Below are 68,411 nucleotides of genomic sequence, written 5' to 3'. Positions count from 1 at the left end.
GATTAAGATTCTATAAGTATGTATGTATTTTATGTTTCATATGTTAGATTTCATGTACACATTGCAACATCTGTGCCTCCAATTAAATCTCTGTAAGTCATAACAAGACAGGAGGTTTTGTTGTTTTGAATGTTTTGGGGAACAGGCCAGGTCAAGGACACAGTGTGCTGGGGAGAGGAGGTAACTATCTTCTCTGCCCGGTGACATGACGTGTCACTATATTGATTAAAACTGACGAATCAACAGATCAAGAGGGTGGCACTTCCTGGAAGAAATCTACCTTCATGATTAGTAAAACATTGTTAGGTTATAAAAAAGGGTTCGAGGGACAGAAGGGGGTCAGACCTCATGAACTGATCTGCCTTAATCATGTAAATCAGGGAAGTAATGTTTGAACCCAGAGACTCTGTAACTGCACATTTCTTGACGTATTGTAATAAAATGTAAAAACTAAGAACTCGGACGTCTCCTGCTCATCATTCACCATCAAACGATCTGCGCAGAGAAATAGGTGAGAGGATTGACTTTTGGAGTCCGATCATTTAATTTTAAAGGTTTCCTCAATGCATTTCTCTAACACTACATAGAGACACAAAATAACTTCAGAAAGAGGCTAAACAACTATAAAGTCTGTGGGTCCTGAGGTAGTGAACTTGTTGTCTAATATTCTGCCCATAGGATTGTCAAAGAGGTCATCAAGGTGTACAGTTCCCCATTTAGTAATATTCAATTTATTTAAGGTCTATAACAATAGTTTGTGAAAGATTTAGTGTAAATATACTCATCTCATCTGTAAGTCTATTTAGGCTACCTATCTTTGGAGTTTTAAAGTGCGCTACAAGGTTTGATTTTCAATAATATTTGAATAGTTTCCAGAGAATATCAATGTTCAATGTGTATGTGCTGGATGGTGTGGTACCTTATGAAAAGTAAGTGTTTTATGGAGTTGCAGCTCTCATGCTAAGCGGAGATTTAGCTTCAGTCACTTGTTATGTTGCATTACTATGTTATTCAGGGATGACATTCATGTTGCTTAGCATAATGCCCATAATCATTTGATTTGAGATACTTACATGCAATATAGTAAATCAGTTAATTGGGTTCATGTTAATGTACTTTTAGTGCAGCATACTGCGTAATGTGCTATCTCACCATTAGCATGCTAAGTGGAGTTATAAGCCCTTTCTTCTGCACCAGTTTGTTTGAATAAAGTTAAACTCCAACACAAAATCCTGAATGATGAGCAGGAGACATCTGAGGTCTCAGTTCAACTTCACTTTATTACAATACGTCAAGAAATGTGCAGTTAGAGAGTCTCTGGGTTCAAATTACACATCCCTGACATGACATTAGGCTGGTCAGATCACGAAGTCTGAACCAGTCTACTTTCCCTTGAACCCTTTTTATAACCGAACAGAGGATTAATAAAAACTGTAAGTTGAACTCTCCAGAATTCGCCTCCTTTCAATCTGTTGATTTGTCAGTTTATTCAATACGTGGACACGTCATGTTACCAAGCAGAGAAGACAGTTATCTTTCTGCTCAGCACATCATGTCGGTGACCTGACCTGTTAACAAAACTTTTAAAACACAAACCTGCCTTGATCTGACCTGCAGAGATATTTTTGGAGACACATATTTTGCAATGGCCATATAAAATCTAAAACATAAAACATATCTTTCTGTGATTATAGAATCTTACTCTAAGTAGGATAGCGAAAGTTTAAGCAGATGGAATAAATGTATTAAGAGTAAATGTATTTAGAGTAATCATAGTTTAAGAACAATATTAGCACGTGATCATTGTATCAAAGCAGCTTGCATGATTAATCTATAAATGCACGGAGAGGTTACATATACAGATAGTGAATTTGGCATGCATGGATAGTGACCTACGTCAATCAGATAGTGACCCCCATCCACAGACAGCAGAGACAGAATAACAGATTATTTCTAACAAGGGTTGCAGACAAAAATAATGCCGTCCAACTCACGTTTTTCATTACAAATACTGAAACACTCACTCTTACCCATCATGACATTCAAATCTATAATTCCTCAGACAATGACTCTCTAGCCAACCTGTCTGCAACTTCATTTCCCTCTACCTCGTAGTGTCCAGGCACTGTTAGAAAAATTCCATGAGGAAACCTTGAAAATTGATAATCTGTCACCAACAGAAAAAACCTCACCATTTTTCTGCGCAGTTCGTTGATGGGGAAATGAAGAGCTGGAGACGTCCAAGTTTCTCAGTTTAACAAAAGTTTATTACAATACGTCAAAAAATGTGCACTTTACAGAGAATCTCCGGGTTCAAAAACTCATGTCCCTGAATACAAACAGACGTGTTTCAGTTCGTGAAGTCTGAACCATGACTCTCTCCCTGAACCCATTAAAACACTAACATTTGTTTACAAAACATGCTTGCCGATTTCCTCCAGGAAGTCCCGCCCTCTTGATCTCTGATTCGCCAGTTTTAATTAATACAACGGCACGTCAATGCCACCTGGTTGCTTGCTGCCCCGGACAAGGCCATCCTGACGTGGCCCCTTCTCCAGAACATTCAACAAAAACCTACTGCCTTGTTTTGTCTTACAAAGATAGTGTGTGTTACAGGGCCAAAGGATTTTTACTGTCTCACATAGATTCTAAAAGTCTAAAAAATATGAAACAGACAATGAAATATATGTAGTCAAAGTTTCTAAACCAAAATCAACACACAAACATAATCACTGTATCAAAATCATATTGTCTGACTTAATATAAATGCATAGAGATATTTAATACACTCAAGGTTTGACCTTTGATAGTGACCTGCGTCACTCACAGAGACAGACAGAGTCAGACAACAGAGACAGACAACAGAGAAGCAGAAATAAAGCATAAAATCATTTACAAATATAGAAAATAATCAATTATTTTAACAGCACCCACACAAAACACACAAAAACAAGTCAAGTCTTAAGAGACAACACAGAATCTCCATTATCAGATCTGGACGGGCACAAGAGGAGCCTGCTTCTAGAGGCACCAAAGCAGCAGCAGAATCTGAACAAATAACATTATTCTGAGGCTTGTTTTTTTCTATCCATTCCAAAGTTTTTAAAATCACCACCAGTTCAGATGAGAATATCGAAAAATTGTCTGATAGTGTGGATGGTTTATTTGCATCCTTTTAATGGTATTGGTTTGTGTAGATTGGTTTAAATAACACCAGAGGGCGACAGTGAGAGCAGATTGATCAAGAGAGAGAGAGAGAGAGAGAGAAAGAGAAGGAGAGAGAGAGCCAGTAGTGAAATTACATATATTAACCTCCAATATAATAATCTGCCAAGATACTCAAAGTATAATAGTTTGGGCTCTCAACTTTGTACGATCGCTGTGGTTTTGTTCCTTTTTTTAAAAACAGAATAGTGAAAGAGAAGTAAGAAAGGAAACAGAAGGCAGCAGGAAAGACAGAGATAAAGACAGGAAGAAGAAGGAAAGGAGCAGAAAGGAGGAGGAAAGAGAGAAAAAAGTAACGAGACAGGAAGAAAAGAAAGAAAAAGGGAAAGAAAGTTTTTTTTCCTTTGCAGGAGCATCAAGATGTGGATGCGGAGAAGGTGGATGTAGAAATTGTCAGGCTGCTTTGGTTTAGGGGAAGTATTTATATCAATGCAAATGATAAATATGCATGTATATATACTGTGACAGTTTATAGAATGTTTCACATTAATTTAAGATGTGAAATGTAGCTTGACCCTAATTTGGAATTTATTTCTGACTGCAAAAACATTACGTACATTTTCAGATGCCCAACATCAGGCAAATAAAGAAGAGGGAGAGGAAGAGGAGGAAGTGGACCCTGGAGGCAATGGAACAGGCCAAACAGGAGATGGAAGCAGACAGGCTCTCTCTGCAGCAGGCAGAGGCATGGGTTGAGGGAGAAGCCCCGTCAAATCTACAACTGTGATGAGACGGGGTTTCAGCTGGATTACAGGCAGGCCCAGGGATCTAGGGACCACATATATATATATATATATATATATATATATATATATATATATATATATATATATTATGGCATGCCGTTCAGGAAATTAATCTTTGAATATATTGAATGAATATGGAATGAAACTTTTGAATATATTGAATGAATTCTTGAATATATGGAATGAACCTTGAATATATTGAATGAATTCTTGAATATATGGAATGAACCTTGAATATATGGAATTAATTCTTGAATATATGGAATGAACCTTGAATATATTGAATGAATTCTTGAATATATGGAATGAACCTTGAATATATGGAATGAACCTTGAATATATGGAATGAAACTTTGAATATATTGAATGAATTCTTGAATATATGGAATGAACCTTGAATATATGGAATGAAATATGACTGACGTCATCAAGGCACTGCCATCTTGTATTTTGCTGCCGCAATAAGTGAGGATGAGTCAGTCAGCTGGGAACCTTGTGGCAGCAACACTGACCAATGAGGACATTATCAAGTTATTGTCAAGTGCTTGTATGGGCCAAAATCCTCCCGATAGTACCCGTAGCCAATACAGTTCTCCTGACGAAGAAGTTCGTCGCAGTCAGTTTTCTTTTCCAAACTTTCTAGCAACTGATGTCTGCTGTATCCTCCGTGAGCATGGGGTCATACGTCATTATTTATATACAGTTTATGGTCAGGATGTTCTTTTTTATATAATGTGTATGATTTTTCCAGATAATGTTAAATAGCATGTTATCGACAGTTTCAAAGATGTTATTGTTAAGATGTAAAGAAAGCTGCAAATGTGAGGCGAGAAAATCTTTCAGCCTTAGTAATTAAAACTCAAATTTTAGGCATAGATCTCTTTGCAACCATCAGTGGTGGAATGTCACTAATTACATTTACTCAAGTACTGTACTTAAGTAAAATTTTAAGGTACATTTACTTTACTTGACTCTCACTGCTTTTGGCTAGAGCAGCTAACCACTCACTGTACACTACTTGCTCCAAACAGCAGACAAAGAGAGTAAGCTGCTACTTGGTCAACATAGTGGAGCATTTAGCACCTAAAGAGACAAATATTATCTTTAGGAGTTGGTAAAGACCAAAAACAGAGCTAAAAGTGGGTGAATATTGGACATTCATTAGGTGGACAGAAACACATCTTTGAATAAATTATAGTATTGCTTTATAACTTGCTCTCAAGTTAACAACTTAAAAGGTGGTGATACACTGTAAAAAATGTCTGTAGATTGGGCTAATTTAGTTACAGTAACAATGAAACAACGTAAATGTATATATCAGCCAAAACAGTATTTTTTACAGTTTAAAAAAAACAAAAAAAACCCCCACATTACTCCACTTTAAAATACTGGCACCATGTGTGTAACAAAAATATACTCTAATATATATACAAGCATCACTGTAATTTTTGCATTTATATTTTGTAAAAATGCTTTTTCTCACTGTTAAATGTACTAAACACCATATCTCTGACAAAAATATACTGTAATATTTAATGGCAAAATCTTTAATTTATGCAGCATTTATAAAGTATTTTCTTGTCAATTATATGGCAAAACAGCGTTTATTTTGATGGAAAAACTTTTTATTTCTACGGTAAAAAATTGAATAAAATGGCAATCTTAAACATGAAATCATCAATGCTATTATCTTTTTACCGTAATATTACAAAAAGTTCTACCGTATTTATTACGGTAAAGTTCTGGCAACCACAGCTGCCATTTTTTTTTACCGTAAAAACAACAGTTTTTTGTTTTTTTACAGTTTATGTTAATGTTGTGTTCCAGCTGGCTTAAAAAGCTACCTGCATGACAGAATACAAAGTAGAGAAGAGAAGAAAAAAAAAGAAAAAAACGCTCTGGTGAGTGTGTCTGCATGATCCGTCAGTCAGTATCAGGGCTGGCAGCTCAACGTTCTGCCTGCTGCTCCACATCAATAATGCTCAACCAACAAATTCAGCTAATGAGAAGCTTTTTGTAGAAAAAGAGGTGATTTTCAGTAAATCAATAGAGCTGCACAAGTGCTGAATTAAGTTGCTTTTTGGAGTAAACTTTAAAAATGATGTTACATTTCTATCTTTCCCAGTGAAAATACATGTAAAACTCGTGCATACAAAATGCAAAATGTCCTGCTAGTGATGTCAGAAATGATTTTTAAATATGTGTACATATCTGTTGTAAAGTGAATATAAAAAACAAGCACAATCAATAATGAATTGAATGATGTGTACGAATTGGCAGAAATGACATCACATCCATTTAGCACGGTGACACTGTGTTGTTGTGTCGGTACACCGTAAATAATCACTGTGAAATCTACTTATTTACTGTATTATTCACGGTTTATCACTGTGTTTGATTTTTACAGTAAAATTACAAAAATTACAGTAGTCAAAGCATTACTGTGGGAAATCACAGTAGTTAAAACATTACTGTAGAAAAAACACAGGAGACAGTGTAGTACTGTGAATAGTAGACTACTGTATTTTTCCATTTTTATCATTATTTTGATCAGAATCAGTCCTATATAAATGCTGTTTAGATAATTAACTTAAAGTTTTTCATACAAAACACAGTATGGAGATCAATTGTAAAAAAATAAGTTTATTAATATTGTTTTCTTTAGTGCGTAGAGTAATTACTTGCAATTACTAGTTATTTCTATAAAAAGTAATGATGAAATAATTATCAAATTAACAGCATTGTTTACTTTCCATAAACAGCACCATTAAATTCACAATGTTTAACTGTTATTCTTACAGTAAACAAATCAGTACTGTAAACACAACAAAAAAATCGTGTTTAATTTTTTAACTTTACAGTAAAGAAACCAGTATTGTAAATAAAACTAAAATTACAGTGTTTAATTGTTTTTTATTTTACAGTATAACAATAGTACTGTAAATAAAAATACAGTAGTTCTACTGTAAATAATAATTACAGTAAGTTACTTGTTAATTGCTGCCAGTAAGTTACTGTAAAAATCACAGTAAATTCTTTACAGTGTAAGCGAGCACCACTATAAGTTGTTTCTCTCAGTTTTTGAGTGGTGTCTCAGTGCTCTGACTGCGGCTGAATGTGAATAAACTTAGTGGCTCTTTGCAAACCACAGGAGCAGACAGTGGTGCAAGCAGACGGCAGCGTTACAGGACTGTCTGCAGAGAGAATCAGGCTGTCAACTTTGTACCACTCATTTCATTTTCCAAACTTTAAAGCTGCACATTTGCAAAGACCAAAAGACTGCAAGAGGAATTTCTATATACACTACCGGTCAAAAGTTTTAGAACACCCCAATTTTTCCAGTTTTTTATTGAAATTCAAGCAGTTCAAGTCAAATGAACAGCTTGAAAGGGTACAAAGGTAAGTGGTGAACTGCCAGAGGTAAATAAAAAAAGGTAAGGTTAACCAAAACTGAAAAAGAATGTACATTTCACAATTATACAAGTAGGCCTTTTTTCAGGGAACAAGAAGTGGGTTAACAACTTAACTCTATGGAGTCTTGGGCTATTTTGTTGTTATTTGAATTCTTTTCATGTCTTTGTAAGTCATTTTGTGTCTTTTTTTTTTAGTCATATTGTGTCTTTTGGTGTCTTTTTAGTCATTTTGTGTCTTTTTTTAGTCATTTTGTGTCTTTTGGTGTCTTTTTAGTCATTTTGTGTCATTTTTTAGTCCTTTAGTCCAACATAAAATGTGATTTTCAATCTTTTTTTTACTTTCAAAACACTATCATGCTCAATAAAGAATTTTAAATGTTGCAAATGTGCATTAATTTCAGAGTACACTGAAACATTAAACTGCATCATTTTCAATTAAATTTTGGAAAAGTTGGTGTGCTCTAAAACTTTTGACCAGTAGTGTATACTAAACTTCCATAAAATCATCAGTAACATCTAGATAAAGATACAGATAATTTAGCTTTAATGTTTCGAGTGGTAAACATGTCAATTCCTGTTATATTCCTGTTAATATTTAAATTGAGGCAGGAGATTTATAACTTAAGGGGGTTGCTAATGAAAATACATGTAAAACTTGTGCATACAACATGCAAAATGTCCTGCTAGTGATGTCAGAAATAATTTTGAAATATGTGTACATATCTGTTGTAAACTGAATATAAAAAAACAAGCACAATCAATAATGAATTGAATGATGTATACGAATTGGCAGAAAATTACATCACATCCATTTAGCTGTGATTCAGCCAGGTGAGCAGACTAATGCGCGGTGACACTGTGTTGTTGTGTCGGTACACCGTAAATAATCACTGTGAAATCTACAGTTATCTTACTTAAGGGGGTTGCAAATGTTTGAAACTCACAAAGTGTGTTAGTTTTGGGTGTAAAATTATGGAATGGACTAAATCAGGGGTGGGCAACCTTTACTAACTGAAGAGCCACTGTTGGCCAAAAAAAAGAGAAAATCACGGAATGGAGCCGCAAACCTAATATTGACCCTAAAATGAAAATTAAACAGCCTAATGAGTCTAAATTAGCCTACCAACATTATTAATAGTCATATTGAGCATTTATTAATATGATATTGAAAGCTAGTCTATAGGGGAACTCAAAACTAAACTCAAAGTTGGCAAAACTTAAAGGTTAAGGCGACGGACCGGAGACTTTCGTAAGCTATGAAGCACATTTTAGTTGACTTAAATGTCAAAACTTTTTTAATATGCTGTAAAAAGGCTATACAGTTTTTTTTACAATTGGAGATTACAAATAGTTTTTGGTCTACACCATTGATAAATGAAATTTTTAATGTAAAAATATATATATAATTTTTTTGTCTCAGCCACTGGGAGCCCCTGCTGGCGGCCTAAAGAGCCACATGAGGCTCTGGAGCCACAGGTTGACCACCCCTGGACTAAATGATGAAATAAAGACGTGTAATTCTATGTTCTTTTTCAAGAAGACTTTAAAGTCTAAAATTATCAAGGGTTACAATGAAATGTGATTGAATTTGATTTTTCAGTTTAAGCTATCATGTGTTTGTAACAATGTGAATCATTCAGTGAATGTAAGATGGTACAGGAGAGGCAAGAATAAGCCTTGGGGCTTCAGCCTAGTCCTTTTTCGGTTACTGTCTGATGGATTCTTTTGTAAAAACATGATATTTAAAATGTTTTTAACCGAAATAAAATATTCATTCATTCATATTTGACAGTTTATTTAAATAATTTACAATCAGCATAAAACATTTAAAGCTCTCTTATTTGAAAGTCTGACTGAGGCACCCCCAACAATGGCTAAACCAGTCTTAGTCCGTCCCACTGGGGGTGCATGAAATCAATCAAAATCAAATCAATCAAAATTACTTTATTCATCCCAGAGGGGAAATTCAGTTAGTCTGGTAGAATCTCTTGAAGAAAGAGAGACACAAAGGAACCATAACCCAAGTTTTTAGATAAATTATATGTCTGCATGAGTCTGAACAGACATGGTTGTAAACTGCAACTTGGTTTGTGGAGGCATACAACGTTTGTTTTTGTTTCAGAATAAACAAGATGGATTGAAGTATATTGTTATGACTATACACAGAAAAGGGGAGATTACCACCTACAGAAACTGAGACTATGTTTGTAAAAGAAGTATTCAGAGTAAAGTAAAGCAAGTAAAAGTACCACTATACCGCTCTATAAAATACTTTATTTCAAATTAAACTCCTGCGTTCAAAATGGTACTTCAGTAAAAAGTACTATCACCGAAATTAGTTACCAAAGTATCCACTATGTTTGTTAAGTTGCTCTGTCAGGGTTATATGGGTTATAACGTTATTCTGGTTACGTTATTACTGAATATGTAAAAAGCATTTTAATGTTTGAGTCAGCTTCAGACTTTATTCTGTGAAGCAGGTCTGAGGACATAATATAAATGTATATTATACATATTATATTCATATAAATAATATAAAATATATAATATATATTAATAAATAATATATATTATGGATTATTGGGTGGGTTGCAGCCCCCCCCTAAATTACGCCTATGCTGAAATGTAGAGTACAAGTAGAAAGTAGTGCACAGTCAGCAATTTATTATTGCTCATACTGAAGACTTCCTTCCTTTAATCCATAATAGTTATCTACTTCTTCCTCTCTGTCTCTCATCAAAAAGTTCCAGCGGGGAGGCCTTGAAGGCACCATGTGCACTGCTGTGGCAGGTCCAGCAGATGGGGCAGTGAGGTTAGGGTTCTGCCGGGGCTGGATGTCCACGAACCAGCCCTCCAGACCCGCTGCTCCACAACCGTCAAGTTACAAAGAGAAAGCTGAAGTGGTACCGGAAAACAAAACATTCTTTTTTCAAAATAAAAGCCCATTAAGTAACAGCTAATGGGACTTTGTTCTCAACAGAAACCCTAAAATACACTGCTTCTAGCCTATTTCTCAGGTCAATTAGAAATGCATACACTGTTATGATAGTCGCCTTTACTTGGCTCAAGCGCAAATATCTTATGTGAGATCAACAAAATCCAACAGTTACAGGAATCTTATTTGTGGTGCAGATAGATGAATAGGATATGTCACCATTTTTTAAATATTATTTAAAAGGGCATCTCTGAGAATATTACTGGCCATATGCGAGACGTGGCAGCGCATTCTTGTTGCAGCAATATTATTTTGAAAGTTGTCACCGGAAGTATTGCTGCTAATTATGTGCGGTTTGACGCCGCTTCTCGCTGCTCGGTCGGCAGTCGGTTGAACGGAGAAACCGAAGCGGTGGATTCAAGTGTTTAATCCGGCTGTGTGACTCAGAGACACTCGCTGTTCCTGCAGGTAGGAAAATGTAAGACGTGTTGTTTTTGTTGAGCATTTTGCGGTGCTGGAATGTATACATTTATAGTTAGTTTTGTCGTCCTCTGCAGCGAGTAGGACTGTTGAAGTGGCACTTTAATTCTTGACTCGGTGAAGAACACAAAGATAGGCTACCGATCAGCACGGTAACATTGTGACCAGCCCCCGCACAGGAAAGCAACAAGTAGCGAAAAAATAAAGTTAGGAGAAGTGGACATTAACATAGATGACAGTAGCAGCAGCTCCAGTGTTCTCCGTCAGCCAGTCAGAGCGGTCGTTACGTTAATATACACTATTAATGAATGAAGCGTAGGGTAGCTGTAGCTACCTGCTAGCCGACTAGTTATCTGGCTGAGTCTAACCAGACACGTTTCTCTAGTTTCGCTACGTACAGTTCTCTATTCAACTAATTGACGATTCAGCTTTGTTCGCTTATTGACAAACGCGCGTGCTGGTTAAAGCGACAGTGCAGAGTTTTTCCGCAATGATAGAGTCCACTCTTTACTTCGGCGTTCAAACTATATTGTTTATTGTTATTGTTTATTGTTAAAAAGATCCCCATTAGCTGTCACCAAAAGTGGGACGAGCTAGTCTTCCTGGGGTCCACAAGACAAAACAAAAATCACTTAACAATTAAACATTGTAGACATTATTATTATTATTATTATTATATGAAAGGAGCATGCAATTAAAACAAATGAGACCTGACAGTGCTCCTTATATATGTCAAACAGCGTGATAGTGGTGTATTGAAGTTGATATTTCGTGTCAATAAGTATATTTTGTTGAGATATTTGTATGCCGAATCAACCAGTGGCTGCGAAATATATATATCGTCACACTGTTAAAATAATCGCCTTAGTCATTTTTTTTGCCTAAATCATCTCCTCATGGCGCCGGCCACATATGGTAAAATCCTCAGTTGATCAGATCATGTGATTTTACCCCTTAAGATCATCACTTTTTGCCATAATTTGCCATATAGAAGAAGAAGAAGAGTACTTTATTAATCCCGCAATGGGGAAATTCAACCTCTGCATTTAACCCATCCTTTTTTTTTTTACACACAAGTGAACACACCATGCAAGGAGCAGTGGGCAGCACATTACTGCACCCGGGGAGCTGTGGGTTAGGTGCCTTTCTCAAGGGCACTTCAGTCCTAGTCAGTACCGGGATTCGAACCAGCGACTCTCCAGTTACAAGCCCGATTCCTAACCTCTAACCTCTAGGCCACGGACATAGGCTTTAGATAAGAACCCAGCAAAGAAGAGCTAGAGGGAGATTGTTTGGTTATCAGTTTGGTTTATTAGTGTATTATTGTTGACACTAATATTGGTAACACTTTATTTTGAAGGTATCTACATAAGAGTGACATGAGCGTGTCATAAACATGACATGGGATTTGTCATGAACATTAATGACACTTTGAAGTAACATTAATGCTCATGATACTTGTCATGTCATGTTTCTGACAGGCTTGTGTCACGCTTATGTAGACACCTTCAAAATAAAGTGTTACCATATCTTGCTTAAGTCACAAAGGCATGTTCAAAAAATTGCCGAAGTCATTTATTTCTCTTAAGTTACATACTTTACACACAGTGTTATTACTTTGCCAATAGCCATCCTTTGTTACATCCTTTTTGAATGAAATGATCAATAAATTTTACACTTCTGGTGAAGTTTTTTGTGCTTTCATGCAAAACTTGAAAAAAATGAGTTAGGCGATTATTTTAACAGGGTGACGAAATGCTAGAGTCCACTCTTCGGCATTCAAACTTTATGAAAGGAGCATGTCTTTAAAAACAAATGAGACCTGACAGTGCTCCTTGTATATGTCAAACATTGTGATAGTGGTGTATTGAAGTTGATATTTCGTGTAAATAAGTATATTTTGTTGAGATATTTGCATGCCGAATCAACCAGTGGCTGCTTTATTTGCGAAATATATATGTGTGTTATCTGACTATGTATACTGATAAGTTAACCAACATTAAACTGTCCGTATTTGACAGGAGTTTGGTGTGACGCTCCCTGGAGCTACAGGTTATGTGTGCAGGAAGTGAAATGGGCCAGTATGAGGCATATTTGTTGTTACAATTCTGCCTGAAGCATCGTTTTACTGTGCTTTGGTTACACGTAGGCATGAACACTCTGGCCTGTGAATATTTTTAGACCGCCTAATGGTAGGGTTTATTGTGTAGGGCTACATTTACTGCAGTTTGAGTCTGTTCCTCCCGCCTGTTACTGCTTGGTTTCTCTGCCCCTTCAAGGACTATATTCAGTGTAACTGCTGGGTTTATGGTGGAAAATGTGATGTGTGTCATACTGAAACCTAAGACGTGTTTCATTCATTGTGATAATGATTCTGACTATAACATATTAACTGAACATAGCTTCTGAAATAGTTATCACATGATAACTTGATTTACCTATAATAATAATTTGCAATCTGCAATCACTCTGCCTCATAATATCAGTGCAGTTACACAACGTTAAAGAAAAGGAGAATCCAGTTATGTCTGTGAAGATTATAAGGACGTACTTTATTAAACTAAATATATTTCACTTTTATATGAATGAACAATATAGCCATAATGAGGCACAATTCATTGTTTTGTGTTAAAATAATATTTTCTATATTTTTAAACATATTTTTTATTCACAAATCCATTACTCTAATGCGTCCAGATTAAAATGTCATGGTTTCCCCACACTTATATACAATAAATATTTAATAAACTTCATAAAAATAAATATACATTTGTTTAAAAATGTATAATTTAACAGGATATAATCAAACATAATGGTTTTCAACAATGTATAGACCAAATCTGAATGAAAATTGATGAGAAAAAAATGTTTTTTATTTTAATAAAATATGTGTATATTTTAATAAAATACATTTTGGTGATACCTGCTACCCTTGAGCATATTTAAGTGCTTGTCAAAGGAAAAAAAAAAACAAACTTTTGTTGTTTTTTTTATTTAAAAATGTGTTCTCTGAAAATGTCAGAAAATACCTTAATTTAAAAAAAAGCTGGGCAAAAATAAATTCTTATTAAACAGTGACTTTAGATTGTATATGTTATAAAGGCTCAAAGAAAAATATGTATTCAATACTCTTGGATTTTTGCTATGAGCTGTACCATGTTGATGAGAATCACCCTTCTGATGTTCAGGACATTCAGTAGTTGAGTTGTCATATTTTCTTATTTTCACTTGTCATAGAGATAACATGACATTTGTTAGTGTTAAAGGATGCAAGTTGTTGCCATTTTGCATAAACCTTCAACAATTAATGTGTCATAGAAGAGGCAAACCTACAGAATTTTCATTCTTTTGTTTTTGCAACATAGCATCAAAAGTCTGAAGGCTTTCAGGAAGATCCTCATTTAAAAAAAAAGTAATGACATATTAAAGCTTCTTTCACACTTTGCATTTGTTATGGGACGTGATAGAAACTGCAAACTGAACTTAGCTTAAAGTAGCCAAGATACAGCGAGGAAGGTATAAGTTACCATTTCTGGCTCCCATAATGCATCTGCAATGAATCTAGATACTGATGATCTCTAGAAACATTCAGACCATAGGAGGGATGTTGAGTTAGGGAGAGATAATTAAAGCAATAAACATATTTAATTTTCACAATTTGCATACAAACAGTTATATTCCTTTTTCTCTCATAGCTTAAATCTGAACACAGACATAATTCCCACATTTTTTTATTGAATATGATTTCCTGGGGATATAGTTATGGTGTTTTGTTCAGTATCAAAGCAATCCAGTGATAATTTTCATGGGTACATTACAAACAGGACTGCTCATAGCTTATTTGTAGGGCTTTTATGCTTTTTTCCATGCTGAAGATTAACTTTGCCGGAGATTTATGGTCTTACTTTTTTATGATTCTCTGTGGAGATAATCAGTTTTTTACACATGTGTTGCATACCCAACTGATTAGCCGGAGAAAATGATATTAGTTCTTAGAACTTGAGATGAGCACAAGAAGATCTTCACTTCCTAATGGTATGAAATTGAGAGAAACGTCTTGAGTTATTGCTACATTTTGACAGTTTTATGTATTCCAGACCGCAGGGATGGACTGTGATCTGGATGGCTGACGGACAGGGACGAGGACCCATCACATGATAAGATGCTGGCTCGTAACCGCTTCCTCCTCCTGGTGGTGGTGGGCGGGGCTGCGCTGGCCATCATCAGTCTGAGCCTCCAGTTCTGTAAGTTTATCTCTTTAAACAAGAAAAATGCAACATGTAAAAAGTACCAGAACCACAGGTTAAATATTTATAATAAAACACAGTTGTGCAAAAAGAAACTGCAACGATGATAACAAACTTCAGGTCTGAGGTAGTGCAAAAAATAAATACAATAAACAATAACAATTAGAACAATATTTTGAGGTTGTATGCTGTGCACAATATTAGGAAAGCTTGATAAAAAAAGAGGTAGAGTCGGCTGTGTGTGTTGCTGTTTGGTTGCAGGTCGACTTTTCTCTGCTTCATTCTGGGACTTCAAGAGAGAAAATAACACTTTTCAGTCACCAACACTTATGTCAACTTATTAACTCTATGCTTATGTATACTGACACTTTGTCAATTAACGTAATATGGGCATACTACATGCCTGATTTATTTATTTATCCATCCATCCATTCTCGTCCGCTTATCCGGGGCCGGGTCGCGGGGGCAGCAGGCTAAGCAGGGCATTCCAGACGTCCCTCTCCCCAGCCACAATGTCCAGCTCCTCCTGGGGAACCCCGAGGCGTTCCCAGGCCAGGAGAGAGATATAATCCCTCTACCGTGTTCTGGGTCTTCCCCGGGGCCTCCTACCAGTTGGACGTGCCCGGAACACCTCTAACGGGAGGCGCCCGGGAGGATCCTTACCAGATGCCCAAACCACCTCAGCTGGCTCCTTTCGACGCGAAGGAGCAGCGGCTCTACTTTTAGCTCCCTCCGGGTGTCTGAGCTCCTCACCCTATCTCTAAGGCTGAGCCCAGCCACCCTACAGAGGAAGCTCATTTCAGCCGCTTGTATCCGTGATCTTGTTCTTTCGGTCACTACCCAAAGCTCATGTCCATAGGTGAGGGTTGGAACGTAGATGGACCGGTAAATCGAGAGCTTTGCCTTCAGGCTCAGCTCCTTCTTCACCACAACGGTCCGGTACAACGCCTGCATCACTGCTGACGCCGCACCAAACCGCCTGTCCATCTCACGTTCCATTCTACCCTCACTCGTGAACAAGACCCCGAGATACTTGAACTCCTTCGCTTGAGGCAGTACCTCTCTCCCCACCCAGAGGGGGCAGTCCACCGTATTCCGTTGTTGTTTATAATCATTAACGTGACGTCAGCCTTTAATTGCTAGCTGCGGCTAATGGCTAATAATAACACGGCACAATAACATTAATGCGAGCCACCGGCCACGATAACCTCAGTAATAGGTCAGTTTGAAACGAAAGACACTAACCTGTCGAAATTCACTGGAAAGGCTGTAAAGGGTGTCGGTCCTTCAGATGTTTCGCCAAGTTTGTAGTACTGCTTGTGCACGTCACGGTATCGATACTTTTGAAAATTAGTATCGTATCCGGATACAACGTTTTAGTATCGATACTTTTTGGAGTATCGATACTTTTGACGACCCTAATGTCTGTAATCATCCACTCCCTGAAGCCCTGATCCACTGTTCACATTTGATTGTGAAAGAAACTATTGTGTTCATTAGAAAAGTTGCCCAGCTTTTCTGTTTGCATGTGTGTTTGTGTTTATACATGCATATCCTTTCATTGCTTCCCCCATTCAAAGTATCCCATTCATACCTAAACAAAGCACAATCCCATATAGGTTTCCTATAAATATCCAGGAGCAGCATTGGGCCTCTGGATGCTCTGAAACCCTTTGGGAGAGACACACACACATCTGCTGTGGAATGCCTAGGTGAACATTGTCTTTCCCTCCATCACGTCATTGTTCAGCATCTCCTGGAGGTATTGTCCAGACAGTGTGTCCCTGCCAGCCGCAGTGAATGCAAGGAAACCACCGCTCAGTAAATGGAGACACTGCACTGGGAGTGATTTGCAAGCCTCGCAGGCACGATTGGAAAAACAGTGGGTGATGAAGCAGGCGGGGCATGCAGTACAAATGGAAATTTATATTCTGATGTAAAATGTGGAAGATTAAGCTACTTTGCGCTGGATTCCCTGAAAAACCCATATACAGTGGAAGTGTTTGTGGTGATCGTAAGCTCATGTTGTGTCCAGACAAGCATATAGGATTAGACTTGCATAAATCAAGCGCGCGCGCACACACACACACACACACACACACGCAGGATTATAGTGGAATCCAGTGCGACAGAGCTGGTATTTTGGGCTGCATGTTTGCCAAAATTACATGAGCTGTCCTTCATCAGCCTCATTTCAACTCAAATGTGTCAGTTTTAGATACTGAAAGCTTTCACTTCTTCATCTTCCTTATCTCTTCTGTCCTTTTACTCGAAATGCCGTGCACGATCAGAGGTGTAAAAAAGATAACAAGAGCAAGCAGGCTCTTACGCTTACTTGTCTAGTGTTTGCACTCTGTGACCCCAAATACACACTTCTTTCCCCAGCCATCACTCCCTCCCTCCTCCACTAGATAATAATGTGTGCTTGACCGCTTAAGAGGAGGTTACTGTATAAGTTATTATTAATGCCTTACTATAAAACCCACTCTTCTCTCCTGCCCTGTAATCTTCTCCTTTTGTAAAACCCTGAGGCAGACCCTATGATGAAAGGTCTGGAAGTGTGTAGGTGTTTGCACACATGCCCGTCTTCCGGAGTTTATTTATAGGTAGAGCTGGGCGATATATCGATATAGTTCACATATTTTTTCTCTTTGATTGCAACAATTTGAAGAAATCACTCATTTATAAAGCAAAAAGTCCAAGCATGCTCTGTTTCTGGACCCTAGGGCTGGGCGTTATATCGATATAAAAGATATATCAATATATTTTGTATATGGAATAATATATATATAGTTAATTTTTTTTCTTTCTTTATGTATAAATGCTGCCCTTACTGGTTATCTTATTTAGTTCCTTTGTAATGTTCGTAATTCTTTTCTCATGTAAATATTATAATATATATAATATATTTATTTCAGAAAAAGTTTGGCCTATTTTATTACGTAGGCTATTTTTATTTAAGATATGTATTTATTTAAATGTATAAATAATATATATATATATATATTAAAAAGGTTCTCCTGTTGTTATACAGTTATGTTCACTTAAACAAACCGTTTCAATAAAACTACTTGTGACATGTCATATTTGGCTTTGACTTTCACTGAACATTTGCTTTCATTTTGCGATAAAAATATTGCGATATATATCATATATCGATATTCAGCCTAAATATATCGGGATATGACTTTTGGTCCATATCGCCCAGCCCTATTTACGTATAGGACAAACGTTTGTTTTTTTTAGATCATTCAATCGTTGTTACTTGACAGAAGAGATTGCCAGTCTGACAGGCAGGTTTTGTTGAACACAGATGCAGGCGGTTCATGGGCTGGCTGCTGCACACTGCACTTCCACTATATTAATTGAAACTGACTACACCTGCTTGCAGTCCAGCCCCCTCGCTGCTCTAACTCAACCCAGTTTATCTTCTCATATTCTTTATTACAGCAGCTAATTGTCTGCTTTGCATGTAAACCCACCCTAGTTCTGCTCAAGCACTCCTATCCTGCGTTGACACTACAACCGACAGTAGACGTTTTTCCATTAAAGTTGAAGCGAAATTTTTAATTGTCACATTACAGGAAATGCGTTTCCATCAACTGGTTTAGATTGAATAAACAAAGCTGCATAAACATAGTTTCGTCAGCAGGTGGCGGTGTAATGTATTGCTGTAGGCTAATCTGTCAGTACACAATAAGAGAAGAAGAGTTTGAGCAAGACAGAAAAAATAATAATAAATAGGTCACTAATTGGACAACTTTGGCCACCCATGAGAAAATATGTATTCAGGAATTATATTAAATTGTGCAACTTTTTATTGTTCTGTCACGTCGGAGCGGAAACAGCTGATCAGTTATGAGTTAAATGTTCGCTACATCAGAACTTATTCGCAAAAAGTGTTTCCATCTCCTGTTTAGTTTTCGTTTAGTTTTTTCAAATTTTGGTGTTTCCATCAAGTTTTTGGTTTGGTTTTTGGTCTTTGTTGATGGAAATACGGCTACAGTCACAAAACAGCCAAGTCTGGCCAGCTACATTGTGGCCGCTGAAGTGTAACTCAATCGCTCATAGTTGTGTCAGTTAGTTATTGTTCACCACTTATTGGATCTCTGTATGCAACGCAATACACTAACTCAGCTACAGTACCACAGCAATTGTTAGCCATTGAGCATTGAAAAATGTACATTACATAGGCCTACCTGGTTATGTTACTCCTGTGGCTTGTGAAACAAAACATATGATTAGTTGCATTACATTACATTACATGTCATTTAGCAGACGCTTTTGTCCAAAGCGACTTACAATAAGTGCATTCAACCTGATGGTACTAGACACAGACCATAGGAATCAAGTAAGTACATAACTTTAAGAGCTAACTGTCATTGCTAAAGGAGTGCTATATGTTAAAGAAGAAAAGAAGAGAAAAGAATAAGAGCTTTTTTTTTATTTTTATTTTTTATAAATATATATGTTAGGTGACCATGACTTAACCGAGATACTGTTGAAAGAGATAGGTCTTCAGCCTGCGGCGGAAGATGTCCAGGCTGTCTGAGGTCCTGATGTCGGTGGGGAGCTCGTTCCACCATTTGGGAGCCAAGACAGAGAAAAGTCTGGAAGTGGTCTTGAGGCGAGTTGACCGACGCAGGGTGGGAGTCGCCAGCTGTTTGGCTGATGCAGAGCGTAGAGGACGGGCAGGGGTGTAGAGTTTGACAAGGTCCTGGATGTAAGTAGGACCTGAACCGTTAGCAGCAGAATACGCCAGAGCTAGTTGCAAATTTACTACATCACTGGAGTGCTGAGTGTCCAGCTCAACTTTGATTTATAGTGCGTCACACCCATTAGGTAGTAGGGCGTCCGTTTGTAGCTTTATGTCACCGGCTTCCACTGGAAAACACTTGTAGCATGTTGCTTTGCCACTAGCAGTCCCAGCCCCTCCTTGCTGCTTTAGATTAGCAGTAAGTAATGGCTTCTCTCTCTCCCCCTCTCCTGCTCTCTCTTGCTTCAGGTGTCAAATGTTTAGCTATTCCTCTGCCTCTATTACTGATAATGATAAATGTAATAAGGGAGCCTTGGTGAATTGGAAGCGTCGCTCTGCACCATAGACTTCAGCTGCTGTAGCTGGCCAGCACCCACTGGTTCAGGCCGACCTCATGCTGCTCATTAAGCCGTCTCCCAGCAGATCACGAGTGTACAGGAATCCAAGGAGGCTCTAGAAAAAAAGACAACAAACTGGTTTCTGAATAAGTATTTAAATTCACTCGTCACTCTTGCTGATTAACATTAGAGGTGGAAATCTCCAGAGGCTCCACCATACGATTTTATCCCGATACTTGAGTCACGATACGATATTATTGCGATTTTAAGCATTTCGCTATATGGTGAATATTGCGATACAATATATTGAGATTTACAGTACCGGCCAAAAGTTTGGACACACACCTTCTCATTCAATGCGTTTCCTTTATTTTCATGACTATTTACATTGTAGATTCATCAAAACTATGAATGAACACATATGGAATTATGTACTCACAAGTCTTATATTCTAGTAAGCAAAGGGTGGCTACTTTGAGGAATCTAAAATACAAGACATGTTTTCAGTTATTTCACACTTTTTTTGTTAAGTACATAATTCCATATGTGTCCATTCATAGTTTTGATGCCTTCAGTGAGAATCTACAATGTAAATAGTCATGAAAATAAAGAAAACACATTGAATGAGAAGGTGTGTGTCCAAACTTTTGGCCTACTGTAACTTTTTGACTGCATTTTATGTCCACAAAATTAAATTCAATCAAGAATTGTTTTGTCAAATAAGAGAAAATTCTCACTTTTTCCTCACTATTTCTTCACAGTGAGTCAAACCCAGAGACTGACCAACAAAGTATTATATTATAACTGAACTGAACTGATGTATGGATGACAACAACTGCAGCATTTCATCAAACTTTCCTCAACTTTAAGCTTTCCTGCTCTGATTTTTTTTGAATGAAACATAAAAAAAATCTTTGCTGTGTTATTTCGACATGATATGCTGATGCACATGGTGCCTATAGATTCCTTAGATCTTCTAGTTTCATTTGATACCAGTATTTCCATGAATCGATATAATATCGCCACGCAAAATATCGCAATTCTATGCTGTATTGATTTTTTTCTCCCACCTCTAATTAACATGGCTTTACAGGCAGACATGATGGTTGAAATTTTTTTCATAACATTTTAGTTGTGATAGTAAGTTTAGCTAAAATTGCCTTTATATCGGCATTAGAAAAAACAATCTTCGATCCGCCAATCGGTCATCCCGTCAGTCGTTAATATAAAATCTGATGGCTGATCAGTACGAGGCTAACTGTCTTGTGGTTTTTCTCTTCACAGTGGAACAGTAAATGATTAGGTTTAGTTTTTTTAAAGGCAGTTATTTTATTCTGCTGGAGAAAAGCTGTCGTCATCATTTATTCATCAAACATACTGCAGAAAAGGTTTTTGAGCCATTATCCCGGAGATGCACGAGATGAAAGCATATGGGATTTCTCCTCATGTTTAATAGATGGTCAGCTTCTGTTTTTGTTCCACGTTTCTGTTCATTTCTTAAAATCATCTTCTTCACCGTCCGCATTTCAGTCTGTAGTCTCTGCGGTATCTTCTCTCTCACTCCCTTGCTTTTAAGAAAAGCCCATTCATGTATTTATTATTGTTTGTTGACCATTACCATGAGAGACTGAGTGACGGTTGGTGATCGATGGTGGAGTAAATGCCTCTCTCTGGCTCCAGGCTACCTCAAATTAAAAGTGGGATGGCTGCGAACGTGGCAGCAAAGGGCGCCATCGCCACGCTGACTGACACACGGGGGACTCTCAGAGGAAAGTGACGAGAGAGCTCAGGGACGCTCCAGGGAGGACAATTGCAGGAGAGGAGAATCAAAGTGGCTGAAACACAGAGAAGGGCAACTATTTTGAGATGTTAGCAGTAGTGGGGGGGGAAAGGTGAAGCAGAGCTTGATGGGAGTTAAGTGCTCCAGGAGTGTTGGTAGATTCACAGTGAGTGGGGAATGTCATGGGAGGATATAAAGGAGAAGTAGAAAGGTAGGTTGCCTGTGAGCAGAGAGAGTACAAAAGTTAAAGTACTGTTTAAGTACAGTGATAAAAGAGCTGGATGAAATAAATGCACGTTTGAGGGAGAAGAGAGACAAAAGTTTACATTTGAATTAGGGGCGGGACTTTAACGTGTTAATCAAGATGAATTAATTACACAAAAATTAACACGTTAAAAAAATTGACGCATTTTAATCGCACTTATTTTTGCACCGCGGAACGTTTCTCACTGGATGAGTTTCAGGCGGACCGATTATACTGGAGCACCAACTAGCGTTCATGAGTTCAGACAACAACAAACCACAGTGAACATGAAGGAAGAAGCTGATGAGACGCTTTGGTTGGCCCCGTGGATGATGGGACATTTTGTTACAAAAAACCAACGGATGGAAGCGTCGATAAGAGCATGGTTGTGTTGCTATGCAACAAGGAATTCACATATCACCGCAGCACATCGAGCCTCAAGTATCACCTCAATGCAAAAACATATAGCAGCTAGCGGCTAGTGTGGTAGCTAGCGTGGATTGTGTTTTACTTAAAATACCAAAGTATTATAGTTTACAGAAGGTCTACCTACCTATAGGCTACCTGAATTTCTGAAATGTACTATATTTCTAAATATGCTATTGCTACACTTAATTGCAAAAATTGCACTGGTCTGTTGGACTTGAACAAAAATAAACAATATTTTTGTTGCTTAAGCTTATGTATTCAGTCATTATTCAATGGTATACTAAAAATCCATGTGAAAAAAATTACTTCTCACTGTTCTCAGGTCAAATATTTATATGTGATTAAAATGCGATTAATTTCGATTAATTAATTACAAAGCCTCTAATTAATTAGATTAATTTTTTTAATCGAGTCCCGGCCCTAATTTCAATGTACTTCAAAAGAAATGCTTTCCAGACAGTTTGATAGTGGTAAAAGTTTCTCATGACCGACTTTTGTAACTTTTCCAAAACAGTAATCCACCAGCAAGCGTGTTAAGTGTTAAACAGGCAGAGCTCCAAGCACTCCACATTCCTCACATTCTTACAGCGTCGGCAGCATTGTTGAATCACACTGATTGCTCCTGTGCTCTCAGAAGAAGAGACAGGAGTGCTGAGATCTGGATATATGATAAAGATTATTTAAAGACTAAAATCTAGTCCTGAGTTAGCACTGGGGTAAGGTGGCTAATGGCCATGTTTTCATGGTAACAATCAGCAACACCTACTGACCAGTGGCAAGATCCCAAGTCTGACCTACACCAGTTGGCAGATTTATTGAGCCCAGCCACATTAGAAAACCTTTTTAACCTTCTGCGCTGAAGACATTGACATTGAAAAAACACCCTCTCTCTAGGGGGATTCTCATGAAGCCAGTCTAAGTTATGTCTATGAAGATTATAATGACATACGTACTTTAAATAAAAATAAATAAAAATAAAAATGTCATGGTTTCCCCACACTTATATACAACTTATATAGACTTATATACAATAAATAAAAAATAAAAAAATATATACATTTGTTTAAAAATGTATAATTTAACAGAATATAATCAAATATAATGGTTTTTAACAATGTATAAAGAACAAAATCTGAATGGAAATTGATTAGAAAAAATGGTAAAATGTTACGCTACTGATCAATCATTTGCATTAAAATATGTGTATATTTTAATAAAGTACATTTTGGTGATACCAGCTACCCTTTAGTGCTTGCCAAAGAAAAAAAAAGAAAAAAAAAAACTTTAAATTTTTTTTTTTATTTAAAATGTGTTACGGTAATGGATTTTGCTCACAGTGTCTCTAAAAAATGCCAGAAAATACCTTAAGTTTTGAAAAAATTGATTATGAATTCATATTAAACAGTGACTTTAGATTGCATATGTTACAAAGGGTCAAAGAAAATATGTATTCAATGCTCTTGGATTTTTGCTATGAGCTGTACCATGTTCATGAGAATCACCCTCTAGCTTAAGTGGAGTTGATAAATTAAAGTTGATGTAGAGTCTTGCAATTTGCAATATCCACATGGTTGAATGCACTTCATTCGCTAAAAGTAATCTAAATAAATGTATGTATACTGACTTAGGTGATTGTCTCACACCACCATAAAGTTTGTTGTTTAGAGATAAATATCTGGCCCACTATTTTATGGCTTGCCATTAAATTAAAATCAGATATTCAAAGTCCCTATAGCAGGGACCGGGGTCCGCATACGGCCCGCACCCTCACTTGAAATGGCCCTCAGTACAACTACATGCATTTGAGCATGAAATCTTAAAAGCGCAGTGTAAAAATGCACAAAATTACTTCTTGCAATGAATGTTGTTCTGCTGTTCTCGCACTGAAAAAAAAAAAAAATCACAGTAAGTAGTTCTTTTTTATTTGCTTCAAACCTTTTGTATTCCTATTTATACTGTTATACATGCATTTGAGCATGAAATATGTTAACTTGCACTGTAAACATATTTAAAATTGCAATTTCATCATATCTGGTTAAGTGCACGGTCCTATATGTGGCCCTGTGGTAGTGTCCATGAAAAATTGTGGCCCCCTCCAGCATTTAAGTTGCCCATCCCTGGCCTAGAGGATACATTTGAATGATTTTGGCTGTCTTCTGACTTTTCCTTAGTGCCATCCTCAGGTCAATTTTCACAAATGTAATCATCCACTAAATGCACTGACCGGCCATTTTATTCGGTACACCTGTTCAACTGCTCATTAACGCAAATATCTAATCAGCTAATCACATTGCAGCAAAGTAATGCATTTAGACATGTAGACATGGTGAAGACGAGCTGCTAAAGTTTAAAGCAAGCATCAGAATGGGGGGAAAAAGGTGATTTAAGTGGCATGGTTGTTGATGTGAGTATTTCACAACCATCTCTAGGGTTTACAGAGAATGTTCCCAAAAAGAGAAAATCTCCAGAGAGCCTTGATGCTTGTTGATGCCAGAGGTCAGAGGAGAATGGAGACTGGTTCAACAGGAACTCTAATAACCACTGGTTGCAACCAAGGTCTGCACAAGACCATCTCTGAACCACAACACGTCCAACCTTGAAGCAGCTGAAGACCACACTGCCACTTTATTAGGTACACCTGACTAGCTAATAAAGTGGCCACTGAGTGTAGATTGGCAAAAAAAATTGGTCCAGATTTTAAGGGTATCAATTAGTTCTTAATTGAAATAACTTGCTGTAAAACTTTGGGTACTCATGGTCCCCATATGATGATCATCTAGTGCAGTACTCAGATAAAATTTGTATTTATCCAATACTTGGATTTATGATCAAATACCTTCTAAACTCAGCCCAAATTCTCATCACTCAACATGGTAAGCTTATCTGCTAAACATCAGCATTCAAGCATTATCACTGTAAGCATGTTAAGCCTGACAGGCCTACACGACGTGTGGGACTTAGCTATGCCTCAATTTAGAAACTCTCATTCACCTTATGAGACTGTTGGAGGAAACTGAAACATGCACAACAGAGGAAACCCACACAGATCTGGTGAGAACACACAGGAAGAAGCACCATGCAGGAGGGCTGTGGCTTCGCTGTGAGGTGACAGAGATAACCACTGAGCCACAGTAAATAAAAACAGACGCAGATTTAATATCAGATTGCACTCACTATGAGAAGATATTCCGCAATATGGGATTCAGAACAGCATGGGGGCAACCAGGGGAGTCTTATCAGTACATCCGTGGCTTTTGCTGTATTGCCAAGCATTAGTGCTTAATTAAATGAGCTGAGGAGAATGTTAATCTGTGCTCAGATACGATTCGCATCCCCGTGGATTGTTAATAAAGCTGCATAACTCTGCATCCTCCATTTGTGAATAATTTTAATTTTAATTAGTTTGCTATGAGCAGGAAATAATAAGTGTGGTTTTTATCTTGTGTGCATATGGCAGAAAGAGAGATGTGTAAACTCAATTGTTTGAGAAGTTCTATTATGATATCCAGCTGCAGACTGCCACGTCCATCCACACAGCACCTGGTCTGTACCAGTACTTCTCCACTGGGTTTTGGTTACAGCACAGAACAGTTTGTAGGCAGATAAGTGGGGACACTTACCAAACTCTGTTAGTTCCTGTTTCTCCCTAATCACTGTGGTGCGATAGCTGACACTACTTTGTTTGTGTGCAAATTTGAGGCAGAGCACCCACTTTGCTTATGCCTCCAGGTAGAAGTCAAGCTGTGTCTGTGTGAGCATAATGATCCACAACACGGAGATGGAAGATTTAACAGGGTCTACTATGTTTACTGTGTGTGTGTGTGTGTGTGTCTGTGTGTATGTGTGTGTATGTGTGTGTCTGTGTGTGTGTGTGTGTCTGTGTGTGTCTGTGTGTGTATGTGTGTGTGTCTGTGTCTGTGTGTATGTGTCTGTCTGTCTGTATGTGTGTGTCTGTCTGTCTGTCTGTGTGTGTCTGTGTGTATGTGTCTGTCTGTCTGTCTGTCTGTCTGTGTGTATGTGTCTGTCTGCCTGTGTCTGTCTGTCTGTCTGTCTGTCTGTCTGCCTGTGTGTGTGTGTGTGTGTGACCATTTAAATTAAAGAGAAATGTTACATTTAGCAGTTTTAAACTGAGTTGTCAAGCCCTCTCAGGCTGCCTTCTTTTGTGTTTGTGAGGTCTTATGTAGGCGTACCAAAAGCTGGAAACACATTTAAAGTGTTTCCAGCCACAGTTTATGTGGGTGCGTCCAATAATTGTGTCCTGTGTTTGCTACAGTGAGCTGTGCGCCATTGCTGCCTATGCACTCTGTCGTGTTGGGCAGCGAGTTACAAAAGCCCCATTGTGTAGGTGACTGTGACTGAGCTGGCCTCCAAAAGTTTGGTTAGTCCAGGCAGGCGTGTGTGTGTGTGTGTGTGTGTGTGTGTGTGTGTCTGGGGTGGGAGGGTGGCAGTGTATGGGGCACAGAGCGTAGAGGGGGACAGGTTGTGGTAATGAATGAGCTCCAGTGTGCGTGGCTGGACCTCAAGCTACGGAGCAGTCGTCAAAATGGTCTCTGCTGTCGCCGCACACCTTCTCCTCTTCCTTGTCAGTGGTGAGTTTCTGCAGAAATCTTCACATAGAAAATCAAAACTCTTTTAATGAAATAATTAATACTACAAATATCTGCACATGGATTTCACAACTTATTTAACTAAAAGTTATCTCGCACTATATACAAACCTCAACAGAATTGTCTCAACCTAGACTTTTATGTTTTTCTCTTTAAAATGTATTTGTTCTGACTGCCCAGTTGAGTCGTGGTGTTGATTATAAAGTTCACTGTCCTCAGTGACTTTAACTATTCTTTGATGCTTTTTGAATAGTCTTGATTCGGATCTCTTCGTACAGTATTTATCTACTACTCCTGCAATATAATTAAGATAAAAAAGCCTGTTTAGAACCTCTGTGTAGCCTTTTCAAGAGCTCGTATTTCTATGATGATGTCATATAATAATGTCTCACTGTTGAAGAGAGGGAGGTGAAATATGGCTGCAGAAATAATAGTCTGCTGTAGAAGTAGGCTGTCTGGCTCAGTCAGACAGCTGCACCCAACATTTAGTCTCATCTTGTTTAGTTAAGTAGTTTGTAAATCTCAAAAATTCCCTTTAGATATTCCCTTCATCAATATAGTACGTTTTGTAAAATATTTCGTTAACGTTTTGTAGTTTTGTATACGAATTTGTGGTGTTCCATGTTGGTACGAAGCATTCTTTTCAGCATTAATTGATTTTTTTTTTTTTTGTGGTTAATTGGTTTATTTATGCAATTTCAGAAAATAGTGAAAATGGCCATCACATGTGCACAAGGTGACACATGAAATTGTTTCTTTAGTCTGACCAACGGTCCAAAACCCAAAGATGTGAAATTTGCTGAAATGCTCGATTACTTTTTTCCAATAAACTAAAGAGCACATCTGGTAAACACTGTTGCATAATTCTTTGTGCAGCAATTCAGTTTTTCAGATCTGTCGATGACATCAAATAATTTAATACTGGACAAAATGTTATGTTTTGTGTTAGCGTTAGTCGACTAAAATTTTCTAGAGGTGATGACAACCCTAAAAAACAGAGAAAAGCTGCAAAAATTAGTACTGTTGAGTCAGTGCTGTACCCAGAGCGTTTTGCCTAACTTTGTTGAGTGCTATCGCAATAACCTGATCCTGGGAGCTAATTTATAGAGCAAACATGGATATTTGCATGAAAACGTCTCATCTGCAGCTCTGTGAACTTTATGAGCTCAGCTGCAGAGAAGGGGAAATGGAAAACTGTACGTGTGACTGTGTGAATGCAAGAGAGACCCTTTACACAGTCCACTATGTACATCTACACTTGTGTAGATAATTTAAGTCTGACGGTTGTTATAGCAATGGGGAACCATTAGCTCTGTGTGCTTTATGGTGGAGCAGGATGGGCCTCTCTTCTTTCTCTGCAGCAGGATGTAATATTTGCACTGTTGACTTGCCAGCTTGGATTTCTGATGTGTGTGTGTGTGTGTGTGAGAGAGAGAAAGAGAGAGACATAAGTAGGATTTGGATATCCCTCTTGCCAAAGGGCCATATGGGTTCAGCTTCTTTTTCTTCAGAGTTGGATGTTTTTGAATGGGCCTTCCAGTTCCCACAACATCTCTGCTTGTATTGGACCATTTCTGCTCGGGGTCGCAGGTCATTGGTGTCTAAGCAACACACTGGTAGCAGTAAGGGGTTTGGGGGTACCGAGCTGTTGACCGGGAGATGAGCGACAGTTGAATTGGGTTTTCTTCATTTTAGGCACTCTGTCACTGCTCCCCCAGTCTCTTTACTTCTCTTGGTCTCATTTATGAATGATTGCCTGTAAATCTCTCTTAAGTCTGTACATATAACAGGTTTTAGATCCTAGATCCAGTATTGATCTAAGGATGGCGATGTTGCTCTGTCAGCTGGTTTACCACTTTAGTCCTTAGTAGACCAGGGTTAGACAACCTTCAGGCCATCTACAGTGGCTCCCTGTGACTGTGACCACATTTTTTTTATTGGAAATTAGCATTCATAAGCATCAGTACAAGACATAAATTATTCCACAGCTGTTTTCCACATTTTAGTTTTTTAAACGGTTCATTAGAACGAAGAACCACAAAGAAAGACAACCCACAAAACAAAAAGAGAAATAAATACAGTACAATAAAGTACATAGTATTATAATAATATAAAGGGAGGCAAGAGAGCAGAGAATCAGAAACATTGACAATTATACTAACAATAGCAATACATAAATAAACACAGGATGCCGAGTGTGCTTATTTTAAAAAAAACTTAATAAAATAAATGGAAATTGGATGCATCAAATTGTCTCAGTTGGGGTCCAGAGAGGTGAGGGTTACATTTTAATTTTAATTTATCATTGGTGTAGGCCAAAATCAATTTGTGTTCTTCGGTTGTAAAAAAATGTGGTTTATAACAGCAGTTTTAGTCAACTAAAATGTGCATCATAGCTTATTAAAATCTACGGCCCAGCACCTTAACCTCTAAATTTAGCCAACTTCAGGTCTAGTTTTGAGTTTCCCTTGCCAGGCTAGCTTTCCTGAGATCTTTGTCAGGACTCTAGCCTCTTATTTGCACTTGGGTCTTACTGCATTCTGACAAAACCATTTTAATAACAACTCATTGTGACCTATTAGTAATGTTGGTAAGGCTTCAATTAAGGCTGTTTTATCTTCATTGTAAGGCTCATAAAAAGAAGAAAATGTGGCTCCATTCTGAGATTTTTTCTTCTTTTGGCCAACAATGGCTCTTTTGTTAGAAAAGGTTGCCGACCCATGATAGACTGAAGCACTTCAAAGAATACGGGATTAACTTGTATTTATTCCCTTCCTGACTTTCATTCTCTTTTTACAGTGAACCTGATCCCCACCACTCCCATACTGGAGGAGCGTCCCTTCCAGGCTGCAGATGGAGGTGTTGGGGTTGCTCTGGGGAAGAGCAGAAAGAGAGTGTTCCCGGTGCCTCACACCGAGGAGCCCAACCCCGTATCTGAGGCTTACAGCTACTGCAACACGCCCAACCGCACCGAACAGGCCTGGGAGGGTGAGACCAGCATACTGACATGTAAAATCTATCTAATCCAAGGAAAAATGGCAAGGCTGTGGACGAAAATTGTGATTTTGAGCTTGGTTACTATGGCGTCATATTTGAGTCAAAAGTCGCGCGAGCGATAACACATCTGCACTCGCATTTATTTCGTGTCACACGCGCAGATTTCAACTGCGCGCGCACTTTTTTTTATCTTCGCGCACATATTCAGCAACCGAGGGCAGATTCTCCCCCGTGCTCGCTTGCGGTGGAGCTCTGCTCGCGCGGAGCGAGGAGTTTTGACACATTGGGTTGCTCGCGGTGGAGCTCTGCTCGCGCGGAGCGAGGACTTTTGACACACTGGGGGCGGGGCCAAGGCTGACCCCGGGCCTCTTATGATTGGTCATTTTCCAGCCCTCCACGTGGGTGCCTTTTCAGTTTACTGCTGACAGCTGGTAGTGGCGGCATCATCTAAACAACAACAACGGTTGTTTCATGACGTTCACGACCACAACTCTACGCTTAATCACTGGTAATAAAAAGGTTAAAAAATGCTGTTTCTTGTTTCTAAATGATCATACAGTATCTCCGCAGTCCGTCAACACACACCGGATCCATCTGTGTCCCGAGGACGCACGAGATCTCGCAGTGTGTATGTGCTAACAGGCTAACAGTTAGCTCTGTAGCAGTACAGTGTGTATGTGCTGCTGCTGCAGAAGGTGTTCACTTAGCGATCTCTGTTTATTTCAAAGACTGTATATAAATAAACTTCAGGTCTGTCCCCGCCCATCATGACGTCTTCAAGTTGTGAAATATGTTAACCTGAGGTACTTTATTTTGAAAATGTTTTATTTTGTGTCTGTGCACGACTTCCTGTCCCGAACGATCTGCTCTGTGCTGAATTTATCACGTGGAGGGCTGGAAATTGACCAATCATAAGAGGCCCGGGGTCAGCCTTGGCCCCGCCCCCAATGTGTCAAAAGTCCTCGCTCCACCGCGAGCAGAGCTCCAGAGCTCCACCGCGAGCGATCCAATGTGTCAAAAGTCCTCGCTCCGCGCGAGGGACGGGGGAGAATCTGCTTCACTCGGTTGCTGAATATGTGCGCGAAGATCGAAAAAGTGCGCGCACAGTTGAAATCTGCGCATGTGACACGAAATAAATGCGCGTGCAGATGTGTTATCGCTCGCGCGACTTTTGACTCAAATATGACGCCATAGGTTACATTCACAATTTGTGTCTTAAATCTGAACTGACCTGAGACCAGGATAAGTGATAAACTGCATATTGGAATTCCTTCCAAATAACACAGCAGCACGTGTCACTGCATCTCTGTTTCACAGCATTAAAAACAAATTTAGATCTGTTCTCCCGCGGCTAGAACTCCCCATTTTGATGGACAGCCTATAAATACTTAATATAGTAATAATGTCAGATTTAGTGTGTCAGGACTTGGGGGATGTGTTAATTGTGCGAAAGTCGTTTCTACTAGATTACATCATCCATAATGCTGCAGTGCTCTCCTTCTCTCTCTCTACAGCACAGCAACATGAGGGCTTGTTTTTTTTTTTTCCTTTATGAAAAGTCAGCACAGCTCAAGGCAATCATATACATATCCTTCACCGCCTGAGACAAGTAATACCAGCCACCCCTAATTGAATTTTACTCTGTTTGTCTCTGGATGGCGTTTTTGTCTCCAAAGAAGAAAAATCCATTACGTCTCTTAGAGTTAGATTAGAAGCTATTGAGAATCAATCAGGAACAAGTATTTTTTTTTTCTTCAGGTGGTGTTATTCTCCCTGTGACATGATTGTTTTCAAAGTGTCCTAGTTTCTCCTATTTAATTTACTATTAAACACACACACACACACACACTGGCAGCCCATAGTCCATTCTTTGCACTCACACACAATGAGCAAAACGGTTTAATGTTTCTCGTGCTTCTGCTCTGGCATGGCTGCAATATTTCATAAATCAGCATTTTCTCTTGTACGCTGTAACGTACATTTGCTTGCCAACCCTTGATCGATCTTCTGATTTTTCACTTTTCCTTCACCTTTCAGGTTTTTAAAGCGAACTTATTGGCAAATAATTTTGAGCCTTTATTTGTTCACCTAATGAAGTCTAAGTCCAGTATTTTTTAATGCCTTTTAGCTCTGTTTTGGTCTCCACCTACTCCTGAGAAAAATGTTTTTCCCTTTAGCTGCTAAATTCTCTATTATTTTCACAGCATTGGCACTAGCTGTTTCGTGCTGGGCAGGTAGTGTAGAGAGGTTTAAAACACAATAAACTGCCTGCTGAGTCTCAAAGTGACACTGATTTAAGTCATAAGAATCAACACAGTAACTTGGTAGAATCCAAAACCAAAAGAATGGGCTGAAAGACATTAAAAAGCTCTGTCGAACTGAGAGAAACTGCACAAGTCTCTCTAGGTTCATCACTCTGAGCGACACCTTTCACATTACACAGATATTCGATCATTTGTAAAAATTTTAGCAACTTGAATTTCTCAACTTAATATGCATTGAACAGTGATTTCTACCATTCTTTATAAGTTATTACCTGTTATATCCCTAATGGTTGTAGTTGCATTCATTCCTGTCTGTCTCACACAAATCTCCATTTTTAACCAACAAAGAGTATCTTAATAATTGAATAATCAAGTCTAATAACAAGACTGAAACCGTTTTTTTTTGAGAAATGGTAAAACTATTAGTAACATAATGTCACTGTAAAGATGTGGATGCTAATGAGAGTCTCCTCTGACAGGTCACAGTCCTGCTGACTACAAGCTGCTGTCTGTCCAGGTGATGATTCGGCACGGTGACCGATACCCACTCTACTACATCCCCAAGACCAAACGGCCCGCCATCGACTGCACCCTGTCCATCAACAGGTACAAACAGAAATTACAATCAAACTACATGTAGCATCGTCCCTGCATTTATGCTGTGTCCTTCCAACTGGGTGGACATAAAACACGTTTAAAGGAATATTTTTTGTCCGATTTTTCGGCTATGAAAACCGGATTGTTTGGAGAGCGTTACAAAGTGTCAGACAATGACACTTTGATGATGATGACATGACATATTAACCCTTTGATGCACAACATATAAACACCTTCTAATGCACAACATGGGTCAAAAAGACCTGCATTCATTAGGGCCACGGGGCAATCGCACCGAGCACTGGTCACACACACACACACACACACACACACACACACATATACACATGCTCACACATGCACATAAGCGCACACAATCCTCCAGATACACTTGCTTTACACACACACACACACACACACATACACACACACACGCATAAACACGCACACACTCCTCCAGATACACATGCTTCACACACACACACACACACATACACACACACACACACACATGCACACATGCTCACACATGCACATAAGCGCGCACACTCCTCCAGATACACATGCTTCACACACACACACACACACACACACACACACACACACACACACACACACACACACACTTTAACTTTATGTGATTTTAGTTTAGTTTAGAAATCTCTGAAGAATCTCATCATAGTGTATACACACTGGCAGTAGCCCCGTGGCCCTTTGAGAATTTCCCCAGAGGAAATTTTCTAGTTTCCCATGTTATTTCATGCTGGCCGTGTGTTTGAATATCTTTTTTGTTGTTGTTATTACAACAGATCATTATATGCATTTCCCTTTCATACTTTATGAAGAAAAATAGTTTTTGTAATATTACATCAAGTTTAGGTCAAAATGACCTTGTGCATTAGAAGCATGGTGTTAAAAAAAGGGGTTTTATTCAAAAAGTAAGAAATGAAAACACAAAATTAGGATGTATGATGATCAAAAACAAGTTAATTGAGGAAAACCTGGAATACTGAATGATGCAATTCATTTATTGCAAAGATATAGAATATAAAAACTTACGTCAGGTCACTTTAGACACATGTTGTGCATCGAAGGGTTAAAAAAAACTCCACCTACCTGGCATAAAGAGACTTGAAAACCAAGAAAATGCGGCCAAATACTTTTTTGCTACTAACTGTTTGGATGGAAATAAACCACAAGGAATGAAAGGGAGGGGGTAAACAAACAAACATGTGGCATTGTTACCTTTAATTGCATTATATTGCAAGGTTTTCATGGTGTTTATCCCCATTGTGCTTCAATTAAGTAACACACTATGAGGACGGCAGAGAAAGAATAAAAACGAAGAGCTTAATAAGGGGCATTCCTCCACTTTCCATTTGTTTCTGGAGCCTTAAGATAAAGGCTTTATTCCCACAGTTTCAATTAATCCAGGTCAGAGTAAAGGGCAGAAAATGCCACAGGGACTTAAGCTGACTTCCCCAGCAGAGCCCCAGCTAGCTCTTTGTAATGCCTAACAAGGACAAGGGAAGTGGGAGAGTGAGACACCAATTACTACAACAGCTTTCCATATCCTCCTACAAAAAACTGCTGGCTTGTTAGTCAGAAAATGAGCTCAGAGTGTTAAATAGAAGGCGGTTGTAGGTTATTTATATGACAATTCTGATTGGCTTAGGATAAAGCTGTAATAATTTTGTTTTAAATTGGAAATATCAGGATCTGTATCCGCATTAGATTCAAGAAATCAACAATTCCCTTGGCTTCCCACTGCATTTTCTCTTGTACGCTGTAATGTACATTTGCTTGCCAACCCTTGATCGGTCTTCTGATTTTTCACTTTTCCTTCACCTTTCAGGTTTTTAAAGCTAACTTATTGGCAAATAATTTTGAGCCTTTATTTGTTCACCTAATGAAGTCTAAGTCCAGTATTTTTTAATGCCTTTTAGCTCTGTTTTGGTCTCCACCAACTCCTGAGAAAAATGTTTTTCCCTTTAGCTGCTAAATTCTCTATTATTGTCACAGCATTGGCACTAGCTGTTTGGTGCTGGGCAGGTAGTGTAGAGAGGTTTAAAACACAATAAACTGCCTGCCTTTGTAATGCCTAACAAGGACAAGGGAAGTGGGAGAGTGAGACACCAATTACTACAACAGCTTTCCATATCCTCCTACAAAAACTGCTGGCTTGTTAGTCAGAAAATTAGCTCAGAGTGTTAAATTCTGATTGGCTTAGGATAAAGCCGTAATCATTTTGCTTTAAATTGGAAATATCAGGATCTGTATCCGCATTAGATTCAAGAAATCAACAATTCCCTCGGCTTCCCACTGTTATTGCATGTGTCAGTTGTGGTTGCGGGTGGCTTTGCTTTACTACATCTGCTGTTCTGCGCTGTGGTGCAGATGGATACACGCACATAAATGCAAACACATTTACATGGGAGGTCTTATCCCGCTTGATTTGAGCAACGGGCTCACTGAGCAGCTCTGCTAGGCAGAACTGTCACCACTGCGGAAACTCCCCACAGAAAATACACACGCTCAAATTAATATCGTTATCTCCTTTAATTCATTTTGCTTCAGTGTCTCGCGTGTATCCTTCTCCCTCTTTCCTTTACTGTTGGCACTCTGGCTCTACTCACATTGCTGCTCTTTCTAGAGGGCTAGATGAGAGCTCCTGATAGGAAGTTATTAAAAGCCAGCATGCCTCTATACTTGAGCTTCAGAGGAAGTCTGCATTCAGCACTTTAACACCCACTTTCTGTGTGTATACATTAACTTCTATTTATGCAAACTCCTCATTTGGATACACAAATCTATAAAAACAAACTGATATTTTTTTTTTTTTTAAACTTAAATTTTATTTCAATTTTTGCAGCATATACAAACATATATATACAAATTCACATTTAGTCTGCTGTTTTTCATTTGTGATCTGCTTAATACAGCATTAAAGCATATACATCAGGTCAAGTATGTATAAATGATATGGTTAAACCAAAGTAACACAAACAAACAATAAGTAATTAAATAATAAACTGTGTAAATGAAAATATATCAAATTAAATTAAGTGAAATAAAGTAAAATGAAATAAAGGTAACATGAAATTATTGCATTAGTATGGTCATGGCAGGTCTCCATCTGTTAACAAATATATCTTTTTGAAGCCTCAAGGAGTAAGTTATTTGTTCCATGTGATAAATTTCCCAGACCTACTCAATCCACATATTGTATGTTGGGGGGTCTGGTTTTAACCATTTAACAGTAATACATTTAAGAGCTGAAATCAGTAATATTTGTAAAAGATATTTTTTCCCCCTTCCAGTTATGTCAAACTGCTATTTTTGAATAGAAAATATTTATTTGGGTCACATGTTTCTGATGTGTGCACACATATCCTCCTGGATGATTTATTTAGACCATATGATTAGTAAATTCCCAGTGACCAATCCCCTGTTTTTGGACTCTGTACCTGAGTTCAGATTTAGCCAATGACTTAGTTTTGCACAGAGCTTTCAGCCACATCAGCTTACACATCTGGATGGAGCGGGCAGGCTGTAATCTCCAGAGCTGGCAGGGTGACACACAGTTGCATTTCAGATTGAGAGGTTGCAGATGATCTGCTCTGCACATCTAATTATCAAATATTTTTTCAATACCCTTGATCTTTGAACTCAAGCTGATGTAGGCCACCAAGCACACAAGCCTCTTACAATGGATGTCCGGTTTCATTTGGAAATGGAATTGACTTCTTCCTACATCTACTAAAAAAAGGACTTATGTTCCCCTGAGCTAAGACCTCCTCCCTTTGCTCAGGGAGCTGCTCTGTGGCCAACAGATGTGTCCTCTGGCTGTAACACTGCTCCCAAATGTGAATACATCACAGTATCTGAGTGTGAAGTTGGGTGGTGCAGCAAAAGGGATTTTCACCCAATAGTAAAATTATTAAGAAAGAAGGTAACACTTTAGATTAGGGAACACATCCAGTACAGGCCAAAAGTTTGGACACACCTTCTCATTCAATGTGTTTCCTTTATTTTCATGACTATTGACATTGTAGATTCATCAAAACTATTAATGAACACATGTGGAATTATGTACTTAACAAAAAAGTGTGAAATAACTGAGAACATGTCTTATATTCTAGTAAGCAAAGGGTGGCTACTTTGAGGAATCTAAAATACAAGACATGTTTTCAGTTATTTCACACTTTTTTTGTTAAGTACATAATTCCATATGTGTTCATTCATAGTTTTGATGCCTTCAATAGTCATGAAAATAAAGAAAAACGCATTGAATGAGAAGGTGTGTCCAAACTTTTGGCCTGTACTGTATTCAACATTAATTAGTTGCTTATTAGCATGCAAATAAGTGACATATTGGCTCTTACCAGTGGGTCACTGGTAGACTAACATTGGTGCAAAGTGACCCACTTTGTAGAGTAATGATTGACATTACAATCTACCAATCCTCATCCAAAAGAAGCCACCAGTCACGTCAAAGGTCTGGAGAATTTTTATTTTTTAATTTTTTATTTAACCTTTATTTAACCAGGGAATATCCCATTGAGATTAAGAACCTCTTTTTCAAGGGAGCCCTGGCCAAGAGGCAACAAACACAAAATACAGTTACATATTTACATAACATACAGACCTTAAACACATCATGAGAAACAAGTGCATGTTGTGGAATTGGCCTCAATAACTCTTAGTTTGGATTTAAAAGTGCTCAAAGAAACAAATTCAGTTAATTTCCATTCTTTCTGGCGCATATTCCATGCATAAGAAGGTGGCTATTTGCCGTTTCCATGGTTTCGTTCACCGCTATGTAGAGATTTATAAAATCCATACAAAGTAAAGCATATTAAGATCATAACTCATATACAACAATGTCCTTACTTACTACTAATAAGCAATAATTCTGAGGTTATTGAGGGAAAACTCTGTTAATGGCTTACTGGTTGTCAAAGTCAAAGTCAAGTGCTTCACATAAACGTGCAAAAAGTGCAATAAAATACAGAATTGACAAAGGTAAAAAGAAACAAACAAAAAACAAAACAACAAAATTAAATTTAAAATAAATTAAAAGAAGATGGGATAATTTTAAAAGCACCGTGGGATTACTAGGGGACACTATTCCCTAGCACTTGCCGGAGGAAAAGTCTTTAATTGTATATTGGTTGTATATTAAGGCCATGCAGAATAAGACATTAATAACTACTTAATAATGACTAATTAAGAGCCAATATGATACTTATTTGCATGCTAATAAGCAACTAATTAATGTTGAATATGTGTTCCCTGATCTGCGTTAGCAGAAAGAAATGTACAATTCAAAATCTAAAAACATATGAACATGTTGTGCTTGCTGTCACATACTAGTTAAAACATTTGTATGAGTCATGAGTGAACCAAGGTTATAATAGTTTGGGATTTTTCATTAGTTTTAGTTTTAATTTCGTTGTCAATTTTTGTTTTCAAATTCAGTTAGTTTTAATTCGTTTTTAGAGTGAGTTTGCTAGTTTTGATTAGTTTTATTTTTTGGAAAATGCTTAGTTTTAGTTTAGTTTTTATTAGTTTTAGTTTTTTGTAAAGGGGTATTTTTTGGGTGCCAGATTCAAGAAGGTCACAATAAATGTTCCTTTATTTCCTTTGTCTGATCCATCTCAGCCCCAATAAGTTTATTAAGTCATAAAACCAAATAGATTAAATAGATTTCATATCAACCAAAAAGGTTTACGTATGAAAAAAGTTGACAAAGATGAAAACTAAGGACATTTTCACTGTAATTTTAGTTAGTTTTAGTTAGTTTTGTAACCACAAAATACAGTTTCAGTTAGTTATCGTTTTTTTAAAAACTCTCATTTTTATTTTTATTTCAGTTAACGAAAATGTTTCTTCAATTCTAGTTTTCGTTATTTTGTTAGTTTTCGTTAACTATAATAACCTTGGAGTGGAGTTGGGTGGATTTCTGGTTTTGCTGGTTGCTCCAGTGTACAAGCTGTAGAGACAGTAAAACTGGTTAAACTGGAGCATTCACTAGCCATTTGGCAAACATTTTGTTCCCTGTTCGTTCACCATGTTTCCATTCAAATGTAGCTTCAATTTTCATTTTTTTTTTCAAAGAAACTGCAAATGATTGCACATTTCCATCCACTGCCATGATCTGCATATTGCACTCAAACAGAAGCTGGCTTACCAAGAAAAACCCTTGGTGGCACTTATTCTGCACTGGCATTATTCCATTATTGCAGATGAGGAGGCATAACAAAAAGATGCAATTATAAAAGCACCAGTCAAACAGTACAAAACCACGTAGAAAACGAGATGGAAATGTTGCTTTTCTGTTTGTAACCTTCCTCAAATTAATACATGAAGCAATAGTCATCTACATCTGCTTTATATTACTGAGCCACCACACAGAGGCTGAATGAGCTCAGCTGTTAAGTGTGTTTGGATTATTTGCGGTTTGAATGTGCTTGTTTTGCAGGGAGATTGAATATTAAAAGCATATTTAATATTTCTGTGTGTGTTCTCCTAATAACGTAGGTAGTTTTGTTGTTATTTAGACCAGGGTGTAATTACAGGGATCTGAACTAGCATATGCCCAGGGCTGGATCCTTAGAGAGCTCACTTGTGTGTGTGTGTGTGTGTGTGTGTGTGTATATGTGTGTGTGTGTGTGTGTGTGTATGTGTGTGTGTGTGTGTGTGTTGGCACCAGCTTGCCGACCCACTGTCTCCGTCTGCGGTTAACTGAGCTCTCTTCAGCAGGGAACATCTCCTCTGTCTCTTCTCTTCATCTTCCACCAACACAGTCTCTGTCTAGCTTTTGGTCCTTTCTGCATCCCGTTTATTTTCACATGTGTCTCGTCCCCCCCCCTCAAGCTTAGACCACATCATCTCATTTTCTTTTCTCTTTATTCCTCCCCCCTCATTTACACTACCTCTTTTTTTTCCCTCATCTGTCCATCCCATCCTCCCTCCTCACTAATCTCTCTCTCCCTGTCCTATCCAGTGATAATAATCCCCGCTTAATGTAATTGGGCTGTGTAATCTTTGGTTAGCAACAATCATCCTAATAGACAGTCTGGCTGGCTCTTTGTCCAACACTCGTGTCCCCATCCGCTGACGTCTAGTCTCCCACTGTAGCCAATTAAATCTAGATTGGCCCAAACTCCCCTCAGCAAACCGATCTGCTGATGACAGAGCAGAATGGAGCGCTGCTTGGCACAATACCCCACTCATTTCCCCACTCCTGTGTGCTCCGTGTGCCCTCATGGTGCATATATTACTGCGTAAGTGAATATTAAAGTGGAGAGATGTTGACAACAGCTGCTGATGCAACGTGGAAACAAAAGGAAATTGAAATGAACAAAAAAAAATAGAAATGTAGGCCAGTGTTTTCAAAAGAGATTGAGTCTTTGAAGCTTTAAAAAGGGACATTGTGTAGTAAAGGATGTAGCTATGATTGTCCGAGTAGCTGGTGGCTGTAGATGGCAGATTACTATATTCACTCTCACAATAATCACATGCATGATTTAAGGGTAATGACAGGTCGGTTCTTCTGCCGTTTTCTCGAACCAGTCCACGATCACTATGGAAACTGTGTGTGTGTGTGTGTGTGTGTGTGTGTGTGTGTGTGTGTGTGTGTGGTTCTTTAATCTGAGCGAGCTGAGCCGCGGCTCCCACAGATTTTTTCTATCAAACTGTAATCTTCAATCATCTCTAATCTATCACATCACCGACTGCTCTTCTAGCTGCCCTCCTGCCTGTGTGTCAGTGTGTGTGTGTCGATGCTTTGGCGTGTGTGTGTGTGTGTGTGTCGATGCTTTGGCGTGTGTGTATGTGTGTGTATATATGTGTGAGTTTGTCCCAAGGCAACAAATTCTTTCATCTTTTTATATCTCCATCTCCCATATTCCCTCCCACACATATTGAAGTGTGCTGTGGTCCAGCAGTGTTGTGTTAGAGAGACACCTGGTGGCAGATGTAGGAAGTTGTATATTCAATATACTACTATACTATACTGTTGTATTGTCCATATATTGTTGTGTTTCTATATACTGAACATAACTTAACCCATTGAAGCCTGGAAAGCGGATATGTCATTTTGTAGTATTTGTTTAAGCTCTCAAATACTTTTTGAATTTCATTTCTATCTGCTACAGAGGCTGAAAAATCTATTATTTAGTACGAGCGTTGACACTTCTGTTGAATTTCCAGAAAAACTTCAGGTTTTAGGGGCTGATTTTATAATCGCCCAGAGGTTTTACAGCCGTTTTAGGCCTCAATGGGTTAATGTCTTTGGTCCTCCTTGTGTTTATTTTCAAAATTTACTAATAAGATAATTGTTACTACACTGGTCCAACGAAATGAATGGCCACGATTCATACAGATGTCTTGAAGGTTTATTTTCTCTCTGTCTGTACTTCAGCAGACACCATGAAAACTATCCTAATAATCCTGATACCATTTCTAAATCACCTCAAGCATAATTTTATGAATTATATTATATATTATAATATCAGTGCATATCAAACAAGGTATATGTGGATTCCAACTAGATATGTCTGCGGTAAGCTAATACTGGCCAATAACATCAGCTGACAGATTGGCTGATATTGGTTTTGCTCCAGAAAAGATTATTATCATAATTTTCCCACCAATTTATGAATTAAACAATTAACTTGCTGTTTTAGTTTTACCAGTGTTAGTGTGAACTACTGTTGTTCATTTACTGTTCACTGTTCTTATAGAGCTGCAAGTAACAACACAGAAACATTGATAACACACAAGAAAAAAACATATATAGCTTGTAATGAGACAAAAGCCACATTTGAGAAGCTAAAGTCAGCAAAGCTTTGGCAGGTTTGCCTAATAAACTGTTTAAACTATTCATCAATTGAAATTTATATCAATAAATATTCTGACAATTGTGCCATTATGTGCAATATAAGACTTATTGGTAACGCTTTATAATAAGGTCCTTAATAACCATTAATTAACAAGTAATAAGGCATTGTTCTAGCTTTAGATCCGGTAGTTGCAAAAAGCATAGTTAACTTATAGTTAACTTATAATAGATGAGCAATAAAGTATATTTTAATATCAATAAACAAACAAAATAAGATTAATAAAGGCATGCCAAAGACAATGGGTGGGTCATGGGTGTTTGTAATGCCATTATTAACACTTATATAAGTTTATAAACACACAATAATGTTAATAAGCATCTTGTAAGGACTTACAAGGGCCGTATTACTTGTTAATTAATGGTTATTACAAGGACCTTAATATAAAGCGTTACAGACTTATTTAATTACACTTCTGTTCTTTACACTTACACTTTCTGCTGCAACACTTCTGTGCATTATACATTATTCTATTTTTGCAGTTTTATATTTTTATATTCATACTATATTTATCTTGCCAATGTATCAAAATGTAATTCAAATGTGCATTGACTTTGTATAACTTGAATGACAATAAAGTCTGTCTAAGTCTAAGTTCCTGTGAGATGTCAAAATGTCTGTGCTGAAAAAGGCCTATTTTTAACATCAACATTTTGGGCGCTCCATAAAAAAAGATTGTTTACGCAACCACATTTTTTCAAACTTTCTGTTTCTGTTATGGGCTGTTATGTAACAGATATGATCTGCTGTAGAGTGATTTCAGTTTTTCTTGCCTTTTTCAATCAAAAGAACATTTTCCACACTGTATTTGTGCCTCACTCCATCCTACTGCCAAGCGGTCAGACGCACATATTTTTAAACCTACAGGGACAATGAGACAGCTGCTCTAACTGTTTGTCCGAGGCCAACAGTTAAAGCTGTGCTTTCAACAGGAAACTCCCCAGTGTCTGTGTGGAACCATGTGACTGGATCTTCTGTGAAATGTATATAACAATCCCATATAACTGTATGTGATAAAGTGGGTTATTCTGTTTATACCATGACATACAATACAACTATTTCATATAGTGTCTCCCAATGTTATAATAGTTTTTTTTCATTAGTTTTAGTTTTGTTTTCAAATTAGTTAGTTTTAATTAGTTTTTAGAGTGTGTTTGCTAGTTTTAATTGTTTTTTTTTATTTTTTGGAAAATGCTTAGTTTTGGTTTAGTTTTTATTATTATTATTATTTTTTTTTATTGGGGTATTTGTTGGGTGCGAGATTCAATAAGGTCACAATAAATGTTGCCTTTATTTCCTTTGTCTGATCCATCTCAGCCCCAATAAGTTTATTAAGTCATGAAATCAGATAGATGAAATTCATATTCAAAATTCATATTCGAAATTCAACCAAAAAGGTTTACGTATGAAAAAGTTAACAAAGATGAAATACAAAGGACATTTTCACTATAATTGTAGTTAGTTTTAGTTCAGTTTTGTAACCACAAAATACAGTTTGTTATTTATCGTTTTTTTTTTTTTTAAACTCTCTCACACACAGAAATATTAAATATGCTTTTAATATTCAATCTCCCTGCAAAACAAGCACATTCAAACCACAAATAATCCAAACACACTTAACAGCTGAGCTCATTCAGCCTCAGTGTGGTGGCTCAGTAATATAAAGCAGATGTAGATGACTATCGCTTCAATCTCTCTTTTTATTTCTATTTCAGTTAATGAAAATCGTTTTTTTCAATTCTAGTTTCGCTATTTTTTTATTTTTATTTTTTTAGATTCTTTTTTTTGTGATCAACAGTTTTATTGACAACATAGATTCTCACAACAAGGTTATACATAATAGTGCATACATCTTAAACAAATCTATCCCTCCCTCCCTGGCAGTTTTCGCTATTTCGTTAGTTTTCGTTAACTATAACCTTGGTATCTCCATGTTTGTCTGCCTTAGATGAGATGTTGTAGTGATGTTGTTGGAGTGAACAGCCTTCTAGCTATGACTATAATTGCGGTAGACTCTAGCCGTGTGGTTATGTGGAAATAATGCACACCCATGGATCCGGTCTGTTCCTTACTGTTTTTCCATCCCTCACCACCCTCAGGACGCCTTCCCACCCCCTGCTGAACTCCTTCATCCGTCACATGGGCCAGGGAGGTCAGGGCCACTGGGAGTCCCCACTGGGCTCTGTTCCACGTCTGCCCAACCACAGTGCCTGTGAGATGGGAGAACTCACACAGACAGGTAGGCCAGGGACCAGACCTTTTCCATTTGTCATCAACCAAAGCTGAACTCCCATAGACCATTATGACACGCTCATTTATACTTGTGCAATCAGCTACTGCTGTTTTAGAGATTTTATTGTATTCAAAATGTAAAAAAATATCATTGTATATGTAAGTAAGTAATACTTTGGCTTGTGACTAAAGAAAATATGTTGTTTATGGTATAATTAAAAAATTACTTTGTACTGAATCAGAAATTTAACTTGAGAAAAATTGAAAAAATTGCGTGTAACAGGATTACAGTAATTTGATTAGTTTATTCCAAAGTAAAATTTATAATTGGATGTAATGGTAAATATTAGGTTTTCCCAAATTAAAAAAACAAGTTGTAAAAGAGAAAAAAAATTAGTTTATGGTCTTTTTGCTTTGTCTTAAAATACAACATTTATTTACATTAAATCAAAATTTACGTTTTCAACCGAATCATAAATTTAATTTGTGAAAAACTAATAAATTTAGGTGTACAATACAGTAATTACAGTAATTTTTTAAAGTTGATCCAAAGTATCACTTTTTTCAGTGCAGTAGTGTTGGTCAATTCTAACTATTCTTCTATCAGTTAATGTTTTATTTTAGGCATTAGAGGCTTTTGTCTCTTTTATGTTTTATTAAATGTTTTATGTTTTATTAAAGGATCCCCATTAGCTTATGCCATGGCAGTTCGCTAGTCTTCCTGGGGTCCACATTCCAACAAGTAATACTCAACAGTCCTACAACAACTTTAACAGTAAAAATACATTCCAAAATACATTAGAAAAGTGCAGCACAAAAGTACATTACAAAATGCAGCACAAATTAAAAGACAGTTTGCAGAATCAAACCATTAAATTATAGCCATTTGGATTAAATGTTAAGGAATAATTGGTCAAGTGCATTTGATCAGAAAACAAATAAAACACACACAAAAAAACCCAGTACAGCTTTAACCATTATCATTGATTGTAATGCTGGACATCATGAAACCAGGTAAACACCGCTTCTATAAAAGGGAGCTTCCTTTCAACCAAAATAAAACAAAAAAAATTAAAATAAACCCCAAAAAATATAATAAACCTAACACCTAACATTAACCACTGACAAAGTACATCTTTTATTTCTTTTTGAAGGATATTTTGCTTTTTTCTTGACGGATATCAAGTGGGAATTCATTCCATATTTTACTCGCTCTATAAATCACTGTTCTTTTCAGAGAATTAGTTCTAGGATGAGCTTGTACAATATCACCCTTGTCTGCCTTCCTGGTGTTATGTTTATGCAAAGTATTACAAAAAACTATTTTATCTCTCATGAACTCAGGTCTGTGTGTTCTCAATGTGTTGCTCAGAAATGTCACCGTGGATGAGGCCAGCCTCTTTTCAACACTGAGCCATGATAGGCTAGATTGCATTTAATTTATTGGTAACACTTTACAATAACCAACTAAATAATGTTTATAGATGGTTTATAAACCAATTATTAACCATTTACAAAGTGCTATACATATTTAATCTTTATATGTTTTCATCCAATTTCTTATAAAGGTATATGAATCATTTCAAAATCATTAACATACTTAATATGGTGTTAAAATGTTAAAATGAGAGCAACTAAAACTATTAATAAACTATTAATTATAATTTAATTGTTTGTTAATGGTATAGTAACTATAAACTTACATTAATATACCATCTATTTGTCATTTATAAACTCTTTAGTTAGTTAAACATTAATAAATGATGTATTTACCATTCTAAATGGCCTATATACGGTTTATAAATGATGATTAAACATTAATAAACTATCTGTTTACCATTTATAAATTATGGTTATTGTAAAGTGTTACCAATTTATTTACTTTACATGCTTTGTGAAGACGGCAAGACTATGATGAACAACACTGAAAAGTCCATGCTGTGATTCGGTATCAAAAACATTTGACATTTTGGACAACAGTTACATTTTTTGGCTACTGGATGGCGAGCACTTCTGTCAGACGCCCCCTTGTGGTTAATATAGGTGAGAAAGCCATCCATCCTCTGAATGCGCTACTTCTCTAGTTTGTGGTTGTAAAATTTCTTGAGGCTGTGATTATCCTAAAGGTCACATCAAAACATTTTTTACACTGAGGTCCACTTTCTAAAATAGGGACTAACATCATCACACATGGATAAAATTGGGCTCATTGAATTTACAAGAGTCTCAGCTTTACAGTGATAGATTTATGCATTCCAAGACAGTCTAGTGACCCCAGTATGTAGAAATAGTTGAACACACTTTTAGAATAGGCAAAAATAATACATTTATATTGCATTGGATTAACAAAATAATAATAATAATAATAATAATAATAATAATAATAATAATAATAATGATAAACTTTATTTATAGAGCACTTTTCAAAACAAAACGTTACAAAGTGCTGAACAGCAAATAAAACAAGCATACAAGACAGAAACAAGCACACACAAAAGATTTGTATACCCTTCCCCACCAGTGCAAATTAGATAGGACAGTAAAGACATGATAAAATTAGGCGATGTGGTAAAATTAATAAAAGGCTTTTTCAAATAGATATGTTTTAAGAAGAGATTTAAAAGATGCCCGGTCACCTTTCGTGGCACGTTGTGACTCGTTGCTACCTATAGAAGCCGTTTTCATGTAGATATCTCAAGAACAAGGGACTCCTTTCAAAAATTGGCGTGTCAGTTTTTCCGATTATGGTGCCAGTATCTTTGGCGTAACATCTGCTTGAGAGCCGCTCTCCTGCTGGTCTCAGAGGTTAACAAGCATTCATCAAGTTCAATTCATCAATCCTGGATGTCACACAGTGGCGGTTCTACACCAATTTTACTGTGGGGGCTAAGGAGGGGCCAGTGTTTAATTAGAGGGGCACATTTAAAGGCAAAGATGATATTTAAGCATTCAAAACCTTTATTTTAGCTTATTTAAAAAATCTAATTTAAGTTTATTTGGAAGATACAAATACACTGATTGAAACAATGAGACAATTATTTTTGTTTTTGTACAATAATGACATTTCTCATTTTTGTGCACAATTACTTTATTTTAAAGTGCAGTCCAGTGAGAATGATCTTTATAATATAATATATAATGTGTATATATATATATATATATATATATATATATATATATATATATATATTAATGTGTATATATATATATATATATAAAATGTGTGTATATATATATATATGTATATATATAATGTATATATATATATAATGTATATATATATGTATATATATATATATAATGTGTATATATATATGTACACACACACAAGCTTTTATTGCACAATTAAACTATTATACATTGTACACATTCTGGGTTCCTTTTGTGTACAATGACATATTGTTTGAACAAAAAATAGGTAAATAATTTTTCCATTGTTCATCGTTGTAATCATTGATCATTTTATTATTAATTTGACACAGGGGCCACAGCAGGGGCCAAGGGCTTCTTCACAGGGGCAGTGGCCCCTGCAGGCCCCTGTGTAGAACCGCCACTGATGTCACATGTCTTGTTTCCGTCCTCCTCCAGGTGTGGTGCAGCACCTGCGCAACGGGCAGCTCCTCCACCAAGCCTACAGACGTCACAATCTCCTCCCATCCAGCTGGTCGCCCCGCCAGGTGTGGGTTGAAACCACTGGGAAGAGCCGCACCCTGCAGAGCGGACTGGCCTTCCTCTACGGCTTCCTCCCGGACTTTGATTGGACCAAACTGACCGCGCGGCACCAGTGGAGCACGTTGTTCTGCAGCTCGGCCTGCGACTGCCCCGCCAGGAACAGGTACCTGGAGGAGGAGCAGCGGAGGCAGTACCGGCTCAGAGTGAGCAACACCGAACTGGAGAGGACTTACTCCGATATGGCACGGACTTTGGGTCTGCCCACCCGCCAGCTCCGAGCTGCGAACCCTATAGATTCCCTGCTGTGCCACCTGTGCCACAGCCTTTCTTTCCCATGCGTTCCCATGGGGGACGGCACCACCGGATGTCTGACCATGGCGCAGTTCGCCGTGATTCGCCGACAGCAGCTAGACGACGAGGTGGACCGGAGACGAGTGGGGCTGTACCATAAATTCGCCATCCTGGCCATGTACCCCTACCTCAACCGAACCGCCACCAAGATGGAGCGCGTCGCCAAGGACAACGAGGCCGGCAGGCAGCGCCGCGTCGGGGGCGAGGAGGTCTTTACCCTGTCGTCGGCCCACGATGTCACCGTGGCCCCGTTGCTCAGCGCCCTGGGGCTACAGGAGGCACGCTTTCCACGATTTGCAGCAAGAGTAGTCTTTGAACTGTGGAAGAGTCCCCCGGCCACGCAAGGACAAGCGAAGAAGAAAGCCGGCAAAGGCGAGAGGTCGAAGGCGAAAGACGGGGAACTGTTCATCCGCGTACTGTACAACGGAGAGGATGTGACATTTCACACCACCTTCTGTCGCGCCCACGACCGCCACGCCAGCCAGCCACTCTGTCCTCTGAAAAACTTCCTGTCTTTTGTCAGGAGAGACATGTTCAGTGTTGTCAACGCTACTTCCTACCAGGAGGCCTGCTACAGGCGCCCTGGTTGACAGATGGGAGAGGAGGGTGACTGAGCGAGGGTGCAGAGTTGGCAGATGGTTGTACTTGTCTTGTTTTTGTGGTTTTTGAAGATGGTGCACTTTTATGCTGCTCACAGTTTCCTTTTTTTTTTAAGTAGTCGTTTTTAAGTTCCTCTTCTGAGCACAAACACACAGTACTGTACACCATGTTTCTAACCTTTCTACAAACTTCTTTTTGTTGAATGCTGTATGTTTTCTGTAAGAGATGAGCAATTGAAGGGAAGTTGTGCGGCACTTAGCCACTTTATTCCTACATTCCATAATACTATGGAATTGTAAAATTCCAGTATTCCCAAATGCCTACAAGAAAGGAAAATATTGAAGCTGGAAATACTGTGCTGGATTAATCATTCCTGGAAAATATTTTGTGTATAATAAGTCTTTTCAATGAAAATTACACTTTAGGCTAGTTTGGCCACAATACTCAATATGACTCATTTGACACTTGAATTGTGATTCCTGTTAATTATGACGATTTTACTGGTGCACACTATACGCTTATTAATCAAACAGTGGTACCTGATAGGGTAAAAAAAATTAAATTGAACAGTTCTGTTCGTATCAGTTTGGGGGAAATGGTTTTCGTTCTGGTACGTTTATGGTACAGAGAGGAGGCATTACTGATTTTAATATGCTTTTCATTTATGTGTTTCTATCTGACTCTCTCCTAACTAACTAAATAAAATCATAAATAACTTTAAATAAACTAGGCTAAAATGAACCGTACAGCACATGCAAGACTAGCAAACCAAACTGGTCTGATTTTTTTAATAGAACCATTCCATCCTTTGAATCAGATCGATGCTTTGTATCACCTGATAGCCGAATCCCCATGATCATATCTGTATTGGAACTGAGAGGTCAGATTGATGCGTCCCTTTTTATGCTTATTCATTGCAGTAAGCTGTTTGTTTAATGATGGCGGTTATTTCTACTTTAGGTCTTTTTTTATTTCTTTATTTTAGTAAAATTGTCTGTGGTACATTGACATTTACGAGATTTTTCTCTTCTGACATTAATTCACAACTACAGAGCATCTGTATTTATATTCATTGGTGATATAAACGCTCCGTTCCACTTTTTGTTTTTACCTGCAGAAAAATGAAATAAAGGTTCATTCTGAGCAGACATTTTTATAAATGTATCTGAGAAATTGTTTCCTGGCTATATTTTGTTTTACATGATGTCACCTCAAAAATACATATGCATATTATATACAGTCATGGAAAAAATATTATTAGACCACCCTTTTTCTTCAATTTTTTGTTTATTTTAATGTCTACAACTAAAGGTACATTCGTTTGGGCAAATATAATTTTTTATAACAAAACAATAACCACAATCATTATCAAGAAAACCATGGAAAATGTCTAGATATCAGCTCTTAAATTAAACTCTTATGAACTATTTTTATTGTTATCATTAAATTTGTCCAAACAAATGTACCTTTAGTTGTACCAGGCATTAAAATGAACAATAAACTGAAGAAAACAATGGTGGTCTAATATAATTTTCCATGACTGTATAAAATACCAAACACTGAAGGGATAAACATTTTTCGGTAACACCTAAAAATAACCAACTAAGTGATGTTTATAGGCCAATTATTAACCATTTACAAAGTGTTATACATATTTAATCTTTAAATGTTTTAAACCAATTTCTTAAAGGTATGTGAATCATTTCAAAATCATTAACATACCTAATATGGTGTTAAAAATGTTAAAATGAGTGCAACTAAAACTATTGATAAACTATTTATTATAATGTTATTGTTTGTTAATGGTAAAGCAACTATAAACTTAAATGAATATATCATCTATTTGTCATTTATAAATGATCATTAATACATTATGTATTTACCATTCTAAATGGCCTATAAACGGTTTATAAATGATGATTAAACATTAATAAACTATCTGTTTACCAATTATAAATGAGGGTTATTGTAAAGTGTTACCCATTTTCCATGTGTCTTTTATATTAATCTACCACTAGATGGCCTATAAGCTCCACAAACCTCATTGAATCCATCTGCAACTATCAGTTATGCACTTTGTCAACAGTGCTGCAGCACACAATACATTTCTATAAATGTTAAAACCTTGAGTGCCCGTTCCCCCACCACGAGACAAGTCATGTGTCATCATCATTAGAAACATAATACAACGCTGACAAGATATCAATTGTACAGCTCATTTTCAAAAGTACCTCAGTGTGCTCACGCTCTGTTTTTTTCCTCCCAGAATCCTCAGAATCAGGAGAGTATTGACTGGAAAAAAATGCAATAACAGGAGAGAGTCGACTAAATTACATTTGCAGTGTATGGATGTTATTTTTATCCTGGCAGGAGACGGCTATTTTCTAGTGAATAAATGTACAAAATTGATGCTGTAGACAGATTATAAATGTCATCTGTTGAGCTAAGAGAATTCATTTTGTTACGATATGAAGACATAAGGAGACGGATGAGGAAATTTGGGGGGGATTTTAGTCTTTTAACTGTTTGAAAATACCCCTAATATGTTGTTAGTTTAAGTTCAGCTAAGTATAACCTTTAAATGATGCTGGACAACAACAAAACTTCAAGCAACATATTATAAAATCGTGTAATTTTGCACAAATCGCCCCGTAGAGTCTTAATTTCCATGTATTAATAGCATGCTGGTTTTTTAAATTGTGAGATTTGTATGAATTTAAGGAGGATATAACAAAGATTTTCTTCCATTACTAAAAGTGGAATGTACATTTTTTAAATTGTGAGATTTGTATGAATTTAAAGAGGATATAACAAAGATTTTCTTCCATTACTAAAAGTGTAATGTACATTTTTTAAATTATGAGATTTGTATGACTTTAAGGAGGATATAACAAAGATTTTCTTCCAATACTAAAAGTGTAATGTACATTTTATGGATACTTATTGTTTGACACTAAAATCATGTGTCAAGCATGAAAATATTTGAACTCCAAGACCACATTAAAAACCACATTCCCCTCTATTGCTGAGTCACACCCTAAACTTCAGCTCACATCTCAATCCTAAAGTTGAAGCAAAGCGCATAAATCAATGCAAATTTATTCCCAAACTTTCCCCGGTCACATCCAAACCTTCTCCCGGGCCATTTCCCATGTTATGCCATGACGTCAGGGTTGTTAATGATAGGAGCTAACCTTCCCCGGCCGACTCCATTCCTCCCCCTCTTGTCCTGCCCTCTCCCACCAACGCCTCGCGCTGCAGGCCCTGACACCCCTCTGCCACCCACGCCTCTGATGTCATCCCGCCACACCGAGGTGGAGCAGCAATTTCCTCCCGCCGCAACTCGCTCAATCTTTGATGTTGTTACGCTGCCTCCGGCTTTGGCTTATACACCGGTGTCTCACAGTGTATGTGTGTGTATGTGAGGAGAAGGGTAAAGACAGATCAAGGTGAATATACTGGGTGTGTGTGTGCTATCACTTGGCTCACCGTGTATGTCAGTTTGTTTGTCTGGCTGCAGAACAACGCCCACTTGACCCAGTCCGGCTCCAAAATCCTGCATATAGAGTTCAAAACACACCCAGGTTGTCTAGCTTCAGCAGCAACACGGTTGCATGTGTGTTACTTGGAGAGATGATGGGAAGACAGATGAGTGACAGCTCAGACAGTAGGAGAGGAACATTGTGGTCGATGCTGAGAAGAAGACAAGATGGAAGAGAGGGAGAGGTTGCGGTTACGGTTCGACATTAACTTCATGGAGTCATCCCCGGACTCTCGTCTCTCCAAAACCACAGTTACAGCCGCAGGTTGGAGGAATTAAAGACAAGAGATTAGATTTCATGTTGTGAAGAGGTTTCGGAGGAGGAACAACAGCTACCAGACTCGGGGCGAACAAAGCCAAGTGTTGACCAGAGGGAGCAGGTCGGGTTCAGACTAACGCCATTATTAATATGAATTCAGCTTCCCACGGTGGGTTGTACTAGATCCATTCCACTGTGACTCATGAGAAACCAGTTGGAGTATTGGTGAGAGTGACATATTATAGGCTTCACTCTCACAGCTATAACATCAATACATCAACACTACATCACATAAATCTGATCCAGGGGAAACTATGTGGAAACCTCTGATTTTCTTTTTGATGCATGCTGGGTAAAAGGTCAAAAGGCACAGTATGCAGGATTTAACACAATACTCAAACTGGGCCCCTCCTCTCTGCCTCAATGAAAGTGAAAGCAACAAACAAGCTTTCTCTGCTTGCCGTTTGGCCTCAATATACTTGTGTTTTCACCGTAGAATGTATATAAATAATGGATGTCGTCACCGTGACATCATCCATTGGTTTGTGGACTGCCGGTTTGAAACATCCAGTTCATCGTTACATTTGTTGCCATCTTGTTTCGCCATCTTGTTTCCGATACGGGGAGCAGACCATATCTGGACTGTGGAGGAGGAGAGGGATCTGATCACTGACTACAGCCTCTCTACACCTCAACCTGACTGAGAGAAGCTGCTGCTAATTCATGTTAGCATTAACTGGAGCATTAACTGGGATGTTAGTTTTGGCTAGCAAAAAACAAAAACAAAATGTATGTTTCTTACCTCAGAAAACTGAGCAGCGACTCCTTGGAGTGTCTGTTAGTCCAACCAAACGCTGAACAAGACATTTAAAGAACAAAACGTTCAAATAAACTGTCATTAAGTGAAAATACAGTGAAAGGGTCAAAGTTATGAGGCCAAATCAGTAAACGTCCTTTTTTATGTCTATATAACGTTATATATAACTTTATTGACACGTTGTCGGGGATACGCATTGTTCTGCTTCTCTCCTGATGACGGCTCGCCTTGTTAGCCACCTGTCAATCAAAGGTAGCCACGCCCCAAATCATACGATTCTTCATCTTCTATTTTCTTCTAAATGCGGCCATTACTAGAACTATTGACATCAAATTGTCTTGAAGAAGACTTTTTACTAGCGATTGAAACCATATTGTTGTCCTAAAAAAAATTCTGAGATAATACATCAAGTGAGAAGTTTTCTCATTTTGCACTGAAATGAATGGACAGATTTTTTTTGCAGCCAAACTTAGCGCCCCCTGCTGGAATTTTCAGTATAATACAGCTTAAGGCACTTCCTGGTTTGGCTCCCTGCTCAGACCCGGAGGTTGCCGCCTGGTTTTCACTGAGCTGTGTTAGCCATTGTCGTAGCCCAATGAGTGATGCCCAGGAACATCCTGAACAGAGCAAAATGAAAAGAAAGGAGACAATACAGGTAGCTGGTCTGTCACACACATCTAGTGGTTCATCACTGGAGATTGAGAGTGATTATTTTTGTTATTTAGGAAAATCATGCAAAGTACACCTTTAAAGAAATGTTTCCACATTTTGGGAAATTAACATTGCTTTAGATTTTGGGACACTAAGATCACTCTTATATCAGCTAAGCAGCTCCTGGCTGCAGCTGCTTAGCATTTAACTTCTGATTTGGGAGATAAATAAGAGGAAAGAATGACTTCATATCTGAGCTGACTGCATTGCAGTACCAGAAGTCAGAAAAACGTTATTTCTGGCAGTGGGGGAATTGGGCCAGTTTGCCATTATTGTTAGCATTATCAGAAATGTGATCATTTGTGCATACAAACACTGTCCACAGTAGAAATAATCAGACAAGTAGTAAGACAGAAATGCAAATGAACAGGTTATTAATACAACTTTCATTACTGATGGATTAGATATTTAGGGAGGGTTGGTTAGGAGTCTGAAATCCAACTCCAACTTCCAGTATAATTTTCTAACTGGGAACTTGTCCGACTTCCCAGTTCAGATGGAATGGACCATAACGGAGGGAGAGCCTAGGGAGAGCCTGGCTCTGTCCAGCAGTAACAAAATCCACCCACCAAGCTTATTGATTAACAAGTTATATGTCGTTGCATTGCTCACCTGTTACCCAAGAGATGATATAGCACATAACCTCCTTAAATTCACAACTTTGTTTAATCTGCACAAAAACTGAAGTGTAAGAGTGACAAACAAGATATACTGTGATTAATTTGCTTTTGAGGTGCTGGTAGATGGATTGAATACTCTTGGATGAAGTTAGACTAACTGTTTGCCCTGTTTCCAGTCTTTCTTAATGCTAAGCTAACTGGCTGCTGATTGTGGCTTCATATTTAGCTTACAGATATGAGAGATGTTGATTTTCATAAGTGAAGAAGCATATTTTACCAATATGTTAAACTGTCTTTAATCCGTTAATCTTTTATAGCTTCATATAAACTACAACTATCAAGTTTAAAAGGGGAGCGTGTCTATGTTCCCCGGGTCCTATGTTCCCCTCTTTGTATGAGACTGGGGAACATAGGACCCTTTTTCCCAGCTTTTCCCAAAAAGGGTCCTATGTTCCCCAGTCTGTTACTTTTTCCACCATTTCTGCCAAATCCCATGGCAAATAGGCCTATGTAGGCCTACGGGCTGTTTGACACGCATATGCAAATAACCTAACCCTAACCCTAAAAGGAAAAAGCTAAGCCTTGCAAGACAATATGATTAAGGGTGGTAATATACAAACATGAGTAATCCTAAATTTAAAAAGCAAAAAAAATGACCTGCAAAGTAACCAGAAAGTAGCTGCTGTGCAAATGTAAGTTCTGGGCTGCTTGAGCTAAGGTGGACCATGTGACGGTAGGCCTGCTGGCCATGCTGAGAGTCTACCGTAAAGACTGATAGATTGCGGGGAACTTAGGACCCTTTTTCTGGAAAAGGGTCCTAAGTTCCCAAGTATGTATTGCTACAGGGGAACATAGGACCCTTTTTGGGAAAAGGGGGAACATAGGACCCTTTTTGGGAAAAAACGGGGGAACATAGGACCCGGGGAACATAGGAGTGACCCTGTTTAGAAGCTAGCCAAACACACAAAACCTGCTGAGTTCAGAAAGAAACATTCTTAGTACATACGGAGCCACATTAAGGAGGTGAGGTGACAGCAGAGACGTGTGAGAGTGTGTGAGTGTGTCTGTGTGTGTGGGTTAACTTTAGGGTCAGCTAATTGGGTTCTGCAATGTGTGTGTGTGTGTGTGTGTGTTTGCGTCCCATCTGTCAGTTTCTATACTGAGCCACCGCTGGGTTCCTCAGGCTTCATTAAGCCCTTTACTAAAAGCAAACAACTCAGCTCCCATGCATGTATGTGTTTCTGTTTGAGTGTTCTTGTCCAGTTTAAAAGTGGGCTGTGCTTGACGCTCCTTGTAGATGCACTTACCTGTGATTTATTGAGATGGGAGCGACTTCTCGTTAGCTAAAATAATCAGGATTTATGAGTCTCTCTGTGCTGTAAGTGACGGGCCAGAGGCTTCGCCCCACACAGACGCACACAACCGGGCTAATTGAGTTTGGTTATTACTGTCTCGTTCCTCTATCAAGGGCTCGTTCAGTTGGTCATCCATCACGACACACACATACACACACACACACACACACACACACAATAAAAAAACAGTTTGTGCATTTTCTTCTTTCTGCACACAGTCTTTGGGCACTTCTTCTTAAGGTGTGTCTGGCGCCAAGTGTGTGTCACCCTGGTCACCATATACCAGCACACACACACACACACACACATACACACACACACATACACACACACACACACACACACACACACACACACACAGACAGACAGACAGACAGACAGACAGACAGACAGACACACACACACACACACACACACACACACACACACACACACACACACAGACAGACAGACACACACACACTCAGACACACACACACACACAGACACACACAGACACACACACACACACATAGACAGACAGACAGACAGACACAGACACACACACACACACACACACAGACAGACAGACAGACAGACAGACAGACAGACACAGACACACACACAGACACACACACACACACACACTGATGTCCACCCTGTTGTCTCTTTCCCATTTTTGGCGACATTTGTGTATTTATTACCCTCACTCGCCTATCTTCTATCTTTAGATTTTGCACATACTGAAAGTCTGAGTGTGTCTCCAGCAAGGATTTAGGGTGTGTACGTGTGTGTGTGTGTGTGTGTGTGTGTGTGTGGCATCCTTTACAACACCCCTCGAATGCAAATGGCTAACGACCCCCCCTCTTTACTTTTCTTGAGAGAAAAACAGAATAAGGGGGAAATGAGACGGACAGACGGATTGAACATACATACCAAACACAGCAGAGCGACAGAGATGCATACAAATGTACAGCAAGTCGACGACGGGTAGTGAGAGATGGAGTGAAGCAGGAGGAGGAGGGGGAGAAAAGCGTTTGGTAAGTGGGTCAGGCCTGTCTGCCATCCAAGGCACATACACACAGTGTGCAGCCCCTAGAGAGAGACCCAGACTGTACAACATGCTGCTGAGAGGAGAGACGGCAGGAGGAGACGAGAGGAAAATGTGACGAAGTAGAAGGTTGCAGATGAGTCGCAAGCAAGAAGGATGGATGTGTTGGTGTGATCTGAGAGGGTCAGTTCAGTTAAATCATACAAAAACATGTTCTCGCTGACATCTAGTGGTACATATTAACCCTCTGGAGTCCATCTATTTATTGAAAATACACGTTTTACAGTAATAACTTTGTTTATATATGATATGTAGACAAGCTGAGAAAGCCAGTTGAAAGTTCAATCATAGGAGCTTTCAGATAGATAGATAGATAGATAGATAGATAGATAGATAGATAGATAGATAGATGGATATACTTTATTTATCCCAAGCTGGGAAATTACAGTGTAGCAGCAGCATTACACACAGAGACAATGACAACACAATTAAATAAAAACTTAGGCATACTTCAAGCAATAAAATATAAAAATACAATAAAATATAAAGTGTCTAAAGAAGGAGTATGTATTAAGGAGTAGAATAGAATTCCAGTGCAGAATAAATATGAATATACAGTGTAAAAATGTTGGTGCTATGAAACAAATAAGGTGCAATGAACAGTGTGCATTTATGTTTCTAGACCATCTTTAAATGTGAATTTTCTTTCTACAATGAAAACTATTACTATTTTTAATTTACATGCAAATAGACTGTTTTGTAGTTTTATTATTTATTACTTTTTCTGCTGTTTTTGTGTGTATAAATGGATAAAAAAAATGGTACATTTCCATTGACACCTGTGTCTTTTATTTATATTTTTGTTTCCTGGCAGCTTTATGCTTTGTTAGTTAAAATAAAATGAAAAATCTGACTGATAGCCAAGTTTTTGTGGAGAAAAAGGAGCCATGCATGTGATGTAAGGACAGATTGAAAGATGCTGAACAGAGACAGAAATGAATGCATAGGAAGTTGACGAATTTCAACCAAAATCTCCTGGACTTCAGAGGTTTGATGGTGATAGTTTGGTCTGTGAACCTCTTTACCCCGTACAAGCTCTGGTTCTTGAACACTTCCATTCAGGATTCTCTTCTTGGAGCGATCCAGCGAACCACGTTCCCACCAGTTCTGAGCAGAATCGTCGTAATCAAAGATGTTTCATCAACAATGAGCATTGCACAATACACAACGGATGGCGGATTGCATTGATTACCTGCAAGGTTTTCATTGGTTATTAAAGATATTTGTTTTTATCCAAAAGACAAGCATGGAACAACTATTATTGATAAGAAGTCAAAGAAAACCTTTTTGGCTTCCAATTCAGGCCGAAGAAAAAACAGCTATTATTTTGGTTCCAGTCAGGAGCCAAGTTTTAAGGTTCTGAACTAATTTATTTTCTTGGAAATGCTCAGAACGGTTAAACAGTCCTTGAACCAGAACAGAACTGGCTTCATGTTGGGGGTATGAGATTTCTGCAGACAACCCAGTTCTGTGCAGTTTTCTTAGAACTACTTGGTACCAAAAATACAAAACATTTTGTGTTTTTACTTATATTTTTGTGCTGTTAAAATTAACCTGTTAATAATAAACAGGTAAAAAAAAGGAGGGAAAAATCAGTGATAAGTTCAGTGATCACCATTGTGCTTCTTCACAAATAATTATGATTTATGGTGGTGACAGCTCTATTGTTAAGGAATGGTTAGGTTTAGGCACGAACATCACTTGGTAAGAGTCTCAATAAACATATTTACCATGTGTTCCTGCATGTTCACTAACAGAATCCTCTTTCTAATAGAAACACTGGATTATGTATGAAAAAAGTTGACAAAGATGAAAACAGAAGTTATTTTCACTATAATTGTAGTTAATTTTTTAACCACACAATAAAGTTTCAGTTAGTTATAGTTTTTTTTTAAACTGTTGTTTTTATTTTTATTTCAGTTTATGAAAATGTTTTCTAGTTTTTGTTATTTTGTTAGTTTTCATTAACTATAACCTTGACACACAGATATTCCTGGATTTATAGGTAATTTTTTGTGTTTGACCACGTCATTTCTGCAAATCTTGTCTGCGTTGGGTTTTGAAAAGTGCCTCACCTGTGACTGCTTTGGCCAACTACTAGCCTGACTCACTGTGACTGAAATTACAGAGAGAAAGAGAGAGTGACATTCACCATTGCTATGTTCCAACAACCATACTTCCATGAGTACACTTAAACGCAGTACACTATCCGCACTTACTAAGTACGCAGATTTCAGCAGGTGAGTGTTGTTCCAAATCTAAAATGCACTTACCGGAAATTACGCTCGCAACAGCCGCCGCGGCTCGTCACCGGCGAAAAAATTATCCTTTGCGTTGTTTAATATTTACTTCTACAATCCGGCAATATGGCTCCATTAACACAGCAAATGTGGAGAATGCGCCGGCGTCGTCAGCAACGTTACCTATCGCTCCGCTGTTGTTTCGGCCGCCATTACAAACATTTTTTTCGAGCTGAGCGGCACTGCCTGGCTCCGCCTCATCCGCTACGTAGACAAGATGGCGGCCGTTGAGTGCGTATAGTGTACATCGTTCCACACTCAGCGTTTTGACCGTTATGAGGGCAACATCCGGGTCCTTTAGGTACACTTCTTTTCGCCGCCATCAGAATCGGAACACCCTGCATACTCAAACTAAGTATAGTAAGTACGGGAAGTATGGGTATCGGAACACAGCACATTAGCCAGTATTTGGTCAGTACCTAACCCCAGGTTCAGCTGACTGTATATGCGGTAAACCTACAGTGCAATACTTACAGTAAGCATCCATGTGAACTTACAATACTTCCTTTTCATTCATGCAGTTTTATTAGAACATTTCTGAGTGGCAGGTCTTCCAGGAGGAAGCATAGTTGGCTTTGACCTGTGACAGAGACTCTGACCCGTGAGGCTGAATGTGGTCTGACCGGCTGATGTGCAGGCCGCACCGGTCATCTTTTATGGTACACTGCCGCCTCATGAAAAGACACGGTGAGTTTGTTTGCTGGACTGGAACTGCATCAAAGAAAAAGAGAGAAGAAAGAAGAAGGAGTCAGGCTGTCACTGAAGTGAATACTGCTCCGTGGCTGCTTGGCTTCAATACATGAAAGGGTTAATCTCATTTGACAACACACAACAATGAGTAATGACTCCAAAGCCTCTCGCTCCTTTCTTCACCTGCAACTTTTTTCCTGAAGCATGAACTTATTTGCTGTACAGCCCCTTGTTACACTTTGCCTTGTTTAACTCCATTGTATGTGCAGCAGCCTGCTGCTTACCGTCTGTGTGCGCCTAGGTAAACACGTTTTGGGAATAGCAGCTAATCCATCACCGGCACCGCGCTGAAATGTTTCTCCCTCGGGGCCCTGCACCGCCGCCGTATCAGGTGGAAGGGTTCCACTTCCTGTCTTTGTGGGCAGGTTCCTGGCCGAAGGGGACAATCTTCCAATTGGCCCCCGGTGGATTGAGCATACAACCCATGGGCGACACTACCTGTTTCACCACAGCCCCGGACGGCGCCACTCTGGGCCCTGTGGAAGGGTGTGTGTGTGTGTGTGTGTGTGTGTGTTAACATGCATTCATGTGTTTATGAGTAACAAGGGAACTGATTTCTGCAGCCAAGAATAGGACTTCAAGAGTTTCACCATGATTGCCCTTAAGCGACCTGAGGGACATTTTGGATTTTTTCATTTTTAATTTTTCAATAATTTCCCCCTGTAGTAATGCTTGTGGCTTATGTTTTGACAAGGGTTGAAGTTCAACCTCAGCCCCTATAATCAATCAATCAATCAGACTTCATTTGTAGGCAGGTTAGAAATTAATTCGATAAAATAAATGAAAAATAAAATTAGGTAAGATAAGATAAAATAAAATTAAAAAATAAAAGTTTGGTTTTGAAACAAAATTTTGAACTGAGCCATGTTGGTTCTGAAAAAGCTGACTCTTCAGAATGAAACAGATCACAACAATAAAAAGTTTTTAAAAAAGCTAGATGAAAAGATAAAAGCAATCAATAAAAATTAAGAAGTAGAGCATGATAATATATATATATATGTATATATATATATATATATATATATATATATATATATATACATAGTAGCAAATAAATAAGTAAAAGAGAAGATGTAACACTAAGATGCAGCAGAAAAATCTCTGAAAATGGTTCAAGTAAAAGCCATATTAAAAAGTCTTCAGATTGCTTTTAAAAATCTGAAGCGTCTCTGATGCCCTCAGGTCTTTAGGAGGCTGTTCTACAAACGTGGACCACAGTGAGAAAACGACGCCTCACCGTGGGTTTAGTTCTAACTTTTGGTTTTATTAAAAGCCTCCCAGAAGACCTGAGGGTCCTCGAGGGTTCATAGGATAAAAGTAAATCAGATAAATATGCTGGACTAAGACCATTAAGAGATTTGTAAACCAGTAAAATAATCTTAAAATCAATTCTATAATAACTATAAAAGCTGTGCATCCAAAATGCAGTCCCCATTGAATCCACAGTTTTTGATCCAGCAGCCATTACAACATAAAATCGTGCATTTTAATCTAATCAGAGTCCTGAATTCATAACAGTTTGAGCACCTTTCTCATGTTTGCCCTATGGGTAAAATACATGCTATTTTCCTTGTTCTTGATGTTGTATTATAGAGCATTGCAGTGTTTAATGAAATCATCAAAATAAATGCATGAAATTTCCCTTAGCACTCAATATTTCAGAATTCTGCTAATTTTTTCACAACAATAATATTATGCAGACAAACTCACATTTACAGGGTAAAAATGTCAGTTTTGATGTTTTTTTGTTCTTTTTTAATCTGGCACTGCACAAAAAATAAAAATGCATTCAAATCAGTGTTGTTGCTGATAAATAGGATTATCGCATGCTGAAATAAAATTTTCCCCAGCATAGAGTACACACACACACACACACACACACACACACACACACACACACACACACACACACACACACACACACACAAATGTGTGTCAAATCAAATCAAATCAAATAGTCTTTATTGTCATTATATAGTTCACTATACAACGAAATTGAAAGTGCCACTGCATAAGGTGCATAGTTATGACAATCATAACACAAAAACAACATGAGTAAAAACATTTAAAAAATACCGAGCTAAACAAGGACAAAAACAAGAACAAGGACATGTGATGTAATAAATAAGTATAAAAATAAATACACAAAATCAACTTTTGTGATGTATTTCATACCAACAGAGGCATTATATAAGAACTAGTATTAAGTGATTAAAATTCTGAAATGTCTCTCGTACTCACACACACACACACACACACACACACACACACACACAGAGTGTTCCTCTGTGAGCTGTACAGAGTTTAAATTGAATCTCTCTTGTCCACGCTGTGGGTGACCTTCCCACTCGGAGCTGAGGAGTGTTCCAGAAAGCCAATACAGCTCCCTTGATTTCTTTCTTACAGAGGCAGACGCTGAGGAGCAGGCAGAGAGATCCAAAGAGACAGGAGTGAAACGCCAAACTCACATTCTTTGCACATTCCTTACTCTGTCCTGACCTCCTGTGTGATTCTAAAGGTGGCACAGAAGAGACGCAATCAAAATCTTAATGGGTTTTTAGTCCTGCTTTACATGGAAATTAGATATCTCAAGTTTAACCTCGAAAATAATACGACGTTGTGTATTTGTGTGTGTTTGATGCTCGATTTCTCAAAATTTGAGGAATGCCGGAGAATTATTAAGGTGTCTGTTGTCTGTTGATGTCCACATTAGCTGATTGTGTCCGACAACTTTTGTAACTTTCCAACATTGACAGTCTGATAATGACGCTGACTTCATGGCACAAATGGAGATGATTCAGTAGGCAGAAAGAAACTGTACAAAAATGGGCGCCATTATTACCTTTAGTGCAATTAATACTGTCTGTCAGGAGTGAAAAAAATAAAAAGGGAAAAGAATTTCAAGACAGAAAATGTTATAGTATGCAGGACAGTCTACATGAAACTGAAACTGAATGTTTTATCTTAATTTTAAGGCCGCCATAGGGCGTTGAAGCTTTTTTCTTCACTATAAAACTCTGTTTTTGTGTGTTTTTTAAACCAATCGGGTCATTAACACACTTTTAAATTGGCATTTATCAGCACGTATTATCCCATATGAACTTTACTTGAGTATTTCCATTTTATGTAACATTATGCTTCTACTTCACTACATTTTTAGGCAAATATTGTCCTTTTTACTCCACTACATTTAGCTGACAGCTTTAGTTACTTTTAAGGCCGAGATTTAACATAAAAACATGTCTAATTTTAGGTGATTTGACATTTTTATTTAATTAAACCTCATAACAGCATATTAAATAGCAAAAATCAGCCCTAACTTTGGAAAATTCTAACGCTGCTTACATAAATGCATCAATAATAATCTAATAAAAAATATTTGAAATATAAAACAATCTGAGTGGGTCCATTCTGCATAACAAGTATTTTTAATTTTGATACTTTAATACATTTTAATACTGATACTTTTGTACTTTTATTTCAGTAAGTTTTGAATGCAGGACGTTTACTTGTAGTGGAGTAATTTCACAGTGTGGTATTAGTACTTTTACTGCAGTAAAGGATCTGAATACTTCTAAAATGAGTTAGGTGCGGTCATAATCAGTCAATCAATCAGACTTCATTTGTAGACCACTTTTCCCACAAGAGAGATGTAACACAAAGTGCTTCACATAAAAAGGAGAAAATAATAATTATAATAATAATAATAAAACATAGAAACAAGCAAACACCCTCCGCCCATCCCCAACCCTCCACCCCTGACCCTCCATCAACCAGCCTATTAAAAACAAAGCACAAACTGAGGAAGCTCCATCTCAACATGGAGCAGTGAAGAAACACTGGAGGCAGCCAGAAAATTAGAAATAGAAAATAATCAGATAAAATAAATAAAAATACATTAAGGTAAGATAAAATAAAATACAAAAGTAAATAATAATAAAAAATAAAAAAGTAAAAAAGCTAGATAAAAAAAGATGAAAACAATAAATATATAATTAAAAAGTAGAGCACAATAAAATAATATATATATATATATATATATATATATATATATATATATATATATATATATATATATATATATTTTATTTTATTTATTTATTTATTTTTTTAATTTTTTTAATTTTTTTTTTTTTATTATTATTATTATTTTTTTTAATTTGTTGTCTATTTTAAAGGGAAAACTGCTGTATTTTTCTACCTGGACCCAATTTTCCTTCATCTGATGTCAAAATCATGTATATATATATATATATATATATATATATATATATATATATATATATATATATATACAGTAGCAAATAAATAAATAAATAAAAGAGAAGATGTTGTAACCCTAAGATGCAGTACAATGCACAGAGACTCTGACACATTCACACCAGCGTGACAGAGAAAAACACATCAGAAAGAGTCCCAGCGAAGGTAAGATAAAATAAAATACAAAAGTAAATAATAATAAAAAATAAAAAAGTAAAAAAGCTAGATAAAAAAAGAGGAAAACTTTTTACCTGGACCCAATTTTCCTTCATCTGATGTCAAAATCATATATATATATATTTTTATATATATATATATATATATATATATAGTAGCAAATACATAAATAAATAAAAGAGAAGATGTTGTAACCCTAAGATGCATGCAGCAAAGAAATATTTTAAATATTATTAAAAATCTTCAGCCTTCAGGCATTGAAAGTACAATGCACAGAGACTCTGACACATTCACACCAGCGTGACAGAGACAAACACATCAGAAAGAGTCCCAGCGAACTCACCACAGATGGCTTTCTAAACAACAGCTCACTGAGACAAAAGTTCACGTCTAGCACCGTGGGTGGACTGAGGGAGATGAATACATCAGCATCAAAACAAAGGCCCAGAGACAAGATTAATGTCGTCAAAGAACACTTGTCAAAGCCCTGCTACAGGACATAAAGGAGGGTCTGTTGTAAATGAAGACAAAAGGCCAATTTTGATCTCTACATTAAACGTTTTTAAAAGGAGAAAAAGGTATCATCATTCAAAGAGAAAGCCACAAAATGAAATAGAATTTAATAAGTATAAATCCACTGAAGGTCAGGTTAGAGACAGAACTCTCAAAAGCAATAATCTCCCATCAGACCAGCAGCTAATGGGGCCTGAACTGTTTCAGTCGTGACTAAACAAAGAGGCAGCACCTGAATGAGCCGCTGACCACGACACAGCGCCTTTACTCTGAAATCATTTACAAGTTACGTGCTCGATAGTTTCAGGCTGACTCACCTCGAACTTTAAGATCAATGTATTCATATTACATTACCAATAATCCTGTTTCTTTGTTTCTTTGTTGGTCAGACTTTGTTCAAATCTAGGACAAAGTTTATTTATGTTTCAACTCATGCAGTTTTCTAGCCTGGCTAACACCAGACAAATCTCAAATGAGATTTGGTCTGGGAACCAACCATTCATTTCTCTGTAGAGGAGGTGTGGTTTACGATCCTCCGGAGCCGTTTATTGGGCGCTTTTGATAGAATGTCTATCAAAAGCGTCTGTAGGTAGCTCTTAGCCAATCAGATCAGTTATACCAGATGACGTAGTAGAGCAACAGAAATGGATGTTTGTTGTGTGTGTGTCTGTGAGAGAGTGTTGTTTGCTGCTTCACTTCTCCAGTTCTCGCTTTCTGCAAGATTATTTATTTTCACGCTTTATTCCCCCTCATGTCATTCAGCCACACACATCCACTGATTTTATGGGCAATAAACAAGCTGCTGCGGGTCTCTGGGGGCTCCGCTGTCCCCCGGCTCGTAGCCAGATCACCAGCGTTACAATAGCGGGGCTAATAGCTACCGCTAACGCCGTAACGGTATCGTAGCGCTACCGCTATTAGCCCTGGTACCGTAACGCCGGTGATTTCGCTACGAGCCGGGGGACAGCGGAGCCGCCGGGAGACCTTTCGCCTTTCAACTTTCGCTCTAAACTATTTAAAACCCCATCTACAGCTAAAGAGAGTTTCACGTCTGCTGCAGCCATGTTGGATACGTAAGAAAACTACAAAACTACAAGCTTCCGTCTGCCGAGTAGTACGCGTCATCGTCTTGCCGTCCCTCCCCGCTCTGTGATTGGATCCCTAAAACAGGGCTAAGAAACCCCTCTGGTTTCCAGACCCCTTGGCAGTTCGAAATGAAATCGAGCGCGCAAGGCAGTCTGGGTATACCCAGGCTAGCAGTTTTCAGTCAGCTAAGAATATATGAAGATGTGGTAACACTTTACAATAACCATCATTTATAAATGGTAAATAGATTGTTTATTAATGTAAGTTAATAATTACTTTACCATTAACAAACAATTAAATGCTAATTATTAATGTTTATTAACGGTTTATAGTTGCTCCCATAACATTAAACACTATTTTAAGCATTTGTTAATAATTTCCAAATGATTTATATAGCTTTAAGAAAATGGTTGTAAAGCATCTATAAAGATTAAATATGTAGACTTAATTGTAGTACTTTGTAAATGGTTTATTTGGTTTATTAACCATCTATAAACATAACTTAGATGGTTATTGTAAAGTGTTACCGAAGATGTTTATGGTGCATATGTTTTAGCCTATCTGCATTTTAAACAATTTCTGCTTAAATAAGCAAAATAATGATGTTTTATGTTGTGACTAGACTCGACCTGTGAGTTTTTGAGTCACTTTGAGTCATGTCTGTTCTCAGATAATGAAATTATGTCATGAGATTTATTGAAGATGGTAAAATAATCCTCAGAATTAATGAGCATAGTAATAATTTCTTTCCAGTACTAACATAGTGAGCAAGAAGTTAGGATGGACAGAAATGATGAACCTGGTCTCACAGGAATCCGTGAAATAGCCACGGATTTGCTTAACTCAAAATCCCTGGAATAGCCACGGAATCACTCAAATTTCTGTGAAACTGACACGGATTTCGCTACAATGCAAGTTAATATGTTTTCCTATTGGTTTGTTCCAAGTCACGTGACTTTTAAGGTCCCCGCGTTCAGAACAAAAAACATGGCGGACAGTTCTCTCATTTTTAGTGAAAAAAATCTATATTTTGACTTAGTTTCTGCATAAAAATGGATTTTGATCACATTTCTAGTGAGAAATATAAGTTTTATTTTCTAAATATTCACTCAGTGAATGTACATAATCACTTTGTATGTTGGAATAGCCACGGGATATGACTGTCATTAACTTGCATTGTAGCGAAATCCGTGTCAGTTTCACGGAAATTTGAGTGATTCCGTGGCTATTCCACGGATTTTGCGTTAAGCAAATCCGTGGGTATTTCACAGATTCCTGTGAGACCAGGTTGGAAAATATCTTTCTATAAACATGGCTGGACTAATCGTTGCATCATGTTGGTAGAGGCAAAACTCTGTACAGCTGATCTCAACCAGCAGCCACAAACAACTTGAGACCATGAGTCCAACAAGGCACGGGACCAAGACAGGTGTAAGACTTCAAAACATTGGTCTGGAGGCCAGACTCGACAGACAACTGACTTAAAATCAAAATCAATCAATCAAAATGACTTTATTTATCCCCGAGGGTAACTTCAGTTAGTCTGGTAGAATCTCTGTTAGAATGAGACAGCCTGATGGCTGTAGGAGAGAAGGATCTTTTGTATCTCTCCGTCCTGCAACAGAGAGAGAGGAGCCGTCCACTGCTGTTTTTTTGGTCCATAAAGGTTTTGTGTAGCAGATGATCTGGGTATTTCAGGATGGACTAGAACATGTTGACAGGTCATCTCTCCACCACCTCCTCCAGTGTGTCCAACCTGGCTCCAACCACAGAACCAGCTGTACATACTATATCATGGCTTTTATAGACATTTTGGCATATTAAAGAATGGCCATTTTGACATTTTTTGACATACATGGCATTTTATTAAGTTTTTGGACATATAATATGGTGTTTTTTTTTTTTTTTTTACATACTGTACTACTATATACATATGTTATCAACATTCTTTAATATGGTTTTGGAAAAACGAAAGTATTTTTAATTTATTATTATTATTATTATTATTATTTATTTATTTATTTTTTTTTTTTGACAAACTAAACTGACCGCATTTTGACCTTTTTGTCATACTATGTTTTTCAAGTTTTGGACACAAAATAATATGACAGTT

General features: G+C 37.8%; 1 protein-coding gene across 5 annotated transcripts; it reads left to right on the top strand.

Moving 5' to 3' along the window:
- The first annotated feature begins 10,674 nt into the window (after window positions 1-10,674).
- pxylp1 (2-phosphoxylose phosphatase 1) lies at window positions 10,675-49,992 on the top strand. Of its 5 annotated transcripts, none has more exons than XM_059330832.1 (6): window positions 10,675-10,787; window positions 14,897-15,043; window positions 30,000-30,188; window positions 32,941-33,067; window positions 44,064-44,203; window positions 47,785-49,992. In XM_059330832.1, exons 2-6 carry the CDS (start codon window positions 14,962-14,964, stop codon window positions 48,807-48,809), a joined length of 1,563 nt encoding a protein of 520 aa, XP_059186815.1. In that variant the 5' UTR covers window positions 10,675-10,787; window positions 14,897-14,961; the 3' UTR covers window positions 48,810-49,992. The 5 variants fall into 5 exon arrangements, with proteins under 5 accessions (XP_059186815.1, XP_059186816.1, XP_059186817.1 ...); XM_059330833.1 differs by having other exon boundaries at window positions 10,719-10,797; XM_059330834.1 differs by lacking the exon at window positions 10,675-10,787 and having other exon boundaries at window positions 14,905-15,043; window positions 32,979-33,067.
- The last annotated feature ends 18,419 nt before the right edge of the window (window positions 49,993-68,411 follow it).

Source organism: Centropristis striata, chromosome 4 (genome assembly GCF_030273125.1).
Source record: "Centropristis striata isolate RG_2023a ecotype Rhode Island chromosome 4, C.striata_1.0, whole genome shotgun sequence".
NCBI classification, from domain to species: domain Eukaryota; kingdom Metazoa; phylum Chordata; class Actinopteri; order Perciformes; family Serranidae; genus Centropristis; species Centropristis striata.
The sequence above is the reverse complement of the archived record's forward strand: the minus strand, read 5'-3'. Positions and strand labels throughout refer to the sequence as shown.

What these genes read in the sequence shown, in the direction of transcription:
- pxylp1 (XM_059330831.1), top strand. Translation starts at nt 27,086, where the DNA reads ATGAGCTCCAGTGTGCGTGGCTGGACCTCAAGCTACGGAGCAGTCGTC. An exon ending in TCTCCTCTTCCTTGTCAGTG is followed by an intron (nt 27,183 to 29,999) that starts GTGAGTTTCTGC and finishes CTCTTTTTACAG; the next exon opens with TGAACCTGATCCCCACCACT. An exon ending in CACCGAACAGGCCTGGGAGG is followed by an intron (nt 30,189 to 32,940) that starts GTGAGACCAGCA and finishes CTCCTCTGACAG; the next exon opens with GTCACAGTCCTGCTGACTAC.